Source organism: Rhyacophila brunnea, unplaced genomic scaffold (assembly GCF_057557595.1).
Source record: "Rhyacophila brunnea isolate RB1 unplaced genomic scaffold, BYU_Rbru_1.0 scaffold_12, whole genome shotgun sequence".
Lineage (NCBI taxonomy): Eukaryota > Metazoa > Arthropoda > Insecta > Trichoptera > Rhyacophilidae > Rhyacophila > Rhyacophila brunnea.
This window is the reverse complement of record NW_028232774.1, coordinates 21,251,851-21,323,939: the sequence shown is the minus strand read 5'-3', so window position 1 is coordinate 21,323,939 and position 72,089 is coordinate 21,251,851. Positions and strand designations below refer to the sequence as shown.

The following is a 72,089-nucleotide window of genomic DNA, read 5'->3' as shown; positions in this document are numbered from 1 at the left end:
GATTTTATACAAATTTTGTGAGGTCTTTCGTTTGGTCAATCAAAATTATTGAGATAATATTAGTATTTGATGTTGAGTTTTATAAAATTTAAGAATGCAGTTTATTTTCTCGGTTTACAGGGATAAATTATGTTGAAGCTCTTATGAACGATATGATTTTTTCACTTTGCACAAAGACCATAGATATAATATAGTAACTAGCTGGTCTCTTCTAACTGGTTAGATTCCAGCATCCTGGAATGCAACTTAAAACTGTCTATTCGATTATATATATTTGGATTGTTTGGATTCAACGAAGGTACGAAATTCTCCCTAAAAATCAGGTGATTAATAATTAACAGGAAATCTTGAAGGCATAACATATTCCAATCGGGAAGAATTAAGCAGTGGTAATAATATTATTATTACAATTGCTATTGTTAATGATAATTACATCAGCAATATTGCATCGCTTTCTCTCACTCAGTGCCCCTCCGACTGACCGTGCCTTGTTTTTTCCTGAACTAACGAGCCTTATGTTAATGTGGTATGTTTATAATTTTATTTTTACATATAGGCTGGATCTCCAACTAAAGATGATGAAAACGCAAGCTCCGTGCAGTCAGACAGCTCTGAAAATGACGTTGATGACAATCAATACTCGGAATTCCTATTCGAGCCAGACGATTTTGAGCCTTACGTAGCCAAGCCAAAAACAGATACTTTTGGTATCGGTTATGTGGGACTCAGTCGACACTCAGTTTTGGGCGGACTTACAAGAAACTTTGGAGATGACAATGAGTGGCGAGGCAGCCATCTCGTTACAAGCGATAAAGGAAAGAAGGTAAGTCTCCCGATTATCCGGTCTAATGATAGGGAGAGACGGCACGGATAATCCAAATTTTGGTTTTTTTATTTTTAAAATACTAATTACTATTCATTTATAAAGCAGAAAATTACTTTAACATGTTTAATACTCTTATTATATAATATATATTAAGAAAATCTGTGATTTTGCTTGTTTGCAAGAATCTTTCTAATATCAGTTTGAATTTTCCTAAGCGAGGTTCATGTTTATAAAAGCGAGTAATTTTTGCAAAAATTAAATGCACGGATAATCCGCAAACCGAATAATCCGCACACGGATAATCGAGGGTTTACTGTAATCATGTTAGGCTACGCAGCTGCTCCTAGTAGTCACTTTGGCGTTGTATTTAAAAACCTCTTGCTATTATCTTATTTTTTTTTTTTTTTAATATATTTTGATTAGAGCCATGACATTATCGGCAGTATAGGCGGACTAACAACCAATTCACTTAAAAAACACGCAAACAGTTGTGTAGGGTAGACTTTCACAGCATTGTAGAGCCGTTGCAAGGGTATATAGTGTAATAAAAGTAATAAAAGAAAAAAAATGTTTTCTAGGTTTCAATCCGTGGCCAGGCTTTTGGGGTCGGCGCTTTGGAAGAAGATGATGAAGATATTTATGCAAAAGAAGACATGTCTGGCTACGATTTCACTCTTGAAAATCCGGGAGAAAAGAAAAAGCAAATTATAGCATCAAAACAGAATCAACTACAATCATTTGCCAATAGAGCGGTAAGATTCTGTGATTTGTCATTTATATTTATAATATTATCTATTATCTTTACACCTACATGATAGTTACCTATAACCTATAATATATACTAATATTTTAAGATGCTTTGCTTTACTATGAAACCTTAAAATTTTTCTAAAATACATGATTTTTTTTCATTGATGCTTCTCACCTTATTCAAAACATTAATGTCTTCATATGAAAATAACAATATAGGATGTGTATAATAAATGACATATTTAAATTTAGTACCCAATATACGAGAATATATATAAAATTTGGTGTCCCTGCATAATAAAAATCATAAAATATGATACGTGCATCATAAATTATCATGATTTATCACAAAAGAGAGAGGTCACCTACATGGTGGTCCAATCAAATGAAAGATTCTCAATGTCTTCAGCTCCGCGGTCGCTGAAGAGACAACTATGATATTAGAAGTTACAAATTGACAATAGTGAGGAACACAAAAAATACTGAATTTTGTTTGCAGGTATTAGCAGGTTTTGTGGCCGCATCATCGTCAACTCTATTGACAAAAACATTCCCTCTTCCGGCACTTCCTCGAGACTATAAGCCCGGAGCTGCATTAGCCAGAAAAACCAGGTTCAGTGATTTAACCGATACACTGTCTGGAGACACTCCTACAATTAGAGATAGAGGTGAGTCGATACCTGACAATTAATTTTATGATGCCTAATGGATCAGTATTTTGCATTCAAGCTGTCATAAATTTTCTCAAACCCAACTTCAATTTCACCATTTAATATCTGTAGGTTTTTACGAGCATACATTGGATACATTATATTATGTTAAAAAAGATCTAAGCGTATTACCATATCTTTTTCTCAATATATTTTGACACCCATCATCACCAATTCAATCAAATTGCAGTTCTAACTACGTGCATATTTTCAACTTCCCTCTCTCTGCTGCCATCTCCATCAACTGCCTTGGCACCAAGACTGCTGCATTTCCGTTTATACAGTCCAATACTTCAGTTATGCCACCTGCCCAACATTTCCTCAAATGTTTCCAATCTCCGCACACTGAAATTTTACAGAAAGCAGTACTTCTACGATATCAGATTTTTGGTTTATTCCTTGCTCCTTGATCATTTCTTATACCTTTTTTTTCTTGCACCTTATCTCATAATTTAAATACAGTAGACTCCCAATTATCTGGTCTAATGGTGGGGAGAGACGGCACAGATAAACAAAACACACGGATAATCCGAACTATGGTTTTTTTCTTTTTAAAATACCTACCTACATATTATACATTTCTAAAGCAGACAATATTATTTTAACATGTTTAATTGTCATTATTTATTAAAAAATCTGTGATTAATGATTTTCTAATATCAGTTCGAATTTTCCTAAGACCTATTATATCGTTGTATACAACGATTTGTGCATGGATAATCCACAAACCGGATAATTGCGAGTTTACTGTACATATTTTTGTGTTATAATTGTTATTAAGGTAATAGTTTCTCTTCTATTTACAGGCTTGGGTCGGCACGATCTCACAGCACAACAGAGAGGTGTAATTCTTGGCGAACAAGAAAGAGAAATCAAAAGTACTTCTAATAACAAGGAAATTTCTTCAAATTCAGCAAATGCTCCATCGTATGAAGAAAGAATTGCCGCCATTACCGGTCGAAATGTAAATTTTGTCACTGATTCAGCAAGCACGACCAAAAATGACGATGGAAAGAATTTAGGTGATAAACCTGGAGTGTTTAAACCATTTGCAGCAAATCCGGAGAAACAATTGAGATATGAGACTTTTATTTCTTCGAAGGAGAAAACTGGTGTTGACAGTGGGGATAAAAATGATGGACAGCAAACAAAAGACAGGCTGGCCGAATGGGAGAGAGTGAGAGAGAAGTCCGAGTTCGAGCAAGCTTATAAACTATACAGGCCTTTGAGTGGACTGATGAATGAAAGGTTTGTTTTATTGTTTATGTTGATAAAAAGTTATTGATAGACATTGTTTCTGATAGTAAAGTTATTTTTATATAAGTATTCTTCAGTGCTGGGAATTTTTTTAAATTTGTTTTGTGTGCCATAATGCGAATAGGGTTGGAAAGCACTGGTCTAAATGGCCCTTATGATAATATGCTAGCTGTACTAATGGAAATCACACTATCATTCCTTATGTTCGCTTCCATTGCAATCGAATATTCAATCGAATATAAGCTTCCATTGCAATCAAATCGTAGAATTCGACTTAACTAACTTGAAAAAAAATCGGTGTGTGTACTTATGTACGCGCGTTAGAAGTTATACTTCTTTGGCGTCACAAAACAAAAACAAAACTTGTGATAACCTAGATTCTTCGACTAGCTCTTAATTATCTTGTTAAATTTCACACTCAAGAAAAAGGACCGCTTATTGGAACGCCGTTGGTTTATTTCTTTACACTTTAACTTATATTACTAAATTATATAATTATTTATCGTTGTTTTTATTTTTAAAGTAACAACTGCCACATGACGTTTAATAGTTTGTTTACGCAAGGAATTGCAAATGGTCAACAATAATAAATTCGTTTCCTGGGCAACGGAACAATTCTTCGTACATATAATAATAAATTCGCTGCCTAGGTAACGGAACAATTCAAAACTGTAATATTATACTGTATAATCGTCACGATTGCATTATCATATTGTGGCGTAAAGGCAGTGCGTTCGGCTGATAACCGAACAATCGTGGTTCGAATCCAATCGAGTGTGATTTTTTTCATGTGAAAAAATAAATTATGTGTTAGGTACATGTCACTCGCCAAAAATACACTCTGATCTGATTTTCCAAACACTTCTAAAGAAGTATAACTTCAAAAATACTTTTTCTAGGTTTGTATCTGCTGTAAACAGTGAAGATGAGCCAATAGGAGCCAGAGAAAAGAAAGACAGCTCCGTGTACGCCTCTTCAGAGAAGATGGAGGCAGCCCGCCTTGGGATGTTTGGAAAACTCACCCGAGAAGTCCAACAATGGAGGCCCGATTCCCTTCTCTGTCGGAGGTTCAATGTGCCAGATCCTTTCGGGCCAGGGTAAATATATTGAATATAAAATTGATTTACATAAAATAATAAATTAATTCTTTTTTAAAGGATAACATTAAATTTTTGATGTGTAATTTAAATATTATTAAATTTGATTGTTGTTTCAGGTATGGACAAGAGATGGCAGGCAAGAAGAAACCGACATATTCCATTTTTGAATATTTGGAAGCATCTGTTCATAACAAAAGCAGTTTTCTGAAGGCGCAGTCCGGATTCAAAGAAGCGGAAACAAAGACAGCAGTTGTTAAACCTTTGAACGATTCAAATTCTAATACGAAAAAATCAGATAAAGCAGAAATCAGCGATAAACTTAGCACTGTAGATATTCCTAAGGTTATTGTACCAGTTAAACGAATGACTGTTGCAGAATTGTTTTTACAAGAGAAAGAAAAAGAAAGAGAGTGTGGTATTAAAAATTTGGTGCCAACATTAGAATTTCAAAAACAAATTTCAAATGAATCTAAACTAGAAGAAGAAAAGGAAGTTACAGAAGTCATAGATAATTTCAATAAAGTTGATTTGTACAAAGCAATTTTTCTTAGTGATTCTGAATCCGAAAATGAGACAGAAATCAAAGAGACAGATGCAAAAGATAGCAATGCAAGAGAACCTGCAAAAATTGATAATATTAGTAGTGAGGATTCTTCTGCTAAAATTGTAAATCCATTTGATTCACCACCTAAAAATGTAGAAAGAAATACATCACCTCCAAGAGGTATATTCGCCAATTTAAATTTTGACAGACTTAATTCATGGCAGAAAAATCAGACAGATTCTAATGAAGTTTCAGATACTGTTAAAAGTATTCCAAAAAATAATGAAAGTTTATTAACATCTGATAAAAATATAACTTTTGTAGAGATGAAAAATTCTAAAAAGAATGTCAACTCAAATATCAATGTCTTTGATAAATCTATGGATGTCGATGTACATAGTTCAAATGTCTATGGCCCGAAACTACCCGAAAAGCATATTTTTAAACCTAAAGGAGAAAGGACTGCGGAGTCAAAAGAAACCTTAAAAAACCTCACGGAAGGGAGTGTTCCAAAAGATATAACCGCAATCGAAATCGATTCATCATCGAGCGATAGTGACAGTTGGGTAGAGACAAGTAAGGTTAAGTCCAAAAAGTCGCATAAAAGTAAACACAAAAAGAAGAAAAAGAGCGGGAAAAAGAAAAAATCGATGTCTCCTGAGAGAAGAGAACATAAACACAAATCAAAGAGAAAGCACAAACGCGATGAGAGATAACACATTACCACATAAAAAAATTATTTGTATGTGCGTTCTGAATAAATTGTTTTATTAAATTGATGCTGTTTTGTATTGGATGTACGTGTCAATCCCATGGATGGATCAAAATGCTATTTCTTCAATCTGTGTCGTGAGAATGGATTCAATGGATCGGGTGAATAACTAACAACCATTCCTCATAAGACTTTCACTATCAAACCTTGTACTTTTATTCCGATATTTGCTCTGTGGAATAACTGACTATTATGTATAAAAAAAACCATGATTTTGAACACATTTTAGTGAATGTGTGCGTTGATATAAAAATACATAGGAAATATAATTTATTTTATAGTTTCTATATCGATAGTCATTGATCGCTTATAACCAAGGCCGTGGGAACTGTAAAGTGAACCTGAAGTAATAAACTGCATGTCTCAGGGGTGACAGAGTGTGAACAAGAAAATCATTATGCTTCACTGGTTTTTCAATAGACACAGATTTATATATTATTGTTTGTTCATTCGTTCAAATATATGTCGGTATATAAAATGTTTGCCATGAGGCAATATATTTTATTAACTGGCGAGGAGAGGCTTGATAGATAGTCATTTTTGATATATTAATATGATAATTATTATAGCGCTTGAAGTCGTTCAGAGGTTAGCATGATCGTTATATGATCTGTGAGTTTTATGATTGAATCCCGGATCTGGGTCAAATTTACATATTGCTTTTCAAATCAATGTTTGTTATTGCATTCAGGACATGGAGACAAAAAGTTTAACATTTATTTACAGACAGTATTTTAGGTGTCAACACCTATCTTAACTAACAATGTTCTCGGTATAGAATTACCAATGGATGAAAATCACTGGCTAAAAGCTCTGACTATACTTTTTTTAAATGGTGACTATAACTATTGTATTTGCGAACGTGTTGACACCTACCCACTACTATTAACTCCGTAATTTTTACTCACAGTCTTACAGTTATAACTGGCCGCTTAGAAAATCTAATGACAAAACTGAAAGGGAAATTATGAAACAGAAGATCCATAAACTATTGCAAATAATACATAAATTCTTAATCCTCTTCGGCCATATCCGCCTCTCAGTCGAAGCATATGGACACCACGTGGCGCCTCCAAGAATCTCTGTCCCTCGAAAGTCTTCTTGCTTCGTTCCAGGTCAAACCAGCATCCCGTAGCTCCGCCGTATACACTCTATAGATAGTATTTAGCGGCCTTGCAGAACACCGGAATCCGGTCGGCTTGAAGAATAGGCAAGCCAGGTTGAGGTTCTCTTCTGTCATCCGCAGCACGTGGCCGAGCCAGGTCCAACGTCGCCTCTTCAATCTCAGCGTAATGAAAGGCTTCTTGGTGCGTTCCCTTATCTCCGCGTTGCTTCTAAAGGCATACCGCAAACATCTGTTTTTGAAGCACAGTATACGGTTGCTCTGAGCCTTCGTAAAGTGCCATGATTCACTACCGTAAAGCAGCACTGTTAGAATGCAAGCGTCGAATAGGCGGCATTTGGTTTTGACCGAGTACAATTGTAAGTCCCAGACACTCCGCATCGAGTTGAAATGTTGCTCCAGCCATTCCCATTCGGATAGCGAGCTCTCTCTGCAAAAAGCCATCTCCCGTGATGTGTACCCCCAGGTATTTGAAGCTGTCGACGCTCTCGATGTTTTGCCCGTCGCTAATCAGAGAGAAATCTGGATCAGGACAAGTGCTATTACACAAAACATTGGTTTTCTTCGCGTTGATTTTCAAACCAACGCGAGATAAGTTGTCATGCAACCTGTCGATTGTCTCTCGAATGCCTTCGATTGAGTTGTCGAATGAGACAGCGTCATCAGTGTTTTCCAGGTCGCATAACTTCACCGTGGGGGTAACAGGTATGCCTCGGTCAGATGGTATTGACTTCCGTAGTATGAAGTCAAAGAGGGTGATGAAGAGAAACGGGGCAAAGACACAACCCTGTCTGACTCCGGTCTTGACCCTGAACCATTCCGTGACAGTATCACGTATGTTCCGAGTATCCTCCAGAGGAAGGGGCGGTGCGGACTGTCAAAGGCCTTCTCATAATCCACAAAGCAGCAGGCCAATGGAATATTCAGCTCATGGCTCTGCTGTAGAAGACATCGAAGGTTGTGGATTTGGTCTACATACGCTCGTCCAGGTAGAAACCCTGCCTGGTTTTTCGTGAGGCCGTGCATTATTAGGCCCCTTATTCTCATCAAGAGGATATTTGCCAAAATCTTTCCCGGAACACTGAGTAGAAGTAGAAGAACATATTATATATATATCAAGTCATAACTTTACCGAACAGATGCACACATAATAATATTATATACGTAGTTTGATTGTACACACATTTTAATTATTGTAGATTAAAAAAAAAACTTAATATTAAAAAAAAAGGAATGACTGTGGGTGGAAGGGTTATGAAGGTCCGAAATATGCAATAATTTATTATCCATGCCGCCTGTTGTGTTCAGTCAAATGCCAGAGTTCACAAACATTTTCATTACCTATACGATTTTATGCAGTAATGTTAACATTGGCTTAGCTGTACTCTATACAGTTTGATTAATTTTCATGGAATGATTTTTGGTAGGTAGTATATGTGGGAGTTTACACAGTGTTAGTCAAAGATGTTAAAAAACCTTCTTCCATAAAGATGTATTAAATTGAAGTAAAAAAGGACCTCTGGCCCACTGATTAAGTTAGCTTCACGTGACTTTGCATTAAAGGTTCATTTGCAGAGAACTCCACACTATTGCTATGACATTTATTTATCTATTTTTAGGGCGTATGAAAAGACACTCCGTCACGATGAGTTGATAAGCAGCCAATAATACTATACTTACTTCTTTATTATTATTTAGTTGAAAAATTTGTCTAAAACCATTACCTAATAAGTGCACTCGAGTAAGTAATCACAATGAACATATAAATTGCAGCCAATTTGCTTGAATAATAACATCGGAATGGCAACTGAGTGATGTTCATATTGATGGAGTTTATCAGCTTAACCGTGCTTCAATAATTTTAAATACCTATCATAACACGCATAAAGCTCTTTCTATTTATAGTCAAAATTCTTTGGGTTTGACAAGAGTACGTTTGATAGAATAGGTAGGTATATTATTATCCTCAGACCAGAAAAAATATTAAGCTTTCCAGGAATCTTTAGAGTCCCTAGTAAGTCCGAGGTCTCGTGGGTAGTCCCAACGCATGTAGAACAATCCATTACTGTATGATCATTTTTAACGCTGACAGGAAAGAGATGTGAAAGTATACTTAACTACATAATTCCTAAATTGGATATCGTAGGTTACGGACGAGGGTTGATATTGACCAGTGTTTTGAACCGAAAACTGTTATTTCTTTCGGAACGAAAACCGGAACCGAAACGATATATTTTTTTTTACTTGAACCAAAACGAAAAAAAATAACGGTTCGAAGTCTTGATATTGACATAGACCGAAATGAAAATGCTGAGAGAGTAGTATAATATTATAGTATATTATTTTAATGACGCTTTGGTGTAACGAAAGTGCTACGTTTCAAGGCATTGAAATGCATCTTATACAAAACACTGACATGACAAGACTGTATGGCTCGTAAACCTGGTGCATGACCAAAAATATGGAAAGTTAGGGTCGTTTGAACAGAGCGTGGTACTCGAAATTTTCGAACAGATTAAAGATACACAGTCGAGATGGAGACTGAGATCGAATAATGAGCTGAAGGTACGCTTCGTACAGGACTCCGCACATCGTGCACACCATAAAATTCGTCCAATACTGGAGAGGAGGTATGAGGCTTTGTACAGAACCTGTGACGTCATGCATTGGTTACACATGCATCACAGGGGGGCTAAGATGTTTGAGACGAAACCAATGTTTCGGAGTAAGTTTCGTAGAAATGCTCTAATCATCAGTGGATGTTGTGTATTGATACACCCCTGTTACAGGCGGGCTTCTCCCGGTGTAAAATAATCATTTAGTAGTCATAAGTCGAAACGTAACCCTGACCTCTAGAAACGGCTTCATAAAACATCTAATCTGATTCCTTGCTCAACTACGTAATTTTTTTATTCATAAGTAAAGGCCTTCGTCCGGTGTGTGAAAATCACATATTGGGCGGAGGTGTAATTAAGATTAATTTAAAAAGTATAAATGATGATGGATGAAAGAGATAATTTTAAGATTAAATATAAGTACTTATTCAAATATAATAAATTTTGCCGCGCTTGCCGGCAACGTTCAAATTTCCACGCGCCTGCGCCGGGGTGGTCCTCGTGATTCGTCAAATCAAAAGCATCACGCGATAAAATTTGGCCAATCACGAGAGTCCTTTTTGCTGGACGGCGTGGGTACGCGAAATTTAGAAAAAAAAGAAAGTTAGTGAGCGTCCCTTTTCCAACATGTACGGACCTGCGAAACTTATTGTTAAAACAAAATATGTAAACGTGTAAAGAAAATGTAAAATATAAGAGAATACCAAGTTACGCACGAGACAGACGTGGTTTCATATAATTTCTCCTCAATTTAAAATATCTTTTTTTGTGAATCCAGGGTTCGATGGACACCTGAGCTAGCCGCCGGAACCCCGGGTATCTCAGTATGTTTAGGTAATTGCCGAAAATAAATATAATATGATGAAATAGGTATGGTTTGAGACTAAAAATGAAATGTGACGGCATTCTGAGCCTACCTAAGGGAGGCACTTCGCCTAAGGACGTCACTGGATAGACCTGAATGGAAGCAAATGCTAGAGCAGGCATGCCCAACTCGCGGCCCAAATGGGGTCTTTTTGCGGCCCAATTGAAGTTTTCAGCTTTCTTTGCATTTTGGTATTCATACAATTAAAAAAATCGTTCTCGCAAATTTACCACATTTACATTATATTTTGTGAAATTAGAACTTTCTTGTTGTGCCGCGTGTAGTACCTGTTTTTATGCTTATGCTCCACACACTCGGCGAGCGTGCGAAATTGAGGGAATTTGAATTTTTATGAACAAAAGTGGCAATAATATACTTATGTGAATTTTACAATGATCGATGGCTTCTAGATTTATGTTTTCTGACAGTGATATAACAATGAAATTAAATCAGAAGCTACAAGGTGAAAATAAACTAATTACAGAATGTTATCAATATATCAAATCCTTCGTAACAAAACTCAAGCTTTATGAAAATCAATTATGGTCAAATAATTCAATTCGTTTCCCGTTATTAAATGACTTGAATAGTGACCGTAAAGGTTTTTTTTTTAAATATTCTATTGAAGTCACACAATTAATTAAAGAATTCGACAAGTACCAGATTCGCATTTATTTAAAAGTATGAGGAAATGCTCAAAATATTCTTAACTCCATTTAACAGTGGAAGTGGAATCAGTGCCTCCAAATTTACAAATGGAGCTAATAGAACTGCAATCAAGTATAGAGTTAAAGTATATGTACGAAGAGAATAAGCTTGAGTTTTATCAGAAATATACCCTCGAAGATAAATTTCCAAAATTAAAACGACTGGCAATGTGGATTGTGGACTACCTAAATATCGCTGTGAACAGGGCTCGAAATGAACCGGAGCGCAGCGGAGCGCCGTTCCGGTTCGTGAAATCGGTAAAAATCGTAGGTAAAATCCGGTAGTATCCGTCTCGTGGACAAAATAATTTGACCGTCTAAGCTAGATAGGCCATATAACAAAAAAATCTAACACTTATTTTTATAAAATACACATACAATTTGATAACTATGTAAATATCTTCAGAAAATTGTCGAGCGCTCCGGTTCGTATACTTTTACATTTCAATCGCTGGCTGCGAATCATTCTTTTCGAAATTAAATGTGGTAAAAACGAAGTGCCGCAGCAGTTGGTTGATTAAACACGACCAATCAACTGCGATGCGCGTCGGCTAAATTACCAGTCGATATGAAAAAGAAATCAAACAATACATATACAAAAACAATAGTGTCACATTAATTATTATAAGGTAATAAAATACCTATTTTGAATAAGTTCTTTTTTTTCATATGTGTGGCCCACCTAAGCTCAGTATTTTTTTGGCCCACCAAACGATTTGGTTTGGGCACCCCTGTACTAGAGGATCCCAAGACCCACAAAAGGCTTATTGCTCCAGGAAGAAGAAAAATCGTAGGTTTAGCACTGAATTGTTGAAGGGTTCATTAATATACGACACTGAGCAAAGACCAGAGGTTTGGGATGCCATCATTGTCCAGTCAATATGCATTTTGTATGCAATCCAATCAAACGTCGTTCGCCGTTTAGTTAATTGATTAATTATTAGCAATGCCAAGTTCGAATAATTGAATGAATTCGCGGTCGACATTTTGTTTAATCTTTCGATGCGAGGTCGATGCGTGAAAATTGTAGCCTTTGCTCATTTGAAAAGGACACAGTCATGCCCCTTTCAAATGTACCCAGAAGCAGCGTAATATATAGATCCTGGTACCCACCTATGTGTTAAGGGATTTTACCCCCAAATTTTCGTGGTTACTCTTGTGGATTTTGGTTGAAAATAGACACACTGGGTATCATGATTCTAGGGCTCCCAGTCTCCCATGCTAATGTGGGGTTCATGAGACATCTCTTGGCAGAGTTGACAAATCACTCAATCCCTTGCTGGGAAACCTGGGATCTAAAACCAAAATGTTTAAATTGTTTTTTCAGATTGTGTGCAAATTTCCGTTTTAATGTGAAATTTCAGGGATATAAAATACAATAAAAAATAATATTTTCTTGGAGTTTTCTCAAAATTTTGCATATTATAATACAATATAATAAACACGTAATTGGTCAGATAACTAACGCTCAATATGTATTTCCATCTGTTTGATCAACAGTAGTTAGGTAACTACTATCTCATTATTTCAATTTTCAACATTTTTTATAAGTATTGAGAAAAAACTTCATTGGAGAACACAAATTTATGCAGTAATTATATTTTATCATTGTGGCGTGTATGAGCACAAGTAATTAATATTGTTTGCAATTATGAAATATGATGAACAGGCTTTGACGCCTGGGGCGCCGTTTGGCTACCACTGAGCTAAGCCATTCAAAAATCCAAATGTCTTGCGTCCACTTTGCGTTTCGATGGCGTGGATCCACCTAATATTCTTAAAATATCAGTCCATTATCTGCGTATGGTGTGAAGTGTCCTACACTGGGACACGAAACACCCAGGCGGCAAAACTCCGAAAAAAATATTTTTAATGATATCTATTATTTGAAAATATATACTATTCAATTACTGACATAAAATGAACTTTATACGTATGGAAAAAATATACGCGCAATATTCTCCTACGTCACTGAATAATCATTTATAATACTTCCGTGATCCATCGATACATATCTATCGATTTAAGATGCTCTGTGTCACATTTCAGAATAAGTATACATAAATAAAATATGTCAATATTTTGATAACAATAATTATGTATACCTAACAATTGTTTCAACTTTTCTTTGATTTCTGTCATATTTTCAATATAAAAATATTTTGTTATATTGTGTGGAAGAGGGCAGCAATGTTGGGCTGGCATCCGGGTGGCAACCGCCCTTGGCGCATCCCTGGTCCTACAAGCTTATAATATAAGAGCGCGTTCAGAAGATAATAATTGTTATCTTCAGTGCTTATTTTAATATGCGAGAATTTTCCGTCGTAAGTCAATTCTGTTCTTCAAGCACTTTTGCATGCTCTCACATGAGATGATTTCCAATCTTAATATTCTGAAATAATGATTTTTTGTAGACGTCCTGTAAATAATTACTACTTACGTGATCCCACTCATGAAATCTTCTAAATAATCTAAATCGAAGTTATTTTTTTGTCAGGTTTATCAGGCACCGGTGGCGATGATTGCAAGGCTACTCAGACGTAGGCATTTACAGCGATGTGCAGTGTATTTTGATTACAAAATGATCACTTTATTTTAAATCTTTGCGTCATAGAGAATTAATTACATGGGGAAATAATACATAGGTACACAATAATAACAATATAAGAATAAAACAAAATAACAGAGCGTAAAAGTGTCAAATTTTATAATATAAGTAGTACATTTATATAAGTACCTAAACTAATTTTTATTAAACTTCCTAGGTTACCCTTAGTAGGGACCTGTTTTGAATAAAAAATATTTTATTTTACGTATTATTCAAAACAAAGAAATATTATTAAAACAGTATAAATAATTACAAGATAAAAAGAACTTTTTTAAATTTTCTGTTGAATTATTATGCTCAATATGCTCAAACTTGTATTTGATATGAAGTAAATAAAAAACAAACAAATATAGAATACTGAAATGTCATTTTGACATTTCATTTTGATTTCCATGGTAACGCACGTATATATTAATAATTTAGTTGCTAGGACCACCCCCTTAGCAACCAATAATTGTCTTTTATGTTTTACGGATTTTTCTGAAATAACTTTCCATACAAAACAGAATTAACTGAAAATGAATTCAATTCTGCTTAAAGGTGGCTAAAAGTATTAAAATAATGCATTGGCATCGTGTTCTGATATATTCTAAAAGTTTCAAATGTCTAGCTAGTCGGGAAGTTAGTTAAAAATCTTGCAAGATTTGTACTGGACAAACAAGAATATGAGCTAATAAAAACGTTGTAAAATATACGCATTGTTAGAAAAACAGCATAAAGTGCAAATACAAAAAATATTAAATAATACACGGAAGTACGCCGAATGAGCTAAGTAGACCCTATTCTTAGATTAAAATATGTATATACCCTATTTTAAGAATTTATTTATAAAACAGCGTTCACCGATAGTCATATCACATAGGTGGAATATAATATCAACATCCGAAGTGATTTGGTTGAACAGAGTTATTGCACTCCCAATTGGAATCACCAATGACAGGTGTTGCAGCACCTTGGGAGAATAAACATCTGATGCTCCCGATCTTTTAGATAGTTAGACACAGATTAATACTACCAGGAATGGCAGAGTTCTCTATTCCACCATGTATAATCCGGAAAAAATACGTAACCAAATATAGATATCTTCTAGCGTTTACACTATAGTATGCAAGCATACCTAAGAGTAAGTCAGTTGGACAAACCCACGGATAGTATCCATAATAGCCTCAACTAAAGGAGTCTTAAAAAATTCTTTTGAGCTCGCTCCACTATAAGATCGTATTTCCACTGATGCGGGGCTCAAACAATCGATCCACTCTCAAGTCGGCTTAAGCCGCGTTGACACGGTCCAAGTAAGATCCATGTACACTTGGACCGAGTGCCATCCAAGTGCACTCGTATGAGACATCTTCATACTAATTATTCCTATCCATGCTACTTGGACCCCGTCCTACTTATCCAAGTTAACTTGGATAGGAATAATTAGTATGAATCTGTCACTTGGATGGCACTCGATCCAAGTGTACTTAGACCGTACTTGGACCGTGTCAACGCGGCTTTAGTAAGAATTATAAAGAATTTTTACAACCTCTTATCATTAATTTGGTAAATAATATGTACTTAATATACTCTGATTAAATAAATAATTTTGTTCATACTCGTAGTTTGCGTCAATAAAATGCATAAGCTTTGTTTGTCTTTATTAATATTTTAAATATTGTGTTTGCGCTGTAGGTACCTACCATCAGGGCTAAAGACCATCAATCAAATTTGACTACTACATAATAATTAGGGATTGCAATACCGAATGAAAATGTCAATACCGGTTTTTCGGTATTTTTTATTGAATACCGGTATTATTACCGGTATTTCCTAAAAAAAGAAGTAGGTGCTTATCAATAAATATGGCTATTAAAATCTTTTAAAAATATTATTTTATAGCAAAAACCTACAAATTTACCTACATTTATTATGTTGCCATTTAAAAATATGTATTGATCATAATTGTAGAAGTAGAACTAGTGATATTTTACAAATAATTTGAATATATTGATAATTTTAACTAAAGCCTTCAAAAGTTCATCAAGTGCAAAAAAGTCCGGCTGCAGGAAAAGCTTCTTCAATTCAACGCTTGTACAGTCATCAATAATAAAATTATAGAATAATTTAACATTTTTGTGACGGATGTTTTCTATTTCGAAATACTATTATGATAATTCATCGCGATAATTACTTACATAAATATATTTGATGAAGTTTGTTTTATTATTTTTTCACCTCGGTTGGATTCACTCAATATATTTGCATTGTAACAGCACATATAAGTTATAATTCATTTTCAAACATGTAAACGAGTGTGCTTTCTTAATACTGAAAATTCCGGTATTTTGAATTCTTAAAACCGGTATTTCGGTATTGATAAATACTATAATGCCGGTTTTGAAATACCGGTATTGCAATCCCTAATAATAATAACATGAAAATTATGAATTAGTGCAGGGATTGCCAAAAATGTCCAGTTCAAGTTGTTCTTGGTAGGTGCATAAAGATTTTACCTAGCCTAAGTCGAATTGTTTTTTTTTTTTTTTTTTTTTTAATATATTTTATATAATGCGTTTGCCAAAATTGTTTAAGCAATATCATTGGCTAACATCAATTAGGTTCAATTGCTCTAATGATTTTGCAAACCAAAAATAGGTAGGTATTAGAAATTACTAAAAATTAACATTTGTCAAAATTACCTATGTTTTAACAGGACAATAGGTTGTGTTTTGGTAACCCGGAAATTTATTAGCACACATTTTACAGTTTTCAATTATTGTTTATATTATTTATGTTGAAATTTTACTGTTTTTGTAGCCCAGAATATTGCTTTTCCCAGGGATTTGATTGCAATGTTTATAGGTGCGGGTATGCGTTGAATTTTAAGCATGTAAATCGCGCACGTGCAACGGTAAACGTAAAGCATTGTATACCTACTTAATATCCTGTGTACCATCACCTTTTTGTACTTATATAAGTATTATTTCTGAATTACATTTAAAAATAAATGCCCACCCCCTAAATTAGTTTCTGGATCCGCCAGTGTTTGGCACTATATGAAAATTAATGTTATCATTACCATCAATTAAACGTTAATTGCGTTCAAAATTTATTAATATTAAAATAAATTCTCATTCGGTTAAATAATACGATATTTATCTCTGTTTTGACGGATGCTGATCTATTAATAGTTATTAAAATTAATGATCCTTGATCACAAGAGTGTTGCTGTTTTAATTATTGCCATATTTTACAATTGGCAACTAGCTGTCTATCACAATTTATTGCTCGCTCTACAATTAAAAGACCAATTAATGTGGTGTTTTTTTGGGAAAATAAATTATAATGTTCGTGACTCGTGTAATGACTAATGATGTTTGATTGTTACTATTGTAGTACTAGAGAAGGTTTCTTGGCAATACACAATTTCATCTTCTTTTCTGGCACTACAGACCGGGCTGGAGATATTCTATGCCCGATCATTTGCTCTCCTTCTCCAGTGGGACACTCCTAGCGCTTAGAAATCGCTTTGTATGGGAATGGAACAACTGGACGCCATGACAATTGGACGCCGCACTGTCGTAGACGAGGAATTTTTCTACTACTTAGTGGTTTTAATTAATTTTACTCATAACATAATGTTTTTTTATTGCGGATTGAGAATTACCATGCCTAAGGCTTTATATAAAAATAAAAAACTCTTTTTTCGTGGGAACTTAAACATATGGGAGATTAAATCATTATTTACGTGTGCACTTTTAAATTCTCACCAACTGTTAAATCATATTATAATAATTTAAATATAAATAATAATATTAAATATTTTTTTTAAAAGTACCTAACGTCTATTTATTTTCGAATTGCGTGGCCTTTGCCCTAGACCCCTTTGTAGTCCTACACACAACGAGACTTACGTAAGCTATCGGAATCGTGGTTTTCTCGCGCTCCGTTTCTTCCTGAACATTTTTTTGGACAAAAATCATACTTTAATTCTATTTTATTATAATCTAATAGGGGTCTTTTAATATATTTTAGGAACTCATATATGTTTGGCCTGCCACCTGGGTCCTTTTTTGTATAAACAGATCGGCTTTACGGCGATTGGACTTTTGGATGTACTGATGTACATATTATATTAGAAGATGAAAAAGTATATGACTAAACAGAGTCCAAACCCAACAGAAGATTTTTTTAAATATTAGGTATCAATTGTTCAACCTCAATAAACTTTAATAGTTTTACTTATTTTCTTCTTTACAAAATAAAACGGTAACTAGGCTTATCGTATGACAGTGGCGAGAAGTGGAGGTAGGCTGTTAAGATTCGACATAATAGTGCACACTAAACTTTATCAATGATAATAATTTTTCATTGAATTAAGAATACAATTTGCAGACCGTGCTCGTTAGTTTTTAAAATTCAATTAAGCCCTGCCTAACGAAACCATAATAGTTTAGGTATGCTATGGACGATCCGACAAAAATAGTGTACGATTTTTCAGTCATAGTGTTTTTGTTGAATTAAGAATATATATTACAGGTCTTAGTTAGTTTTTTTTAATTCATCAAGCTCTACATAATATTATACCAAACCATAACCGATAAAAAATATTCTTATATCTATAAAATATCTAAAATGATGTATGGGCTATCTACATATTGTAGTATTAGTTGACTGAAAATAAATACGTTTGACTGACAAAGTTTAGTGTGCACTATTTATGTCGGATATTAACAGCATACCTCCACCCTTCGCAACTAACGTATACATAGATATATATTATAATATCGTTATTATCAGAATTCTTATATGATACCTGTTTTGGTGTATATAATTTGTAGTTGATAATATATTATCTAGTTACAGAGAAAGTGAATTAGCACACTATCCCCCATCTTAATTTCAATATATTGTAAAACGTAAATACCTACTTGCTGTGTTCCATTTTTTTAAAATTGAAAATGCGGGTTGCCAGTAATCCTTATCTGTGTTACATTATAAGTGATAATACCTAAATAGTTAGGTAGGTGTTAGAAAAATGTTAATTATTGTATTGTGAGGTACCACGACATCCAATGCTTTGTGCCTAACGTGTTAGGTGTTAAATTTGTAGCGTAATGACTACATTATATTTTTCCAATACAATACATTACGTTGATGCTTCACTTAGCGTTCTCGCGACCCATAAGTTGCTGGTCCTACCAATTATTTAGGGTGACCAACTATCACAATGCTGGATGACGAATACGTCCACATAATAAGTGATTTCGAGATGCTTTTAATTATGTTGCCTTCCATATTTAATATTTTGACTATTAATTGCCCATCTGTATATTATTATCGCAGGGCTCGAAATGGACCGGAGCGCACCAGAGCGCGGTTCCGGTTCATAAAATCGCACCGTCCCGTGGAAATATTAATTTGACCGTATGAGCTAGATATGCCATATAATAACAATTTTATTCTAACACACTTTTTTTATAAACTACACAATAAGATAACTATGTTAATATTATTTTCATAAAATTATCGGGCGCTCCGGTTCGTAAAAAAATCCATTTCGATCGCTGTAATCGCAGCCTTAATAAATATATCACATAGCCTGCAACAAGGCACACTATAGTCAGGCTATGACACAAAACTGTAAACTTTGATCGTAGTGGCAGTGATTGCTCCATACTTCGAATACAATATTGTAGTAAATTGTCCGTAGAAATTTATGATTGTTACATATTGAAATAAATGGTAATAATCTGAATAAAATATGCGATCGAAAATCATCATTTATTGAGAACTGGTTACTGCATTGCATTCAAAGGTAATCGATAACTAACACTAGTTATCATTTCGCACTACTGTCGTAATCGCTAATTCAGTGCCACGGCCTGTATATAGTCGGCCTTAGCTTGTAATGTAACCAACACTTTATATTACAGAGTTTTCTTCAAAGTAATGATTGTATAATAGAGTTTATACTATAAAACATTTTTGGAAATGCAATGGCAACCCTTAGCAAGTCTTGACCTCAAGGATATAGCAAGGTGTATTAACGCCTGGGGCTGTAACAAAAATATGCCCCTTACTTAATTCAAAACTTGTACGTATGCCCACTAATTGTATCAAATATTAAGTTCACCTGTGTTCGGTTACCATTAACAGGTTTAAATAATACGGATGTACCATTTTCTTTAACTGCCTCAAAGATCCTTCACAAAACACTCCTCTCAAAATATATTTCTCTCATCCTGTTGGATGTGTGCCCACGATTCTGATCAATATTTATTATTAGTACGACTTACTTATTGGTTTATAGTTGACAGGTACTATTACATTTTGACTGGTATGTAGATATTAAACGAACACGGTGATATACTCCGGTGTACCAGGAAATATATTCTGAAATCTGGTTGTGAGGGGTTGTTGTGATTGGGAATGGTTTGTGCATTCGTGTTGCGTTTATCAGTACACATTTTTAAAATACACATTAAAATTAAAATTAAAATTTATTTATTTTTTACATACCGTGAAAATTACAAATTTAAGACATTCACAACATGACGCTTAAAAACAAAGAAACAGTGTGAAGAAGAAATAAATATATGCACTGTCACAAAAACAGTATGAAAAGTGTAAACGGTACAAAATTATAAAAAAAATATTAAATATAAAAAATATGAATTATAAAGCATGGAAGCACACCGAATGAGCTAAGTGGACACTATTTTAATAATTTATAAAACAACGTCCACCAATTAATACTCATCTTCACGTAGATGGAATATATCAACATCCGAAGCGATTTGACTGAACATAGTGACTGCCCTCCCAATTCGCATCACCAATTGCAGGTTAGTTCTGCTCCTCGGGAGAACAAGCAACTGATGCTCCCGATTTCTAATATGGTTATCAGGGACACATGAGTCAATACTATCAAGATTGGCAGAGTTCTCATTTACACCACGTATAAGTCACTATGTGACTGCTAAAACTCGTAATATGTTGACGACCTCCTATAGTAAAATTGAAACCTAGGTATTATGTATTCACATGGAAGCACGATTATCGTAAGCAGGGTATTATATTGATTATGAAATTGAAGGAATGGTTAATTTAAATGTGTTAATTGTTCGGAAGGTGACCTACGCAGCGCTCGAAATGAATTGGAACGCACCGGAGCGCAGCTCCTGTTCGTGAAATCCCCGTCATTATCGCTCCGTCTCGTGGAAAAATTAAATACTGCATTCCGGTTCATGAATTTTATTACTAAAGGGTATTATTAAAATTATATTAATAATTATAATATTTACATATTTTTTTTTTAAGTTGAAACGAAATTTGTCGGAATAATAGTGAAAAAAATATATTTATGACATGAAGTAAACCTCAATTTAACATTATGCCCTAAACTTGCATGCCACAAATTTAAAGACAGTTACTCCATCTGAGCTCGACAGGTATATTTCCATATAATATATACAGCTGTTATCATTATCATATAATTATCGAGGGCTCCGGTTCGTAAAATCTTCCATTTCGAGCACTGGACCTACGATACATTTTTGATTTGAATAGATCTTAAACAACGAACAAATTATCATTGATAGATTTAACAATACTTGAAGGCAGGTATCTACTGTCAAAAGTGTTCCAACAATAATAATTGGTATATTAATGATATTATGTTATAAAATAATCTGTATCCATTATTTTAAAGCGGCGAGCCAGCCACTCAGGGTGAACCTCACCAGTGCAGTCCTTATGTAAAGTGCAGCCCTTAAGCAGATTTAGAATGTCACCCCCTTTAATTTTATTGTTTCAAATTGACTGCAATCTCGTTAGGTACATAGGTACTTACCTATTTTATTATTATATTATTATATATACTATATTATTTTAGTCTGTCATGCACAGACAAATACATTGGAAATCTTTAAATTGGCACACACACTAGCATTTCCATAAAACCTACTCTCCAACAGTGATGGTTTTAGTTAAGTGGAGGTTTGTGGCGCTGACAGGTTTGGAGGCACCCTTGTGAAAAAATCTGTGCAATAAACCGCCATTACGATATGTATTACAATTTGTGTTAAATACAACAATGGTTACATCCAATATTTTTCAAACTGAAATCTCGATGCTTTCTAATGAAGTAACCGCATAATCTATCAAAAGTTGTCATATTTGTATCCGTTCCTTCATTCGCCGCCCTGTGCCGCCCCTGTGCATGGGATGACTTGCCTACCCCCACAGGATGTCACTGAAATTAACTAGTTTTCACGAGTGTGTAATCATCGAGGTGTATCCTGGATTTCTGACCAGATAGTTGCAGATGGATGGTGGTTGGACGGTGTCAACAATGAAGCTAGGACGGGCTGTGCAGACACTATGAGGACACTGGTGCAGGATAGAGTAAGATTATTGTAATCAAAACAAACATGACTGTATTTCCCAAAATCTTTCTAATAAGTTATAATTCAGTGATAGTTTTACGTATTACTGTCCCAAGATTATATTCGACCATGGGTCACTGTACTTCTGAGCATTATATCTGAGATATTGTATGTGGTATGTGGTAACTGCTTTGTATTTTGGTGGGCCCGACGTCACAAGGTAACACAGCTTACTGCCACAACACGATAAATATTCTGTTCAACTTGACAGTAGTGCTTGGAAAAAGCAAGGCCCGCGTACGAGATTAATTAAAATAATTCACTATTGTATATAGCAACCATTGTGAACTCAACAAGTTCGTCAAATGATTTTAGGTTGACTAATTTGTTGGTTTACATCTCTCTCGCCGTGGATTAGAACAATGCTAAGCTTCTCAGGCGTGGATCAAATTGAAATTCACATTCTGTTTTTTGAATCAATATTGTGTACATGTTTAGGTTATTAAATATACCTATAGCCTTGAACAGTGACGTCCCTAGATAAAATGCCGCCCCTAGGCAGCGCCAAAATTCCGGCCCATTTTTTTATACAGTATTTTTTATCATCCTTTCATGAGTCCAATATCTAAGAAATGTGTTGTATGGATACATTACTAAAAAAATATCAGACTGTAATTATTCGCAAATCTGCACGTGTCGTCTCTGGTCACCAAGGACGTCGTAGGGCAACGGAAGTAAATTAGATATCGCGATCTCGACAAAACCAGTGAGCTGTTTTTTTTAACGGAAAGATATTTTCGTTATTACTAAGTTTTGGTAGCTATTTCTATATACGAGTATTCCAAATGATTTTCCTCGATCTGCCGCCCTTCGAGTAACTGCCGCCCGCAAGCGTCGTTCAGTCTGCCTACCCCCACGGGACGGCACTGGCCTTGAAGGTTTTACGATGGCACACTCTTTATTCAGCGAGACTCATGTAAGTAAAATGCCACTCTTAGACAAAACATGAAATTCTGTCTTATGCATCGATTATTTGTGTCGTCTCGTGGGGGTAGGCAGGTCATGCGTTGCATAGGGACGGTAAATTATAAAGGGTGGCGAATCTAATACAATAATTATTATTAGGTACAACTTTTGAGACCAGTGCCTTTTTTTAATGAAGTAGACAATGTTGATGCATCATTAGAGAGTATTGCTATCTCAGTTTAAAAAATAATCAAAGCATAAGAATACTGACAACGTAACTATTATTATATTGTATTAGCCAGTTTATTTACTCTAATATATTTTTATGTCACGAATACCAATGCATGTGAGCGAGATACATATAGATATAGGTACGTGACTTAGCGAGTAAGTGCAGCGCGCACGGAAGGGCTGCAATGTGGATGTTCTATTTATACGACCGCGCAACAAAGACGCGTGCGTGCGTCAGAGAGAAACAGCTTATGCGTTACAGACAGAGTAACAGAAAGGGGAACGTCAGAAATGCCACAGCGGTGGTCATTTGAAAACATACAATATAATTGTGAAGGAACACGGCCCCACCGTATCGATAGCGGCGTCCTCTCGGCGGGCGACATTGGATTGAGGGTTTGCTGATTATTATTGCCATTTCAGTTCATTGTCAGTTGCCTTGTCGGGTTCCAGGACATGCGTTCGGTACACCTGGCCACCGCCTGGTCATCTCAACTCAATATTATTATTTGTTGACTTATGTATCAGTAAGTCTCGCGGTACAGCGCACGCTAAAGATAGTACGTCCGCCATTGTCTCCGCAACAATATCTGTTTCAAACAATATAATATTGAATAAATAAAATTAGCCACGGTTAAAATCTTTGACAATTAATAATGAAGGTAATTAACAATAAAAAAATAAATAAACAAATAAAATATTTAAACTTAATAAAACTTATGTTATTCTCATTAGTTTTGTAAACTAATAATAAAACTAATAAAATAAGCAGTTGCTTAAAAAATGTGGAAGAAATTTACCGTTCGATTTATTTATTTAAAAAAAATCATATAGTGATGGACTTCTTACGGTATATTGAGTAAAATTACATAAGTATTTCTATAATTAGATAGTTTTAAATACGTTGTGTTTTATTAATTGTCATATCATTAACAAAGTTTTTTCAAATTTAAGTAGTAGATGATTGTGAAAACTGAATAGTGCCTAATGTAGCTTTTAGCTATCATTAAGACTCGTTTAGATTGTTTAGCTTATTAAAATATTCCTTTAACGAAAAAGTTATATGTTTATAATAATATAATCGTATTATAAAGTTCTAAATTAATTTCTGCAACTCTGTTTTGATATTATCATATACACAGGTATGTAATTGCATATACACAGTGAAGTAAACAACATATTTTTACTTACTTTTTAGTCTTGATAGTGATCTAAAAACTGCAACAGAAAAACTAATTTAGTGTTGTCAATATTATTGAATAGTTTATCATATTTAGAAAAACGAAATAAAGAATTAATTTATTATAACATTAATGTGCGCTTATAAAGCTGCACGTCGTAGATTTCAAGAATCTCGCTTCTTATAATTAATTATGTATTTTCAACAAGAGCTTGAATCTAATTCGCATCGTGAGTGGAAAACCAAGGCATCTGCAAAAGACATACTTTGGATATATTAGGGTTTGAAGTCTTCGTTTTGTTAGGGGAAATATAGTTTCTAAAAAAAACATAATATTTGGTTTCTATCTACATTCTATTGCATGTTCTTTCAGTTACTTCACTTTTTCAAGTTCACGACTTTTGCAGTTGCTTTGCATTTAATCTCGAAATTGAAAAAATTGCAAATGCCTTGGTTTTACACTCACGGTGCGAATTAATCGATCGATCATTCCTTTTAAAAATTAGTTATAAAACCTCTTCAGGAGATGGCCAAGATCTACATGAATTAACAATTTAATTAAAACCATTAGTTTCTCCCTTCATTATAAAAACACTATTTACTAATCATATTGAGCAAAAAACACACATACTATTATAATTCATTGTAACATCGATTAAAAACGCTGAAACTTTTACCATGCCTTTGATACGGTCATGGACGATTCGTTCCTTTTGAATAATTGAAAATAGTCAGAATGGGTATCTTTGTATTCATTTAGTAGTAGTTCTATATATGAATAAAGCCATTTGTTTATTTAATATTATGTGAGATGAGATGTGTGTATAATTTATCAATGAAAATATAAAAGTAAACTAAAAGGAATCCAGAAATAATGGAGAATTTATTATAATTATTATTGAAGACCGGAATAAATCTAACAATTTTTGTCAACAAAATATAAATTAGATTGAATGTGTGTCGCGTGTTTGAATATAATAAATAATTTTATTAAAGATTTTTGGATGCCTTTTTCGATTTATGTTGGCAAATTATTCATGCATAACATTTGAATTAGATACATCATTGATACAATCTTTGTCGAGTATTATTTCAATAATATTTTAAAATAATAAACAGGTTCTGTCAATAACCAAACGATTATTTTAAACAAATGTTTGTATTATTTATAGATCCTACTGCTGATATTGATTAGTTATCCTCAGTCATTTGACGCGTTAAAATTTGTTTACGTTCGATGGTCTACGTGCAAAATTCAATTTGTGGGAAATACATATTGGTTAAATAATTTTAGGAAACTTTGTGCCCCCTATGTGATTCCGAAGGCTTCTTCAGCGCCCGTGTGGATTATGTATCACCTACATTAATGTAATTTCACTAATCTATTGGCCAGCATTGGGACAATATTGAGAAAAATAATTATTTTCATTTTAAAATATAAAAACCTGCGACGCCATTTCAAAAATAATTTCAAAAAGACCATTAACTATGACGTAATACGGCTGTATTTTAAAGTGAGTTCCAAATTGGGTTCTTATATGAAATCGGTAGTTCCAGACTACCGATGTCATATGGATTGGAAAGACATGGTTTGCACAGTGGACATCATAATATGAAAATGACAATTTGTTAACATTGGGAATTTTTTTCTGGTTGGTACCTATTGCCCTCGTTTGTATTAATATTTTGATTGATACATTATGACTAGGGAATCCAATCCCGAGCCAAAATTCTGATCCCAGGATTTCGATATTACAATTTGACAATCCCGGGATTGGCATTTTTTTCCATTGTTAATATAAAAGTTTTATATTTACAAATAACATTGATAAAATCGGTCAAAAATAAATGTAGTATAATTTATACTATTTAAGACATTTATTTTTAATATTGTATACGTTCAATCTTGGAAATACATAAGTTTAATTTAGTAAATAATATTGTAATATAAATAATAATATGAATTTAATATGAGATTGCTGTTTCTGATAGTAAAGACATAATGAATGTGTTAGCGAGATTTAAAATAGTAAAGCAAATCATGGTGTTCTTATGGCCTTTCCGCTTCATAAATCTAATTAGTCAGCCAAATATGAAACTTCTGTAATACGTATGAGATCATGGTGGAATTACTTTGTTAATAGTGCGAAGCATTGTTTTTTTCCAATCTTTCTCATTTTTATTAATTTATGTGAAAAAATAAAATGAATCAGCAACTTAGACATGGGTATAAATCAAACTTCATTCAAACTCAGTTTATTTCTAATGTAAGTAGTTATTTGTTATTAAAAGTATTTTTTCTGTTATATTTTCGTTTTTATTTTATTTTCCATAAAAATTGATAAAAAAAATCAATCCCTGGATTCATAGGTATCGAAAATAGCTCGGGATCCCTAATTTTATTATGACTTGTCTCTGTTAGGAAATCGTAATTTACCTCTCCACGTTATTACAAATGGTTGACTAGAGATCGTCGATTTTGCGTAATTCTTAACTCCCTCTCCCTCCATTGTCACATTCCGTCACTAAATCTAATAATATTAACATTGCTTTGAATTTTCTGAAAACTAAAACAGTAAAAAATTTAGTATAATAATTAATACTTGCTCTCTTATAGTACTTACGGTTAATAACTATGAAAAGACGTTTTTATCGAATTGGGCGAAAGGTGGCGAATAGCTTCTTGATTGTTCGGAAGTGAATTCATGATTCTTTGCAAATATCTGCGAGTATACTTGCTTTTCCATCCACAACCCGCCACGTCTTCACACCCATTATGCAGGCGTATACCGTGGCGTAACGATCGTTAGGAGCTCTTAAAATTTGTGCAGAAAGTGTCCCAGGAGCAACTTCCCAAGACCTTGGTTGGTGTGCACTAGAGTGTGCGTGATCCCTACTTCCGTATAATGTATTACGGTCAATTCTCGATGAGAAAAGACCTTCTCGCTCGCCATAAAATGCCGCAAACTTTTTAAAAGCTGAGAATTTTTCCCTCGTAGATATCAAGTCGGAATGGCCGACCGGTCCAACTGAGGGTCGGACCGACTTGAGAAGCTCTTCCTTTTCAACCAACATAATATGGGGACACTCCCAAAGGATGTATGTGATCGGCATCCTGCAATTCGCCACATAAGCAAGTCGGAGGTATACTGTGCTTTAATTGTGTTATCGCCAAAGTAAATAGCCAACTACATGTCCATTATCTATTTTATCACAGTTCCTAAACCACTAGGTGACCTTGTAAAGATAGTGAATGAATAATGAATGGCAGACATGTGTATTACATATTATTGACTTTTAGCCTACTGAGGATCAACGAAAGCCTAAACTCAAACATATATTATTATTGTTATTGCAATGTTATGTAAGAATACTTCCAAATTTTTTAAGCACGGTCAGGCCCGCCTCGGCAATATGTGTAAAATATGCATTGCACGAGGGTGGCCAAAACACTTATATTATTTTAGGAATCCAAACATTGATGACTACCGCCACATACATATTATCTTCATAGTCGACTGCTTTTCAAAATACAACAAACACGACCATCAAACTATAATAGAAAGGAACGAACCAAACGTAAAATACTTTTTTTAGCTTAGCTGATATTTGCAGTCAATTTTAGTCCCTTATACTTAATATTTTAAAAAAGGTTACAAGTACTTATATCAACTAAAAATCTTATTTTTAATTTTATTTACGTACCTTCTACAAGGAAAATAAAATGTTTTCAACGTGATTATAATAATATATAGTATCATTTTGTTTTGGGATTTAGCATTCGGGCGCGCTGGTGGGATCTATCAAGGGACATAGATCCCAACTGATTAAATATAGGCTCTAAGAAGGCCGTTCGGTCTTCGAATAAGTTTTATAACATTTGTATAATCAGGTTGAACGCTATTATGTACACAATGTACGAGTAACTACGGCTGTATTAGGAAATACCTATTACAAGTCAACACTAAATGACGGAAGTTTCAAAAAATAGCCAATGCCTTGGCCGTTGTAAGTAAATAAATTTATCAAAGAAATACGAAGAAAAGATAAATTAATAGATTACTGAAAAACAAAATATTACAACGTGTTGAACCATAATCAAAGACGATCATGGATATTACTTACTTTGCACAAAAATGTTATACATTTTCTCTCCAATACTTATTTGTTTTTACCAAATAAGCTAGAGGTAATGTAAAAATGGTTGTCATTTTCTTCTTGTGTAAGTCAGGTAGGGGTTCTTCGAGAGTTCACAAATTGAATAAACGAAGACGATCATTACAACTTTTGAAAGCAGTGGCGGTTTTACAAAAAGCTGTCTCTTCGTTAATTTGAGAGCGCCTCAGACCTTCGCGTACCTATGACCAGCGCTGTTTTAGAGAATGTTTCATATTATAAGTGCTCAGTAGATGATATTGTACAAATTATGTTATTTTTTTCAAGATGTTGTTGTGTTTGTCTGTTTAATATAATAAAGTATTATGCACCTAACTATTTTGCATACAATTTGAGACTAAAATGAAGGGGGTAGCATTTTAAATCTGCCTAAGGGCGGCACTTTATCTAGGGTCATCACTGCATTTATGACCCGTAAAATAGAGTTATTCTTATTGTTTTAAAACATACTTAAATGAATGTGAGGGAGAAAATTTGAGGAAAAGGGGTGAAAAATATAACTTTTGTCATCTGTTTTATCTTTTAAAGTTAGGGGCGTGGGGAGAGGCGAAGTTTGAGCGGTGGCGGTTTTTCTATTATAAGAGGCGCTCTCGCTTATAGAAAGTTCCGAACACTCATTGAATCAAACTGGAATTGAAATTATTACAAATACCGACATTTTCGGGTTTCAAAAGTCCACTCAGGGAGATTATAAAGTTAATTGAAAATAATCAATCGGTTAGAAACCTGAATCTGTATCAGAGCAAGGTTACGGCAACCTTTGGTGAATGGGATCCCATTTTGGAGAACAGAAAATAAAAATATGCAATCGGCTGTACTGCAGTCAATGTATCTACTATATTTTTAAATTGGGTACATATTATTGTATAACTCAATAATTACTATACAATGCCCCTAAATATTAAACAGAGACAAAACTTCAAATCAAATTATCCCAGTTTCCTGACAGTAGGTACATAACATTTTTTTTTCGAAAACATAATGAGTAAATACAAACCAACTCTATACCTACAAAAATAGAAAACGGAAGGCCAGCTTCGAGTACGTATATTATCTGTGGAGCAGATATTAGCTTGCTTCTTAATCCGTGATATATCTCGGCTTCGAATCTAGCGACCGGTTCAAATGCACGTGTATTATTTGTAATGTGCATGTACCTCGCAGTTGTAAAAAATCTTGTCACGTCATCTTCGGAAAATTAGTCTCTATATCAACTAAGACAAATATTAATATTTCCATTTGAAGATAGCCCGATGGGGACCAAAGACCCCTTGTTCGCGTGTCCCGGATTCAGGAACCCAGGGTTTCGGTCACACGTCCAACAAACGTGTCAGTAGGACATTTTTTGTCCTGATATTAACTAATATGGAGGCAGCTTATGGACTGAAACCGGTTGCCTGATTATTGAAGTGTCACGGTTGTAAAAGATTGATTTGTTGTTCGAGATAAGTGCATACTTATAAGAATGTACAAATTCTATTTTGTTTGGAAAAAAACATGTCGATTACCAAAAAAACTTTAGACTGTGTATACTTATATTTCGTAATAAAAAATAGTGCTAGCAGCTTCCCAAAGAGCACTTCGCCGGCGGAATGATGCCTATAAGTACGGAATTGTATTAGAAACTCCAATAATATTATTTATACAAGTTTTTACAACTATTCCAAAAACTACTAAAAAATCATTGTAGTCACAATCGGGGGGCGGGTCAATTTCAGATAATTTTTTTTAATAAGTTTTTCACATGAATAAAATATAAAAACAACAATGTTCGCTATGGTAGAGACAACTTATTATTCTGAGCATATCATTAAAATTAATTTGAATTACCTAATAAAAAAATATTTCTATCACATTCGAGAGAATAACCATTAAGTAATAACAAAATAAAATTGTTCTTAAATTTGTCTTTGAATTAAAAAGTATATAGGTAAGTACTTATATGTAGGTATTGATTATTTAAAATCTTTTTAAATTATCAGTAAAATATATTAAATTGCAGATTCCCTATTACCACTATAGGTAGGTATTCTATGGATTTTCTATAGATTGTATTAATTTTTTTAAATTCATAATCATAATCTGTTTTGTAATTTATTAAAGTACATTAATAATATGTCTATAAACGATAAATAAATTGTAAATTTTAATATTGCAAACAAACAGTCACCTACATAATATTGTTATATTACATTAAGTCGTTTTTCCCACTTCACTTCCTTCTGCCAGCTAAAATTTAGATAATAAATCGGCCTTTGCAGCTTACATCCTTTTGACACGACGTGTATTTAGTTGTGTATAACGTTATTATCCAATAAAACCTATTTTGAAAAAAATTGAGGGTTAGGTCCTTTTTCTTTTCTACAGTCGATATAGAATTATAATAATAATGGATATTTTATTATATACCTATAAAAAAAACCACGTATTTATTTATCTATTTATAGTGAAGGTTACTCAGTTTTATTATGTGTTCATTTACTGCCAATAAATCTGCAGTACTATTAATAATTTATATTTAGTGTGTTAACAGAATTTGATATAGGTACCTATTAGTATCATGTTATATTCTATGAATTCTCACGATTTTTCTCTTTTAAAGCATTATTCATCAACAATTTGTTTACCATTTAAGTAATGTGTATGTGAAATGAGTGTGAAATGAATACAGAACAAATTTAATAATAATTAATAAGTTTATCAACAATGTATACTGAAAATGATTCAAAAGTGACAAAAAGACAAAAAACTATGGACTGCTCCAACAGTTATGAGCAGTTATTAAATAAACATTTTCCTCGAATTAAAAATTAAATCAAGATTTAAAAATATAACTGACATAATGTAATAAAAAAAATCAAATTAATTGTGAAAGTGTCACTATTTATGTTTACCTATAAAAAGTGAAACCATAAACAATGTTCATTTATTTTTATTTAAATGTTATGGTTGTTCAATATATTAAAACGTAGCCATGTCAGGAATTGATTTTGATAAAGTTTTGGAGATGATAGGCGAAAAAGGAAGATACCAAACGGTGATGTTCTTGATTTTGTGTATTCCTGCTACAATACCGGTCGCATTTTTGGCGTTTTCGAATGTCTTTACAAGTGCAACTCCTGATCATTGGTGCAAAGCTCCGCCAAAATACAGAAGTATGAACTTAACCGAGGGCGATTTGAAATTTTTGACCATACCGTATCGTTTAAGAGGTGACGGTGAAAAAGTCTACAGCAAGTGCACAATGTACGATTTTAATAATACGGACTTATTTGACATTGTATTTGGTATAGATAATCTATCTGAAAAATATACCCTTGACCCAATCCTAAATAATGTGAGTGGTATTTCACTTCTTAATGATGATAATTCATTCATAAGTGAAGAGAAGTTTAAAGTGGTCACTGACTTTAATAAAGCAGATAAATTTACAGTCAACGATGACTGGAGAAGACATCTGGTAGATGTGATAGTTAACGGAAGTCTGCCAACGACGACCTGTCAATATGGATGGACTTATGATAGGTCCTACTACGATAATACCCTGGTTACTGAGGTTAGTGAACAAATAAATTAATACAAGTTTTCAGATTTTTTAAAACATTACCTATCTACTTAGTCCATGCCAGCTCTTTAGCTGGATCATAATAACAACACCACATAGCGCCTTCAAAAATACCTGCAGCTTGAAGTCTTCTTGTGTCAAATCATTAGGTAGGTACTATGAGTATCTAACCTTTCAATGCTACACTAAAAAACACAAATTATGATATTTTTCAATTGATACTGAGGGACAAAAAGACCCTGATGTAGCTCCGCTGATTCGATCATATGTGAAGATAGATGCTGAAGATGTTGCTTGGATTGATAGCTCCGAGTCAAAAAAAAAACCTGAACAGGTTGTTTAGAAAGCTAATAGATTAATTTACAACGAGATTGTTACAAATTACAGGATGTACAATCATAAATACAAAAATAATATTGTAATTTTTGATGACTCTGCCGGCGTGCGATTGTCATAGAGGCTCAAATAGACTCTATGACGATCGGTCATATAATCTTATGTTGGCGTCCTGTGTCACAGGGTGTCACACAGTGTAAATACAATGTCATAGCTATCATACAATATGTATGTATAATATGTCGGAATGGGATAAATATGATCATAGACACTAAATCGCTCTTAGCATATATATGCCCGATCGTCATATATTCTATTTGAACATTAAGATCAGAAATCCAAGTGACCGCTATCGATCTGGATAGATCAAAACTTACAAGCAAGGAAATCATGCAGGTTTTGCTGCCGAAGACCGAGAAAAGCTATCTCCTGCCACTTGCAATTTGGGATAACATTCCCTTTCACTCTGCGTCAGCCGGTTTTTTTACCTGGCCTAGCTCAGCCAGCTTTGGTTGCCCACCCTTCTTGGTATTCACTACTACAAAATATTCAGGTATCGAGTATACCTACGATATGTTTACAGCTAGTTTTTGACAAGTAATATTATTATTAGTCTCGGCCCTAATGCTACCTATAGCATTAAACATTGAATTTAATAAAACATATCTTAACCAATCTAACTCTAATAATTTACAATAAATTTAGATACGTTGGATATGTTAAACTGGTTCAAGACTCCTTTGGGGTCTATGGGAATTATACTCCTAGTGGATGACACCTTTTTAAGGGTGTCACTATGTAGATTCATGGAATTCTGATTTAATTGTTCCTTCACACTTTTTTTTCAATTTTCTTTAATTATTTCAAAGTGATTGTGGAAATAAATAGAACATTACCTCGTTAAAATCCATTGAACGATACATTATGGGATTCCATTATACTATTTCTGGAGCATATTATGGGAAAAATAATCATTAATTACCTACCAAATTATAGATAGTTATAAAATAATATTTTGTGTTGATGAAAATATTTGATTTACCGACTTCAATATTTGTCTCATAGATGGCCAGGTGATATTTAGTAATTATCATTGATGGCAGTATACGGCAAAGTTTACCATTATAACCAAATAAAAAAATATAATTGTATTTGTTATAATATTTCAGATGGATCTGGTATGTGACAATTCGTCATGGCCGCAGTCGAGTACATCATTTTTTTACTTCGGGTCGCTCTTTGGAAATGTACTTTTCGGATATGTTGGCGACAGGTATAAACCAGGTTACACAATAATTATTTATTTTAATTAGAGTTTTAAAAAGTGCAGACAGAATATAGTTTAGAAAATGTTTATAAAAACCCAATACCTTAATATTAACAATTTTAATACACTGAGGGAGCACTCATTTTATAAGTAGGTACCTGCCTAATTTAATTAACTGTAATTTAACAGATTAATAATATATGTTTATTAATTTCTTCTTATTATTTTTAGATACATAGGTACTTATATGATTTTACAGATGGGGTCGTCGCAAGGCAATGCTTTGGATGATGTTCCTGGAGGTTATGATCTCGATAGCGACATGTTTTTCTAACAACTACAAGACTTACCTGTTTTTGAGAACTCTCGGAGGCTTCTTCTTTCCATCGCTGTATCATATACCATTTGTTCTAGGCATTGAAATGATGGGGCCAACTCACAGAACATTTGCTGGTTGGTAGTTATTATTATTGAACATTATTATTGATTAGCGTAAAGATATATTATGTAATGGTATTTTGTTATAATTGAACGGAAATATTATGCATTAACAGGTTAAGGACATTGAAGTCAAATAAATAATGAATGCCATCTGTCAATGAAACCTTCAACTTATAGAAGATAAATGAGTATATCGAAGGATAATTATTGGCCCTAGCTCAAAACCAATGGTTTGAGTAAATAGATTTTTTTTCTTATTGCAATAAAACAAAATAATATTTCTGTAACTGTCGTACAAACATTTTATTTGTTATATTAGATGTTTCAATGGTGTATTTGTTATTTCATAATCTGTACTGCTATTCATGATCTCTCAGGACGTCATCGTCCGTTGTATGACGATTTGCTGTCTATTCTAACCAGCATATTTTAGTCATAATTGGGGAAACGTTCTATTCACAGTCGTGAATTTAAGGACACGGAGGCCCGAGGCACTGACTGATTTTGAGACTCCCCACAATAAAAAATTAAATAAAAACCATAAACGCCAACTATTGTTCATAGTGGTAATGTTATAGAGCCCTTTAACTCATTCGACGCGGATGATACGGCTGCCGTATCCCCGTTAAGCGGCCGATCAATCCAATTAGCATGTTATTTAAATGCGGTAATTAAAAATTAATTAAAAGGTACGCAGCGATTGTGTTAAGTAACGTTGTATGAGAAATACGTAACTTTTTAAGAGTTTGGTATAATTTAATAATTGCATGCCTGGTTTTTCCTGTTTCAAGGCCCCTTTTTAACCGTTTCACCGTGGAGCATTTAATTACTATTTAATTACCATATTTCAATAACATGCTAATTATATCTAATGGTCCCCTAATGAGGACACAACAGCTGTGCCATCACCGGTGAATGAGTTTTAAATCAACTGATGAATCGATTGCATCATCTGCGTCAAAGAAAATCGCCGCTGACTATTTGGTCATGTGCACTGTATCAATGTTTATAATCTAAGGATTAGAGTGATATCCCAAATTCAACTGATGTAACGAAAAGGGAAAGGGTAGGCAAAAATTCCATAATCATATCGTCTCTGTTCTGGCAGAACACACTAACTGGAGAATACTAGTTTTGAGTAATTTGACTTTGAAGTTGTTAAAATGTATGAAATAATGGTCTATCATGTGAGTTTATTAAGTAATCGTAAAAAAGATGACTTTAAAATAACGACTGTTTATTTATTAAGAAGATTTCCAGACGGTAATGTTTGAAATAAGGAACAATTTGGTACTAACTCAATATGTAATTTTTTCGAATTAGTGTTTTCTGCCAGAACAGTGACGATATGGAACTGTCAATGACTCCCATATGCTTGCAATACAGAATCAAAGAGTGGCTTCAATTTAATAGTGACATTCCTAATAATGATAATGTGATAATCAATAATGTATTTCAGGAATGGTGATCTGCACCTTCTTCGCAACTGCAATGTCATTGCTAGCTTTACTTGCCTATTTGCTGAGGGATTGGTTTCGTCTTTCAATTGCTACAAGCGTGCCATTCTTGCTGCTGGTTAGGTAAAAACAAAACTACCATACCTATTGTTTATCATGGTTGCCAGACTTGTGAGTTACTGGTGGTTCAAAAACGCGAAAATTGACATTGACCACTTGCTCAACCTATTAGGTCCATACTTAGACTCCAAATACCTCCTTTGAAAAAAAACAATATGTCAATCTGTCAGACCCGGACCCATGGTATTATAAACTGACAAGTTAACACTCGGCCATTGTCTGCGACAATAAATAAATTTAATAGGCTACTTCAGGGAATTCAGGGGAAATAGTTTCCAACATTCAGACATTTCCAAGAAACATTTTAAGAGAATCACCAGACCTTAGAAGAACCAAAATACTTTCCCTGTTTTGAGGAAAGCTGGAAAAAAAATATGAAATATACAAAGCAGACAGTTATGTTCTGATTCTTTGAACGGCAGCTTAAGCAATGTTCTTTAAATGTTAAGCCACTTGTAGTTTGTTTCAGAATTTATGAACAAAAACTATCAATATGAAAAGTTTTCACAAGAATGGTCCCTCATCAGAAACGGAGATGGTAGATTTTCAATGTAATCTGTCAATGAAAATCTTCTTTCCTTCAACTGCATCAGCTCAACTGCTTTGAATCAGTTTGGCCTTTTGTCACCCGATTTTGATTCAAGTAACGTGCCGAGTAAAGGCATTGTTTTCTTCTGCTTATTTATGTCTTCGTTTTAAAATGTGAAAGTTGCTAAAAACAAAAATTGTAATATAAAAACTGACTCACAAATAAACTGCATTTCAAAAGGAGTGACAAAGTACTTACAAAAATGATTTAAATAAATATAGATTCATACATAATATGCGTATTGAGTACCTCATCACATAATTTAAATTTCATACATAGCCTCCATGTTTACAGAGCTTGGAGACCACTGCTTTATAGTATTGAACATGAATGTATAGATTTTGTTGATTAAAATTTCAGTTATTATTGGATTGTCCCAGAGTCACCTCGGTGGTTAGTTAGCAGAGGTCGTCTTGATGAGGCTGAAGAGATTATCCAAAAAATTGCCAAGTTCAACAAAGCAACTATACCTAAACGATTGCTTCGCACGTTACAAGTAACTATATAGTTATATTTTTTTTTTTTCATTCAGTGAAGTCTTTTAGAGTCTCCTGACTTTGCCGAACACGCTAGTAAGGTAATTAACAGAAAACTTTGTTTTAAAACCATTATTCTACCATATAAATGGCGATTCAATTAATAAAATGTTATCCTTAATGATTTCTTTGACATTACAGGAAGAATCAGATGCGAGAAGTCCTCTTATACCAATGATTGACCTAAAGAAAAATCCAGTTAATGTGAATGGCTACGTATCCAAGAATACGTTAAACACCAATCCTATTGAGATTGACGATTCAAATGTCAGTTCACAGAACATTCTAAATTCAAACCAAAACAATACAAATTTAAAAACAGATTATGAAACAAATGAAAGTACTGGTTTAGATAGTGTAACTAATCAGTATAAAATAAATGAAAACAAAGTTTTGGAATGTCAGAAAGGTGATGGCAGGTCAGATTGTGAAGCAGCATTGGTCGAATGTGCGCCGAAAGTTGACATGTTGAATGATGCCAAAAGGACCAATGAGGTTCATGGGCAGCCGACCATGATTGACATATTCCGTTATCCAAACATCAGAAAAAAGTTCTTGATTTTAACATTTGATTGGATTGTGAATGCAGTTGTGTACAATGGATTGAGTTATAATGCTACCAATTTGGGAGTGAATGACTTTTTGGCATTTTTCATAGGTAAGCTATAAAAATGGCAATGTAGTACTTAAGGTAAATGCTCAGAATACCAGATGCACTTAGTGGAAAAATATGAAGCTTACAATTATTTGAAACAATAAATTTATTGATAATTTACATGTTAAAATGGGTAAATGGGGTCAATACGTATTTTAAAAAAATTATGAGGAAAATTAATCTTTTTGTAAATTGTAAAATTACCGCATATTGTTTAACAAAGAAAAGAATATTCACCATTGTCATTCCAAGATGGAGAACAATGTACAATTTTATTCAGCTGCTTTTGTAAAACCTGCTACCCAGCGGTTAGAAATACAGCCTGCTAACATGTTATCACCGGCCTTCTGCGCGCTCTGAAGCGGAGATGGCAGGCCGTGATAACGTCAAGGTCAAAGCGGGGGTGGGGGACAGAAACGCACGGGGTATTTGGTCAAGGCTGGTTTATTTCATCGTATTGCAGGGTAGTCGTTACAGATACAGGTTATTGTCGTCGTTGGCGGTCGGTTGGTAATTGGCGGGCTGCAACGTGGTGTCGCGGGCTTGGCTGCTGGAGCTTCGCATCCGAGGCGATGCTCGCTGTCCGATGGGAGGTAGGGTCGGGGCTTGCGGCTTGGCGTGCTGCCGATGTGGTCTTTTTGGCGGGCTGTCCGGAATGCTGGCTTGGCTTCGCGTCCGAGGCGAGCGAAGGCGAGAAGAGATTTTGCGGTTGATGCTGTTGGTTCGGCGGTTGATGTAAGAGAGATGCTGGCTGGTCGACGTATCAGGCAAGAGAGCTTTCGCGCCCATCCAGATCCAAGATCCAACTGCCAGATTCGCGGCGTCCTGTTTTATCCGTCGGTCGGGAAGCTCCCTGTTTTACCGACGGATTGACTAGTGGCGGCGCGAGCGGCCGTTTTTGATAGACCGCGTCTGTTTTGGCGGGATTTTGACGAATTTAAATTTCAAGGAGACGGGTTCCGCTCGGCCGAGGGTTGCGATCACCGCGAAGAGTGGACGTAGGCTGTGGTATTTTGGGAAATATGATGGTTCGGTCCGCCCTTTGAGGTAGTCTCCTGTGGGAGATTTCCATCTGGTATCAAACGACCTCTCCGGGAAACGACCGAACCGTCGTCTTTTCCATCAGCCTACCGTCGCTTGTCCTTGGGGGCCGGTTCACCTCTGTGCGGCTTTGACGCGTCCGATGGTCTTGGCGTGCTTGAGGCTCTTTCGTGTCAAAACTGCTGAGGTTTCCACTTCCACATGGTGGTTCCCTCGAATCGACCAGCTCATCGCATCCTTGGGCCGTCGAAGAGTGAGGTGGGACCTGTTGCGCCTGCTAGTCGCCGCCATTGTGTGACTAGAGACCAGGGCACCAATCTCAGCTTCCTCGTGAGGTTTTCGCGGAGGTGTCAGACATGTCAGTCAGGGACACTCCGTGATAGCGCCGGTTCCAAGAATAGACGTCTGGTGATGGGGTCTGGTGTTGGAAGTGGGACCTTGAGTTCTTGAGCGTCGTCTTCTCGCACGTCCAAGGCGTCGAAGCGGTTTGGCCATAGGTGTCGTAGTTTTAAGGCGGGCGTGACATCCTCGCTGGCGTCGGATGTTTGTCGATTAATGCTGGGGGTCTTGCTGTGTCCCTGGAATCTTGGCTTCCGCTTCAGTCTTCTTGGTCCCTCAGGTTGCAGATCCGATGTAGCCTTGGGCCGTCGGCGATTGAGGCGGTGTCTGATGTATCTGCTGGTCACCGCCGGTTGGGCAACCAGAGACCAGGCGACCAACCTCGGTCTGCCGTAAGGTATATCACGAAGGTGCCGGGCGTCGCGCCGGGGCACTCCGTGATAACGCCGGTGCCAAATGGTAAGCGGCTGGTTATGGGGTTTGGTACTGAAGCTTGACCTTGGGTCTTTGCGAGGAGTGTCGTCTTCCAGTGCGTTAAGACTCGCTAGGCTTGATAAGGCTAGTGGTTATGCTAGGCGAGACATCCGCGCTGGTGGAAGATGTTTCGCCTGGGTTTGAGGTACGAGCGCCGTTGGCTGGCACCTCGCTGTGCTGGGTGACGTCGGTCACGAAGAGCGTCGGCGTCGGTAGCCGGGGCATCTCCGTGTAGCGTCGCGACGCCGTTGGCCATGACATCTTATGTATTCCTCCGTGGGCCAGGGTCGAGGGATGATACAGCTGGTCGGAGGAACATAACGATGCTGCTGTCACGTCTTGCGATGGAGCCGATGTCCATGCTGATTTGCTATCCAGGCTGTTGCTTCTGTCAGGCGCCACTGGTGTGCTGAATTCCAGGTTTCGGGACCACGCGGTTTTTTGCGCGGCCCCCCAGCAGTGTCTGGCTAGGCTTTCTACATCGAATGAACTCGCGGGAGTACGTTCCGCGCGATCTCGTGCGTCATTTCCGCTGCGAGAAACGCATCGCCTCGTGTCTCGATGTCGCGATTGCAAGCGCGAAACAAGGTCAATTTGACATTGTGACTACCGGCCGTGTGTTTCTCCCCCGGTAGAGTGAGTACTCGCAAATGTCACTGTTTGAGGAAGTTCACAGTTGTACTCACTCTGCTGGCGTATCTCAGGGTCGATGCTGGCTCCGGTGGACACAATCCTGCCCACAAGCCCCACGTTGACGGCGATCAACTTATCACCGGCCTTCTGCGCGCTCTGAAGCGGAGATGGCAGGCCGTGATAACGTCAAGGTCAAAGCGGGGGTGGGGGACAGAAACGCACGGGGTATTTGGTCAAGGCTGGTTTATTTCATCGTATTGCAGGGTAGTCGTTACAGATACAGGTTATTGTCGTCGTTGGCGGTCGGTTGGTAATTGGCGGGCTGCAACGTGGTGTCGCGGGCTTGGCTGCTGGAGCTTCGCATCCGAGGCGATGCTCGCTGTCCGATGGGAGGTAGGGTCGGGGCTTGCGGCTTGGCGTGCTGCCGATGTGGTCTTTTTGGCGGGCTGTCCGGAATGCTGGCTTGGCTTCGCGTCCGAGGCGAGCGAAGGCGAGAAGAGATTTTGCGGTTGATGCTGTTGGTTCGGCGGTTGATGTAAGAGAGATGCTGGCTGGTCGACGTATCAGGCAAGAGAGCTTTCGCGCCCATCCAGATCCAAGATCCAACTGCCAGATTCGCGGCGTCCTGTTTTATCCGTCGGTCGGGAAGCTCCCTGTTTTACCGACGGATTGACTAGTGGCGGCGCGAGCGGCCGTTTTTGATAGACCGCGTCTGTTTTGGCGGGATTTTGACGAATTTAAATTTCAAGGAGACGGGTTCCGCTCGGCCGAGGGTTGCGATCACCGCGAAGAGTGGACGTAGGCTGTGGTATTTTGGGAAATATGATGGTTCGGTCCGCCCTTTGAGGTAGTCTCCTGTGGGAGATTTCCATCTGGTATCAATGTGCTCCATGGTAAGAGGTAATTGTTTAACGTTCTATTAAAAAAAATGTTATCAATAATTATAATTGATTTATGGTAAATACATCAAAAATTATATCTTATATATTGACATCTGTTGACGGAATTACGAGACATAGACTTTACTGTAGAATAAAAATCATATAATTTATTATAATTTACCTTTGATGCATCATACCTAGATGCCATAGTATTATATAATTATGCTTATGGTAATTTTAGTGTGATAATCATTAATAATTTTATGCCTGATGCTGATAACCATTTTTATTAAATTTAAGCCTAGAGAGGGTGGTTAGTTATATCTCCAGCAGGATAAGAAATTTGTTTATCAGCATGGTTAGAACTGATAAAATCATCAGGTAAAATATTCTTTTTGCTCTGGAACTAACAGAGCATATTTTTTTACATAACATAAAGAGATTTTTTTTTAAATTTTTGCAAATCTAGAATAAACAGTCTTCTTAATCACAATTAAGTATCACACAAACAATTATCAGCCACATTGCACCTTATGACTAACATTGATTTCGGTTACAAGTTTGGCCAACAGACAACTTTTGGTTTATCAATACATATAGATAGATGTACCTACCACCATAGCTGACACATGTAATCGAAACCAATCGTCTTCTTGTTGACTTCCAGCTGCAGCGATTGAGATTCCCTCAAATGTATTGGCATGGAAACTAATGAACAGATGGGGCCGCCGGTTGGTGTTGTGCCTTTCTTTTGGAGCAGGAGGTCTAGGATGCATATCCTGCATGTTTGTCCCGGAAGGTATGTTTTTGTAGGACCATATACTTTAATTCTCACGGGTGATGCAGTAAGCATTCATGTATCTGCTAAGGGTTCAAAAAGTAGTTGAATAAATTAGTAGCAAGGCATAATATATACCTATGTATGTGATGCTATTCCAAAGAATTTTATCAGGCTATGTTTTATAAAAAATGAAGTAATATCAAGCTTATATTGACCTATGGGTCGGAATATTGGGCCTTTGAAAGGAAGATATTGAGAAGGGTCGTTGAAAAAGGAAAAGGAGGGTCGCGAGACCTAGACTAGGTACGATGATTGGACTGTGCAGAAAGTGACATAGCATCACTGAGGTAAAGCGGTGGAAGGAGTTTGTAACAAACTGAGGGGAGTGGAGACTTTTTCTGAAGGTGGCCAAGACCCATATTATTGATGATGATTATATAAACTATGAAAACCCAATAGCATTGTGACCTTTTCTTTTGATTTCAGAGCAAGTATGGCTGACGGTGACATTTGCAATGATTGGCAAGTTTGGTGTAGCCGCCTCGTTTACTGTGTTCTACGTGTTTGTTGGGGAACTTTTCCCAACAGTTCTAAGGTCTCAGGCGATGGGATTATCCTCTCTAGTTGTGAGCATCGGACTACTCACCTTCCCTTACATTTTGCTCCTGGTAATTAAATTAGTTTATTCACATCATACTAGGTGTTTTGTTCCAATTTTGGTTTAAACTTAGAGTAATTGTTTCCCAAACATTTAACTGCGCTACCTCTTGAAATCCCTGTGTGTATCATTACGGGCACATACCACACATTGGGAAAACTGATTTAGATAGTTAATTAAAGGTTGGGAAAACACACATAATTGATACCTTGTATAAAGTGGGTATACATACTTGTATATTAAGTTATTATGCAGGGGTTTTTATCAAAGGGGTAATTATTCTAGAAACGCCAATGTTTTGTGATGAACAGTTTTTAGATAGAAATATTAAGATTTCTCTTAGTTTAGTATGTTTGTTCGTGTTTTATGCGCTGCCATACCGTTCATCCGATTGCAATGAAACTTTGGTGAGTTGTCGTGCGCACGCCCGCGAAGGTTTCTGAATTAGTACAACCATCTTCTTCTATTCGTATGCGTTCCTATACCATTCATCCGATTACGATGAAACTTTTGTCAGTTGTTCTGCGCACACCTGCGAAGGTTTCTTAATTAGTATTATATAAAATACAAAGTTTGTTTAATCCAATTTTTTTTACTACATATTAATAACGTTTTCATATTTTGGATTCGATTTTAATTTAGTGTTCTTTTATTTGACCTTTACTCCTATTAGAATTATTTTCATATTGCCATATTGTATTACACAGACATTTTAATATTAAAAAAATAATTACCTCTTATTATTTTTTAAATATCTAAGATAAATATAACCACGAAGCGACCCTGTGCGAAGCCGGGTACTTCAGCTAGTTTTAAATAAAAATTTGTATCGAAACATACTATGACTGTTACTATTACGACTGACGCATTGCTGTCTTTTCAGTCACAGTACTCTAGAGTACTTCCGTTGATAGTGCTCGGAATCCTGTCATTGGCTGGTTCAGTGGCGTCGATCTTCTTGCCGGAGACCCTCAACACACCCATGCCGCAGACCTTGGAGGACGGCGAGAACTTCGGAAGAGACATGCAGGTCTTCAGAATCCGCAGAAGGAAAAACGACGACAAAACATGAAGCTTACACTATGTTAATTTTGTTACTTAACCTGTATTACAATATGACTTCGACAGATGAAAATCTTTCAAAAATTTGTCTGCGGCGCTATTTTTTTATTATGTTATTCTGAAAAAAGATTTGAAGTACCTACCCAGAATTTGTGCATTGCGGTATTCGCTCTTTGCTGGTCATGTACACAGGCTCCACAAGGAGAAAGTCTTTTATGTTGATTGAATCTGTATTTTATTATATATTATAATTATTGTTTAAGATAAGTTAAACTAGTTGGTATGTAAAAACTAAGTTAATTTACTAAACTAACTGTACCTATGTGTTTGTTATACCTATTATAATTATCGTAAATTCTACTTGTTACGTTTTATTTGAACATTGACTTAAATTCAGTAGAAAATATTTTACACAGTTATTTTAGGTACCTACCTATCTACCTAATATAAAATCTCCAATCTTATAAATTGTAGTGACAAATTGTACATTTGCGTATGAAGAAATTATCACAATATATTGATAGTTTTGTAAACCGAAAATATACTATAATATTATTATGAATCGATGTAACTCAATATTTTGATCCTACATTTCGCTACCGATGCATGTGTCGCTGAAACCATGTTGACTAGGTGAAATACACTGTTTTTTCTATCATAGTATGGGTTTTCAATGCTCTTCTTTTTCACCCCCTATTCCTAGTCCCAACAATTCAAATAAAACATAACATTATTGATTGAGGCCGTACACATAATATGACGTTACACGATTTTGGCTATTTGTAACCCCCCCCCCTCACCACAATCGTCACATTTCGTCATATTACCTTTTAACGCCCCCATAAACGTTGAAAAATGGAAAAAATGTTTTTTTTTATTTATTCTTAAATCCCATTACATTTTTGTTTACTTTGTGACGTCACATTTACTCTGACCCCCTCCTCCCTTACTCGTCACAAATCATCACATCATATCAGATCCCTCCTAGGGCGTGACGTCATATTATGTGGACGGCGCCTTATTGGACTTATTACTATTGATGCAATGCTTAAAAACCGTATGACTGACCCACTATACTAGTGGTCGGCAAACTCATTAGTCAACAGAGCCAAATATCAATAGTACAACGAATGTCATTTCTTTTGAGAGCCAAATTTCTTAAACCTAAATTATATAAGTAAGTACATTGTTTATTAACATAATAAACTTTAGTTAATGTTTTAAGTCTTAAACTATAGGTACACTGAATAAAACTTGATAGCATACGTAATAATGTTTTGTATTGATGAAAATTAAATTGTAAGTAAGGTATCCATAAAATTAAACCATGACAATGACTGACAAATACTCAATGTGAATAATGGCCTTGCATCTCCTTGGAAAGTTTGGGTAAAAGTCAGGTTTGTATGTTGTTGTTTTTAATAATTTTAAGCACGATTCCAGGTTCTCATCAATAAGACGACTTCTCATTTACTCTTGATTTTTTCTGTAGAAATCTCTTTATTAACCACAAAACTTGCTATATTAACATTATTAGAAGATTATATTGAGTAATTAAATGCAGAACTTGATTTTTATTGACTTTTCTAAAGTTCCTCAACTGCTTTCTTCGTTGCAGGATATTTAGTTCCGACAGAATATTTAGTGCGAAATGTCTCTCTAAATTTGAATGCGCTAATTTTCCCCGACAAATAATACAGGTCGCTAGGTCATTTAAGTTTTGAATAAACGTCTCGGCCCATTCAACTTCACGGTTTTCTTTGGTTCTTCTTTGTACAGGGCTCGAAATGGACCGGAACGCACCGGAGTGCCGTTCCGGTTCACACAATCCCCAAAATTATCGCTCCGTCTCGTGTAAATATTAATTTGACCGTCTGAGCGAGATATGTCATATTATAAAGAAATCTAACACAATCATTTTTTTTAAATACATATATGTATAGAATTAGATAAATAACAGTGTTAATATTTTCGTAAAACTACCAAGCGCTCCGGTTCGTAAAATTTTCCATTTCGAGCGCTGTCTTTGTAGCCATGTCAAATAGGGCAGAGGGCATTTGTGGCAGAGCCGCACTCAAGGGGCCAAAGAGCCACATGTGGCTCGCGAGCCGCGGTTTGCCGACCACTGCACTATACCTTGAGGTGCGGCGGCTTTGAGGACTAAATAGCTCGCAATACATTAGCAATGCTCACATCGCGACACTAGCACTAATGTCACGCGTCAAGTTATTGTTGCAAATTCTATGAATAATTTTGGGATCGAGCATGGTTAAATGATCACCAGCAATATATGGAGCTGCATTCGGGGTTTTCAAGATTCTGAATGAAGGGTTCCGTTACCTGAAGAGTTCAAAGATAATTAAGACGTTATCAGGTTCCAAATAAGACCCACTATAATAGTCAGGCCGTGACATGAAACTGTAAACATCGATGTTAGTGATAGTTATTGCTCATACTTCGAATGCAATATGGTAAATTGTTTGTTGAAAATGATGATTGTTGCATATTGAAATAAATGGTAATAATTTCAACGAAATATCCAATCGAAAATGTTCGTTTATTGCGAACATGTTACCGCATTGCGTTCAAAGATAGTCAATAACTTTCACTACCATGGTAATTCGCAATTCAGTGCCACGGCTTGATTCCAAGGATCGATTCCGGTTACATTTTCATCTTAGGTCAAATTGTTAAAATCAAGAATTCTCAAGTTGAAGTTCTCCACGACTTGGCTCTACCCCTCTCGGCATGTAGGTTCGGTGGAACCTCCGTATCCTGTTTATTTAGACTATATATCCGGTGGATTCTCTTTCTCATCTTCTCCGACATTCGACCTGACCAAATAGCACGAGTTTTTCCAGATCCTCCCTGCGGGGAATGTCGATTATTCCCAGGCAAACCAAAGATAGTCTGCTTCGGATGTCAATCTCGTTGACGATTTACTAATTTGTCAATATACATAATATAACCTAATACCTACCTATCATAAACATAAGATAGCTATCGACGGGTCATAGGTTTCCAACAAGTCACGACTGCCATCGATCGCCACTCTCTCTTAATCTGCCTCCTACATATTATAAATGACAGTGTTTCTCAAATAGCATAAAGGAGTGATTGCATTTCATAAAGGATCAATCGTTCTATGGATCAATCATACAGGAAAAAAAATATTTCTTAAAAAATAATCAAATCACAATAATTGTTCATTAGAGCAATTTTAAACTTTGACGGGCTCGAAAAAATCAGAGTTAATTTTGGAAGCCTTACTTTATTGTTAAATGTGTATAAAATAGTTGTTTACAGAGGGATATTTTTAAAATTAAGGTATCTATTAAAAAATGCTGAAATTTTCCAAATATCTCCAGGCTTTCATGATATATCATATTTTACCACCTAATCCAGGTAGCAAAACATGATATGTCCTGGCAATTGATCAAATTACATAGTTGTTTATTGTATTTTTAAGTTGTTTTTAAGTTTTTTTTAAAGAAAGAAGACTGCATGTTCTGACAAATATATAATTTTATTGTAATGAAAAAATCACATTGTATAACGTGAAAGACCCAAAGTTTACAATTGTTTTACATTAAACATCACCACTGGTTGGATCTAAATCTTCTAACTCGTTAAACTCTGGAGTCTCTCCGTTGTGGGTAGATTTACAGGGTAATGAGTACAGGCTTAGAGACATATCGTATTCTGCCAAATTGAGAATTACAAAAATGGTGACCAAATATGATATATTATCATACATGTCATAAATTGCCTTTTTATCTGGGATAAAAGTGTAAAAATGTAGGAAGCCAAAATAAGTCACATCATGACATATCATAGTTTTCCATCTTAAGAAATTCAAATAATGGACAAACCACATATTGACACAGCTTATTTCTCCGAACATATAAGACCTAAACATACCATATTTTCACAGCTTGTAGATCTCACCTAGACGAGTCTGGTGGTATACATAACTCAATTTACAAAAAAAAAACGGACATATTGGGTATTGCCATCTTACTACATACATTATAAGATAAACCAGAATAATAGTTCGGTTGGCGATACCGGAATAAGTAGGTATGTAGATAAACAAATATTTTTATGAGGGTACAAAACAATGTTATGTGAATTAGAACCAGTCGCTAAGACTAGACTAATACCAGGGATAACTGTGTGTAAAGAGGTGAGCTTTCTAATGTTATAATTATTATCCGCACCTACTAAAGCCTCAATGATATTGAGCTACTTTACAAGCTGATTGTGCTCTAGATAACTATAATGCGCCGGCTAGACGGCAGCTACTTGACTGCACGGTATAACGACTTGCCTGTGCGGTAGAGACTTTTACAGCGCTTTTCGTTTTGTGCGAGCTTCTGTTTTCCCGTCCATACACACGGGCTTCCCGATACAAACCGGTTTGCGCAGGTAAGCTTGTCGTAAAGCATTAGCGTCTAGCCGGCGCTTTAGACCAATTTAAACCCGAGACGCGATGGATTTAGAGCTTTCCATAAGGTTTATGAAGGAACCCTAGTAGGCACTCAGTCATTAGGACTAGAGATCGAAATGGACAGAGGCGCACCGGAGCGCTGTTCCGGTTCATGAATTCGGCAAAATTATCGCTCCGTTTCGTGGAAAAAATAATTTGACCGTCTGAGCGAGATAGTTTGTTTTTATAAAATATTCATGAAATTAGAGATAACTATGTTAATATTTTCGGAAAATTAATTGTCGAGCGCTCCGGTTCGTAAAATTTTATATTTCAAGCACTGATTAGGCCGCCTCCGGGTGTAATGGGCGGACGACGTTAAGGATGCCTGATAAACATGAGAGAAAAGGCTTGGAACAGTGATCCTGGATGGCGTTTGTGCAATCGGCCGTGGACCTGAATGGTCTGTATCACCAGATGAAGTAAGTATGTAACTATCTATCTAATAAGTGAAGATCACAGTAATGTTTCGTACAATCTCGCTGTGTTTTTTGTTGAGAAACTAAAATTTACCTACTTTGACCACATTACAATCTGCTGGTGCTCGGATCTACTTTGAGAATCACCGGTTTAATTTATACCTACGTGGGTAGGTTATGTTCAACTAATCGTGAACTTGAAGTTTATTTGAAACAAGAAATTTACCTACCTGCCTCTTTATAGTGACCAGTATTGATTATTAGATCTACCGACCATACATCATCGAATCGAATAATTATTATTAATTTACCCGTGTTATCAGGTTTTTCTATACTTACGTTTTACCATAGAGCGACTGTACCTACCTTTTTATAGTGTATGCACTAAAATATGGAAGATAATAATATATGTTGAATGAGTTTCCTTTAACCATTGTATTGAATGTTTTCCCGTCGCTACCCGATTGAACCCTTAACTGCGACATACAATAGCTACAGGCAATTTTTACAAGTCGCGCTTGAATGGAAGTGATGATGTGTCGAGCAAGACTCGCGACGTTTGTGTTCCGAGACCAGTAATCGCTGTCGCTGGGTTTGGACAGCTTAATATGCCAAAACTATGAAACTAATCTGATAGTATTCACTAGTAAGTTATAACATGTCTCGGAGTGTCGTCAGTAACCGTGACGTCTCTTGGGGGCATGCAGGCTATGAGTTACTTAGGGGCAGCAAATTATTGAACAATCTTGCAAGAGTAGTTTCTGTGTAATTCTATTTATGGATTCCTGGTCTCTAGTAGTTTGTGGGTGTTTATTTTGTTGGATGTCAATTTTCATTATATTTCTTTGATAATGATGACTTATGAATTGGCATAAAATTTAAGACTAAAAGTGATAAGCGAAATTTAGAGTTGCTTCAAGGCAACACTTTGATTAGGGACGCTACTGGTCAGTACAGATAAAGGATACAGTCATTATAGATAGAGTCCACCAGGTTAACTTTTCCTATAATGACTTCTCGAAGGTGCTCTACAGTTTTGGAAACGCTCCATTTAATTGGATTATCTAATCGATTCCGATCAGTTAGTCGGGAATTATTTTAGAAATTGTCAACAATATCCATCGTGTGACCTCTTCCAACAGTCGCAATCATTGAACAGATTTTCTGACGTTCTTAGTTACAAGCTCAAACTTGAGTTTTATCGTTTCCTTTAAGTAAGTATATCAAATGTATTTTTCATTACTTATTTAATCGAGTTCTATCACAAACACTGTCTGTAATGAAAATTGCGTTTACATACTGACCATAAAGCTACCAACTGTAATACTGCATTGTGTAAATTTTTTGGTACCTATTCCGAATGGTAAAGCATTAAACTTCTATATAATAAAATCCATTATATTGAACCAGGCTATTTACCAGTTATAGTAGGTACAGCTTTATGGTAGTGAAGGGTTGCCGCCACTTTATGTCTATCTTTTTATTATGAAATTAAGGTTTCTTCAACATTCAAATATCCGTGCTTGTATGACTTTTTAGAGGGCGAGTGCATCCACTGAAATGTGCACACAAGCAGATGCAAAATGATGAATATAAGGTAGATTTCCAGTGTTGTCCCATTGAGGTCATTACTGCAAGCAGAGAGGTCTGTAGGCAGGTTTCTGTAGTCCTACTTATCAGACGTGTAAATGATAAATTGAATCTCAATTTCGAAATTGTATATAGTTCGCATATAGTATCGTAGTGAATACAGACTTGCGGCAAAGACGGCCTTAAGTCCACCATTACACACCATTACGTTGTAGACTATCCTCCACGTTACCTTGCCATTGTAAACAGTGACAAGGATTATTTGTGTGTATACGCAACCGTATAAAAATGTATTAGTAAAAGCCGGGCACTCGATTGGTTTACACACGTACGCTGTATAAATGTATTAGTAAATTCCAAGCACTCGATTGGTTTATTCACGTTTATATCTATTCCAAATGGCAAGGTTACGTGACGGAGACTCTACCTGTACCTACACCACAATGTGGCATTGGTATGTGCACGTTGGGCATAGCACGAAAGACAAGAAAACAAATGAAAACAGAAGATGTGGTTAATGTCGTCATAATGTAGCTAGCCAAATGGATAACCGTCGAAAATGTTAGCAAAAACCAATAGACAGAGGACACGCGCACCTAAAAGTTGTTGGATCTGCGTAGGTGACAGCTAAAAGCTTAATTGAATGAACTAATGGAGATCTTTATCTAGCTTTAAATTGATTCCGGATGATGACGATATGGTTGGATTACATGATTAATATGAAAACAATGAAGATATTCGGTATATTAATCATTAAAAATTAAACATTAGTTGTGTTTATCAGTACCGATTTAAAACATGTCTTCCATTTTTTTCTATGTGGGGATGAAAAAAATGTGCTACTCGGAAAGCCCCAATAAACCGGTTTAAACTGAAACCGATAAACCACACCATTCGAATATTATGATAAGTTACTTATGAAACTAGGTATTATTATCAAAGAAAATTTGCTTTGACTTAAAACTAGGTAAGTACTAATTTATCCTAAAATTGATTCGCAACTTTTAATACAAACAGCAAATATTCGCATCGGTTGACTTTTAGATACAGCTACGTGCCATGTAATAATAATTAATATTATTTATTACAAAACTTATGTAATGTCAACAGTCAGTGATGGTAAATTTTTTCACTTACAAATTATTACCAAATAAATTATCTAGTTGTAATTGGAATGTATACAGATTTATTTTTAGTGACAATTAAAAACCCTAACATTAATGCTAAATACTAGTGTTATATTTTAGATAATCAGATACTAAAGTGAAAGGTAAATCAGGGAACACAAAAATAATAGGAAGTTGTTTGCCTTCTGGGTGTGTTGAAGAATATTTTATTTTCAATAATTACGTATGTAGGTACATAATATTAGTTCGATGCGTAAAGAAATGCGCAATCAATATTGGTAATATTTGAGCACACATCAGGTGCACTTCGTGTTTTTTTCGATATATGGTCTGACTGACATAAAATAATAAACCGAATCCGGCTTCAAAACCTTGGTCCATGGTGACTAAATTTCAAATTTCTATCTTATAAATTTGTTATGTGGGACAAAAACTTCATTCATATAGTCTTCATTATGTGATATGACTGAAATAGATAATATCAAAATAACAAACGAATTCATAAAATTTAATATTCGCAGTGAATTATTATTCTTTTTATTCAATAGGTACTGAATATACACAAGATTCAAGAATGATACATTCTTATTATTGAAAATACATCATTTTGAAATACTACATAAAACGTTCCTATAAGATACAAATCATATAAAAAAAGAAATACGTATACCAATACTCGAACGGTATCTCTTTCACTGTCTATGTGAATGCTTCTTTGAGCTATCGGTCTCCTCGTGGCTCATATTATTTGATTTTATTTTATTTATTTTTTTGTTATTATTATTATTATTGTTATTATATTTTTTTCTATATTCTCTTCTTCTCTATTGTGAGGGTAATGTTTGACTTATAATGTAAATCTCATGTTGTGTACGTTTTGAATTTAGAATTTTTATGTCCACAATGTTTTGTATTCTTAAATAAATAAATAAATAAATTATGAATTAAATCTAATATTCATGGCGTCCTGGGAGGCCCACGCAGTCTAGGATGATTTTGTTAACTGTTGAAATTTTGATTAAGTGGACATTTTTTTACGATGTGCACTATTCAAACTACATTAATTTGATAGCAATGATTGCACGTGTGGACATTTAGAGTTTCAAACAAATTATTGTAGATGTATGGCGGCAAATTTTTACAAACCATTAAGTATTTGTTTGCGGGTATTACTTACTTACTTCACCCTTTCACGCCCCAGTGTTGGGCAAGCACAGGGTCACGCCAGTTCCCTCGGTCCATCGTCACGTCTCGCGTCTCCTGCTATGTGAAACCTGCAGCGCGTAGATTACTTTTATAGCACCGTTGCAGAATAGGCAGGGCTCGAAATGGACCGGAACGCACCGGCGCGCCGTTCCGATTAATAAAATCTCGTAGGAAAATAATTTGACCGTCTGAGCTAGATCGGCCATAAAACAAAAAACCTAACACTTATTTTTATAAAATACTCATAAATTTAGATAACTATGTTAATATTTTCTTAAAATCATCGAGCGCTCCGGTTCGTAAAATTTTCCATTTCGAGCGCCGAGAATAGGGGAAGGTCGGGCACGGCGACGGAACCCTTGAAGTTTCGCCACAAGGGTACGGAGTGTCGCATTCTCTAGCGGCATCTAGAATACAAGTACTAACCATAATTATTAATGCAATGTGGAATATATCCCGTTAACTAAAAAAACAAATATTCCACATATTAGTAGACTTCAGATTCTTATGTAAAGATTGTGAAATGAATTAGCGATACCTACATAATTTATTATATTGATTTATATTATCATTGCACTCTTAAGCCACGGGTTACGTACCAAAGATACCGCAGGTTCTCAAAAAATCTTTATTCATTTTTAAGGTAATAAAATTTAATATACACATGGGTTATAAACTCGTAGACAAACAATGATTACACAATACACTTTTTTCAAAAGTCGCGTACACGTCGTTGGTAGAGAACAAAATTATTATTGATCATGCGTAGAGATGTAATAATAAATAATATTATGTGTCTTCATATTCTGGTACATACGTTTCTTTGTTTTAAAATATTTCCGGGATATTACTTCAAAGCAACGTTGTTGCGGATTACCAATAAATCAAAGACTTTAAGATTGCACTGTAGGCACTACTTCTACACCAGCGGCATTTATCGTCACAATTTAATTTACTTCATAAATTTTTAAAACTGCATGATTAAATTTGACTCTTTGTTAAAGCGCAACCGGCAGTGCTGTTTCATTTGGGAAAAAATGCCCTCTTGGTGAAATAAATAAATTTATAAATTTAGAGCCCCTGGTCAAAAGCATTACAACGAAAATAACAAACCCAGTGGCGATTTTATTTTACGCAGAGGACGCAATCGATTCGTCAGAAGATTCAAAAGGGGCCTTGAAACAGTTCAAACCAGCCATGCAATTGTATAAAATATTACCCAAAGCATAACAAAATCCATGCAACTAACGTCACCGTTATTCTTATAAAATACTGCACTATATAAAGATTTAGTAAGTATACAAATATATGAACAAGTAGTTATTTAAAATATAGATTTATAGATATTTACGTTGACGGAAATTTTGTGAAACCTCTAAAGATTCGATGACTAAATAAGTTAGAATTCGAAAAAAATATATACCTACCCAACTATCCAAGAGAATATTTTAATGTTCACAAATGATCAAGTACATTCAATTTTTTACTAGGTACGTTGGTAGTACGAATTGATGGTTTTTATTTTTTTTATCGTGGTGGGGGGCTCATAATCAGTCAGTACCTCCTCATCCTTAAACGGACCACTGTTCTACAATATTATTTAACTAAAAAAAATATTGTAATAAATACATGTACAATCTATGTAGATCGGGGCATAAAAAGGGGGGGGGGGGGTTCGGTTCCGGACCCCCTAAAAATTGAAAAAAAGTGAAAATTATTTAGATAAAGGACCTCATGATTAAGGATCGTGACCCGAATGATTTGTCTCTCAAACAGCCTTCTCTGAGGGTTAACCATACTCATCTGGTCATTCTATGCCACGAAAGTCCTGTGGCCACATGAAGACTCATGAATCGATGAAACTGAGCCATATTATAATGTTTGCTTTAATATTCCACTGCGGCATATCTAAAAGATAAGACAGCGCGGACGACACAAGCGGACACTAACAATTCTAATTAGTATGACCGTGAAGCTACGCGCATTCCATAATCACTTGTGGATTAGCTCGTAGGTGAACACCCTTCGTTATACCTGCAGGCCAGGTGTTTATTGCTTGAATCAAAGCGCGGAGTGTCTGGACATGGGAAATATGCTTGGAAAAATGAGATGTTCCGCAATTGTGATTCCATCATCGTGTTCGATTCTCTCGCATCTTGCAGCGATGCTACAAAATCGATCTATGCACTACAGGTTTCACATGGCATAATTCGCATGATGTGACAATGGAGTATGTGTATGCCCTTTGGTCCGAAGGTAAAGAGTAAACAATGTTGTAACGGAACCGGAGCACTCCGGCACTTCTTCAGGCAGTATTCATCAATATTACGTGACAATAAATAGTTTGGAGTCACGTCGATAAAGAAAATAATGTCGCTCTTATTTTTAACTTAAACAATAAGAGTGTTAGTAAATTGAGTGTAAAAATGTGAGAAGAAGACAATGATTGGTCAGTTTAATTCGTAAGTGATTAAAGGAAAATGTTTTGATCTTTAGCATCCCACCTTTTCGATTTTTGTCCATCGGTATTCGTTGTCAATGCTGTTATGTACGAATTTTTAGGTGAAAATATTAAAACATCTGTTCTATTTTGCACTACACCACTGGTGGTAAGCTATCGTATATATATAGTATATATAATCTTGGAGAGGAAATGGTGATTTACCAAGTAGTTAACTACAATTAAATTAGACTGATATGTAGGTACCTACCTATCATTTAGGAAACTTATACAGCATTCGTTTCGCAAAAGTCGTATCGCTTTACGATATAAATCACACAGCACACAAATGCAAAACATATCCGTTAATTTTCTTTTATAAAAATAATTATTATACTATCAATGGTTTGAAATAATGAAACCAAAAGACATGCGATTTCAAAGCGACTTTCGTTTGTAAAAATACTGCATCCATGTTCACATAGAGTCAGACAGTGACAGGCCAAATTTAGGTAGGTATACGTCGCTGGTAGATTATGATAATAAATGTTTTTAGGAATCATGATTAGGCATGCAATATGTATTGATAACTCGTCCGACGTGGTGGTGCTCGGGAGTCCTTCATTTTCGGATTAGAATAGTGGGAGGGGCCAAAGGAATCAAACATGACAAACAAAAAATTAAACAAGGGATTTATTATTTGACATTTTATCGGTGTAGCATGTTGTTACTTTGAGTGTCAAAATCACACTGACATGGAATTGTCCATGCATCATCTCACTAATATGAGAGGACTTTTTTCAATAAGCTCATCCGAGTTAAGTAATAATTATCATAAATCATAAATGATTCTACGTAATGTGATTATTAATAATTAGTAATTTGAAAACCGAACGTATTCAATGATTCATTACATATAAAAGGTAAACAAAAATCTTAAAATTATCTAAGCACTTCACTGTAGAAATCATTGTACGTATGTATCTATATACAAATAAAGTAGGTACGCATCGCATTTTGTAAAGTTATTTTTCTCATGCCCGGCATCTTCTTTTTATTTTCTATTGAATGGTCTTCTTTAACAATAATTAAACATCTCTTAGAATTCGCCTCTGCCTTACATAACGCTACCTACATACTTACAATGAAGTCATCGTTTTGCAAAACTTGGAATATTTATAAATTAATTAAGTATAGGTATATCATTCAATATTCTACCAAAATAAAATGCGAGAAAACAAAAACAAAGACAAATAACTGCTGTACTCTGTAAGTAATTTCCACCGGATATCTGTATGTGTAGTAATACCTTTTAGAACACACGTGTGTGTGTGGAGTCCTTCATTCGGGCATTTTTATGTTGAGAGAGACATTTTTAACATTTGCAGGGTTGGCCATTTATGATTTGATATAGAATTCTGATATGTGATTTGAGGCATTATTTGGGGGGGGGGGGGGTATATTTGGTGACAGTAGTTATTTACTTACTAGGTACTTATTATATGAGTACCTTGGTATCAAAGTGGGACATAAGCCATTTACAAAATTTTACAGGAGACTGACAAACAAGTGTGAAAAATGACCGTTTTTCATATAAAATACCAACTTTAAACTCAAAAATCTCTATGAAAACTACCGTTTTTGATACTTTTAGTGGATTTTTTGAAAAGAGCATCACTTTCACTACCATAATCAATTAAAACATAAATTTAGTGGGAGGTGGCGTATGTCCCACTTTGATACCAAGGTACTCAATTATATTTTAATAACTTATCTTCATATTTCTTTCTTTCATGCAAACCAACATTACTACTTTCAGCCGGAGCAATTCACTGCTGTATGAAGACCTCCTCAAAATTCCACCACCGTTGCAGTTTTCTGTGAATCAGGTGTGACGGTCGCTTCTTCAGAACGTACCAACATAATACAAATGCGTATTCTTCAAAATCTGAGTTGTCTAAAGTCAAATTATTAACAAATAAAATGTCCAGCAGTGGCGAAGGCTGACTTTTGGTAACAGGTAGGCTGTGGATAAAGCACACTTGTTAGATGTATTTACGGGAAATAAGAAGATAATCCGACATAACTACTGATGAATAGGTAGGTACACAAAAACGTATGAACTTTCAAAAGCTCGCTGATGGTATAAAATTAAGCAATTAATTTGAATTATGTATTTTCTTAAATATAAACGCAAGATACACTCAAAATATATTGAAAATATCTGTTGTTGTTAATCTGTTCCATAACAATTTATAATTTAAGCCGTAAACTAGACATTTTAAAATACTTCTATATTTAAAACACAGACTTAGATACAATATCAGATTTCAACTTACATAATTGGCTGAATAAATTGTCTTAGTCTATGAATAAACTAACTGACAAATAAAAATCACTAGATAAATTATTTATTATTTTTAACAACAATCATATAAATATGTGATTGAATCCCTAGAAATTATTTTTTTAAATTATCTTATAAATTATTTTGAATAAATGTGCACTTACGTAATAATATATGTAAGCGTAAGCGCTCCTTAAATAGCTTACCAATTTATATGGGCCGCCGCAGATGTCTTGAAATTATGAGAAACAAACTTCACATAAAAAAAAGTTTTCGATTCACGCGAACGTAATCCATACAATATGTAAAGCGAAACGAGATGTCGCTTATTTTTTTAAACCTTCGAGACATGACATAAATGGTGCTTATTGAAATAGTGGAAAAGATCGTAAATTTATTATGACAATTATACGATAGATGTCGTTGGGCATATTGAATATATTATTATGTGATTATATTATTTAATATGTCAATATAAAATTAAAAAATATTTTTCTTAAGAAGGTTGGCTTTAAATAATCGCCTAGTATGGAGTCTTCGCCATTGATGTCCAGCAACATAATTGTTTGATAAACCTTAGAAATATATATTATATATATTAGAAAAAAGTTAGACTGTATGGCACTCGAGCTCAATATGTCCAATTTCGGGGTGAGTGCTTTTACCTCGCAGCTATCGATCCGTCTATGCTTCATTCGAATTAATTCTTATATTTAAACTGAGGTACATCAAATTCCACCAATCAGGAGTTCGACTCGTTCCAACATATAACGTTAATACAACGTTAATAACAGTAATTGTTCCTCATAATATGTTTTCTGATGTTTTTCAAAATTGTGATTTTTTTCTATAATAAAGAATATAACATTCTTAAAACCTTATGTATATTAAGTATTGAATAAAAAAATAATCGTATATATATAATACCTACTTGTAAAAAAAACGATTAGGTTTTCTCTAAGGGTAGGTTAATGAGTAGGTCGGCCTAGGTTGGGTTAGGTTAGGTTAGGTTAGGTTAGGTTAGGTTAGGTTAGGTAGGTTATCTCTCCGTCAAAGCGAATCGTGTAAAAATCGACAAATTCACGAATCGAATTAAGTACGAGTATGTATATTTGATGCAGATTTCATAAACTGAAATAAAATTTTGTTACGGGTTCATTAACCTGATGCTTATGATTTATAGTTTTGAAGCTATTCGAAGATTTTGTTTTTTTATTGAATAATGAATATAGAATATCGATGACTCGAAAATCTGCCGAAGTAGAAAAGTGAAAACAATTTTTGCAAGTCTTCTCTGTCGTGTAATTTGTAAACTATGATGCGCTCACAATAATATATATTTTTTTTGTTTTTTTGTTCGGAAGATGCAATGGAGACGTGTGAAATGTATTCATCGTTTCGATGCATATCAGTTATCCATTGCATTACACATTTTTTAAAGCGTCGCGACATTCTTATTTTTGAAATCAGCTGCAAGTTTACACTGATTCTAGTATGATTTCACATGAAGATTTTTTGGCAACGTGCATAACGGTTAATTGGGTAGTTAGTTATTAAAAAAGGATCCTACAATGTTACAGAAATCTTCTGCTATGTAAATGACAGTAGCGAAAGATAGAGGTAGGCTGTTAACATCCGTCATAAACAATGCACACTAAACTTTGTTAGTCATACGTATTTGTTTTCATTGAACTAAGACAATAAATTGCAGATAGTGTTGGTTAGTTTAGTTACCAACACGATCTGTAAATAAATTGTAGCCTTAGTTCAATGAAAATAAATATGTTTGACTGGCATATTTTAGCATGTACTATTTATGTCGGATCTTAACAGCCCACCTCCACCTTTTGCTGCTGGTAGATGTAACATAAATAAATGAAAATGAAGCTGGAAAATCCATTAGGTACCTACTAAATAAGTGATTTAGGTCTGCCGATTTATGTGTAACAAGCCTAACATTTAGTGAAATTTATGCATTGAAATACAAAATGCCTTACATTAGTGATGCAAGCCTATATTTTGTACAATGAATCATTATTTTTTGGATGAATTATTAAATACGTAAGTACATATTGTCTTTTTTTCAATGTACGTATGTTTAATCCAATGTATATTTAAATTGGTCATTAAACCGAGGATTAGGCGAATGTCTAACAGCTATTCCTCACTAAGTTTTGTTGCATGGGGTTTATACATTTTGGAACTTTAAGACACCGCTGCGAAAAGATAACCTTTTTGTATCTTCATACATATGTTGAGCTAAATAATATGTAAAATTAATCATAACGAATATACGCGTAAAACTAGTGTCGTCGTTACAGACTGGATGCCAACGTACTTAATAAAAATAACAATGTAGACATCTCTTTCTTATCCAATTGACAGTGACTGATGATAGATAATAATTAGTAGTTGATTTCTTGGTCTACAAGTAGGTACGTATCTGGTTTGTCTGGTTATGTTATACTGTTATCAGCTCTTTTGGTGTTAGTTGCAGGGATTTTGTTATTCTTTGGGTTATATTAATTTATACTCAATTTGTGTGAAATACACATCTTTTTAAGATATCGGTAAGTATAACTTGGGCACTCATCAAACAGAATGAGAGAAATATGGATATCTTTGAGAGTGACTTTTGCGAAGAATTTTTGGGGCTTATTAAGAAAGTGGCATTTGTAGTTTAAGGTATAATGAGGAGTTATAGATATACACTTTATGGGAGGCGATGATATCACGTATTGTTTTTTTTTTTATTTTGTGTTTGGATTCAAAGTATGGGCCTAATAGGATGAGAAAGTGGCTAACATCCATTTCTCATAAAAACAAAAACCTGTTAATACAAACCTCCACCCAGCAGGTCCATATGATCTTATTAGGATCGGATATGGCCAAATGAAAAGAAGAAGAAATATCACGTGGCTACGAGACTGCATTGGATCGGCCACATGAATATATGTACGCAACCTCAGAGTAGTGATATCTTGTGGGGGTAGGCAGTGTGTGCGTCGCTTGGGGGCAGCAGTTACTCGAAGGGCGGCAAATCGAGTAAAATCATGTGGAATATTATATAGAAATAGCTACCTACCTAAACTTAGTAATAGCGAAAATATTTTTCCATAAAAAAAATCAGCTCACTGGTTTTGTCGGGTTCCCGATATCTAGTTTACTTCCGTTGCCCTTCAACGTCCTTGGTGACCAGAAACGACACGTGCAGATTTTCGAATAATTAGTCTGATATTTTGTTAGTAATGTATCCATACAACACATTTCTTAGATATTGGATTCATGAAAGGATGAAAAAAATAATGTACTTACTTATAAAAATGAGGCTGCATTTTGGCGCTGCCCAGGAGCGGCATTTTATCTAGGGACGTCACTGCCTCAGAGGGCAAGAGAAGACCTGGGGACGGCTGAAATTGAGATGACTGAACAGTGCCACAGGAGATTTAAGAATGCTCGTTCAAAGCAACTGGAGAATGTCAGCGACGGATCGTCCAAAATGGAGGAAGTTTTTGAAGTTGTAATGATATAAATGATGATGATTATAGCTTAATAATTCGATGACAGCTTTGAACTGTTTCGAGGCCCCTTTTAAATCTTGTGACTCTTCAATTGTGTCTTCTGCGTTAAAGAAAATCACCGCTGCGTAAAGGAGAAAGGGAACGTGTCAAATTGACGCCGCTGAATTAGTAAATTTCACGTACCTACTCGTGGAAACAGAAGTTCCCATAGACTATAGTGAGTTGTCCAAAGCTCTATCTTTCTTTTGCTACTCTGAAAATCAGCGATTTTCTCTTTCCTTACGCACACAAAATATGTCTTAAATATCAATTTTTATATATTTCTTACCAACATCTATCGAGTCTTATTAAAAACAAACGTTATCGCTGTCTTCCGACGAATTTTGACATATCACGTGAAAAGATTACAAGTAAAGACGTACATTATTATGCAAATTGACAGCATAATAATCTCACTTTGCCAAAACTTTTGCGATGCATTCTGAATATTGAGATAATGGCAAGGGATTAGTCAAGCTTTCTCAGGTTTGCATCATCAATAATACTGCGCGTTCAAGTCTCTTTTTACATTTGTGAAGATTAGTTTGAATAAATTATGGTCTTGTGCCAGAATGCATCGTATTGCATGCAAGTCTACTAATTATTTTACAAGGACCATGCACCATAATGATTTTTTCTCTGTTTTAGGACAACGGCTCTCAACATTTTTTAAATGATGACACACCAAACAAATAAACCAACCACTGTGACTCACTTCATGCATATTTTTAAAAGCTAGGTCTAATATTGAAATATAAAGATGGAGCATTATATGTTTGCCTTATTAAAATCGTTGAAGCCGATTTCCATTTCAATGTAATTGCATGGCAGTCTTATAGACACGTACGTATATGCAAAAATGTTGTAATAGAATTCACGAGATTGACTTGTAGTTAATTTAATCTTTAATCCTAAGATTTTTAAGCATATTTTATAATAGCCGGAAAACAGGCGGATAGTAGGTATAGAGTGGGGGGGGGTTTCATTTCAAAAAAATATCCATAATAATTTATTACTTATTGTTTTTAAGGCGACGGAAGGGGGTGATCCATCAGGTGCCATTAACTTCATTAACCCAGAAGACACTTTTTTACGAATATATACCTCATACCCAGACACTCCGCACTTTGAGTCTAGCGATGAACACCTGACATGCAGCCATTACTTCCAGTGCTCACCTACGAGTTATAATAATATTATTAATATTGTTTGTGTCATCCGCCCTGCCCTATCTTGTCTTTTAGACGTGCCGCATTAGAATATTATAGCAAACAATGTATGTTCCAGATGAACTAATATAATAACTACTAAGAAATAAATAAAACTAAGAAAATAATATTTGTTGTTACCTAGGGACCCTCTGGACCCGAAACCTACTCTCCAAGTGTACGCGACTGCCGGAAAGAGGTCCATTATTTTACGCACTGATATTTTAGTAAAATTTACTCAGTGAAGTATATTTGAAGCATTCAGAATTAACGCGGAAGAAGGGGTACCCTACTCGATGATCAGACCAGATGAATGAAGTTAAGAGAATCTCAATACCCTCAGTCATGTGAATGGCGGAATCAGTTTGCTGAAGGGGTTTTTATCAAGGGGAGGTTTGAATAAAATCACCAACAACGAGAGATACGACACCAAAGAAGAATAATCTTTGGAATATTACGGTAGAAAAATAATTGACAGAGTACTAATTGAATTGATTTTTTATTTTGTTATACGAGTATAAAATGATTCAAAATAATTACAAGATAAAAAGAACTTTTTATATACAACGTTTTAAAATTTTCTGTAGAATCATCATCAAAAAAATTGTACTCGATAGAAATAATACTGAAATGTCATTTTGGCATGTCATATTGATTTCCATAGTAACGCACGTATATATTAATAATTTAGTTGCTAGGACCCCAGACCCCTAGTAACCAATAATGGTGTCGAAATAACTTTTCATGCAAAACAGAATTAACTGTAAGTGAATTCAATTCTACTTAAAGATGGCTAAAAGTATTAAAAAAATGCATTGGCATCGTGTTCTGATATATTCTAAAAGTTTCAAATGTCTAGCTAGTCAGGAAGTTAGTTAAAAATCGATTGCAAGATTTGTACCGGACAAAGAACCACCGGACAAATAAGAATACGAGCTAAGAAAAACGTTGTAAAATAGCGCCACAGATTAATGTGGGTATATGGTTTCTCTGGTTTATTCTTGAATTCAAAAAGTTAATTGAAATATTTTTTTTCGTCCTAACAACCGATATAACAACGATGTAACGGTCGTACAACAATGGTTGACAAGTCACGCCCTAGCTATAGAATACAGTAAGTGTTACTAGTAACAAATAGATAAGTACTAGTGCAGTACTTCTTTAGTACCTTGTTGGCATAATTATTATGCACGAAAGAGTTTTAATTTAAATGGAAAAGGAGTTTTATCGAATATTTTGTAAATCTAATAAAATAATAATAATATAATATGAAATCAGTTTGTAGTATGGAGCGGGAACAAGCTGATTATAAAACGGCGCCGGAATCAAACTTCCCACGGACGCTGTTTATTCGGAAGAATTAATTGCTATTGTTTTGGGAGTATTTTTATTTTTTGACAGCTACTGTTACACTTTTGCTTTTTGCGTTGAACTGATTTATATTATATTTGCACAGGATCGCATTATACAATTGGATCAGACAATTACCGGAGTGTATCGAGGGAAGGGCGATCGATTTGCAATAATAAATATGAATATCGACTGGAAAAGTACCTACGTCACAGTGATTTCTATATTACTATGTCCATATGCCACTCTATGCAGGAAATAATGTACTTTTATACTACACAAACCACCATTATGACAAAAGTGTACTTTTGAATCGGTCCATGTGTATAATTAAACCGGTCTACAATTCTAATACAGTGAATAATATATAGTCAAATCAATATGTTACCGGTTTCATGTCTCTACCGTCACTAAGTCATTTATTCATATATTTTCTATATTACTCTAACGCATATTATGGAGATTATACTCGTGCCGAATGCTTTCTCACTTGCACTTATGGTTAGTTTTTGTTCTTGCCTTGAAAAATGCCATATAATTATGGCCAATAAATGGTAAATTTATTTTTGTTCTCTTTCGGATTCGTCTTCCAATAGTATTATTGCTATATTATGTATCTCAGATACTATTTATATCTATCTCAAATATCATACGACAGTGTGATAATTTAACCTTGAATATGCGCAGATACGATCTCTTTTAATGCACATGAATTTTATTATTGTTATAGTTTCTATTCCATAATTCACTTACATCAAGCCCATTGTATCACTTTCTCCGGATTGATGAGAGTTCAACAGCTATGACTTATTTTCTGCCAAAACCATCTAACTCTATGCTAATGTGGTAGGTATGTTCATACACACATTCTAAATTTGCATAATTATGGTTAGGCAGCGTAAGGGCGACACTTTGCCTGGATACGTCACTGTATATTATAGATAACGTAAGGGAAAGGGGTATAATTAAAATAAGTATATAGTGTATCGATATCTTTAATTAAATTGTAATACATTGGCTGGCACGACTAATAATAGGAAGCACGCATCCAGCGAAGATTGCCGAAATCGGTTGGGCAATAAATGGTATAAAATAAGCAATAATCGTATGCACACTGCGCAATTTTCGTGAGAACCACTTGATTTATCTCCAGAGATTTAAAACAATGACAAAAATATATGATTATTATTATGTATATCTACCTACCTTCGCCAATATACGGTCACCAAGTTTTCGGAAATAAACCTAATGATTTTTTTTAATAATTTCTTAGACTACCGGTAGTCCCAGAAGTATCCGACCTGACGTATAGATAGCAATTTTTGTTTAAAAATAGTGACCATGATAGAAAGTACCAACCTTATAAAGCCTAAGTTTGAAGTTTGACGACGCTAAATTGTTCAGTAATTATTTGTCAGCCATCAACAGTGAACGCTCTCAGTGGATTTGTAAACATGGACAAAATTGGTCATATTTATGTGATACAATACTTTCATTTGAAATCAATATCAAAACGGCGCTAGATTCTACTCTGGGGGTGTCTGCCCCTTTTTTTACAACAGTAAAATATTGGGTGGCTGAGTTTAAACGAGGCTGTATGAGCTGCCAAGATGAACATCGCAGTGGTCGACCAAATGAGGTGACCATGCCAGAAATGGTGACGAAAATCCACAAAATGGTATTGGATGAACGTCAACTGAAATTGCGCGAGCTAGTAGACATGGTAGGCATTTTAAAAAGTGTTGTACATTACATATTGACTGAAAATTTGGACATGCGAAAGCTGTGTGCAAGGTGGGTGCCGCGATTACTCACAATGGAACAAAAACAGTATCGTGCGGATGTTTCAATCGAGTGTTTGGCGAAGTTTCACAGCAATAAAGCAGAGTTTTTGCATCTATTCATAACCATGGATGAAACATGGGTCCATCACTTCACACCTGAGACGAAAGAACAGTCAAAACAATTGACTGAAAGGGGAGAATAGGCTCCAAAGAAGGCGAAGACAGTTCCATCTGCAGGCAAGGTCATGGCGTCAGTTTTTTGGGATGGTAATTTTCATTGATTATCTTCAGAAAGAAAAATCAATCAACGGCGTGTATTATGCAAACTTATTGCAGCGTTTTAGCGATGAAATCAAGAAAAAACAACCGCATTTGGCGAAAAATATAGTTTCGTTTCATCAAGGACAATTCATCAGTTCACACATCCGTTATCGCGATGGCCAAAATCAATGAGTTAAAGTTCGAATTGCTTCCTTACGCACCCTATTCGCCAGATTTAGCCCGCTCGGATTATTTTCTGTTTCCAAACTTGAAAAAATGGCTCGGTGGTAAAAGATTTGCCAACAATGAAGAGGTGGAGTCGGCGGTTGATGGCTATTTTGAGGAGCTCGACGATTCTCACTATAAACAGGGTATCAAAGCAGGGTAACATCGCTGTAAAAAGTGTATCGACCTAAAAGGAGACTATATAGAGAAATAAAAATAAAAATCCCAGTTTTTTTGTGTTTTCTTTGTTAGGTCAGGTACTTCTGGGACCACCCTCGTACCACGTCTTTTGGGTAAAATCGTTTTTTGTTTGAAGCTTTAAAACCATATTTGACAGCAATTTTTTCATTCTATTTTGTAGACCGTACTAATTATACTAATTAATGTTGAAAATAACTTAAAAATCGATGTGATGCATTCGTACAGTAGAACTACCCAGTGACGTCCCGTGGGGATAGGCGGCACATTATGACAGGTGGCGAATGAAGGCACGAATAAAAATATTACAACTTTTGAGAGCAATGTCAGTTTTTCATGAACCAAGTGATGTGTTCACTTCATTAGAAAGTATCGACATCTTAGTTTAAAAATAATAGAATGATAAAAAATCCTGACAACATCAAAATTTTCACAAGGGCGCCTCCAAGCCTGTCAATCTCACAGACCTCTACGTACCTAAAACCACAACTGTTTGATAGCAGGTTTCGTAAAAATGCTCTAATTTTCAGTAGATGGTTAATTGTATATTAGGTACCTACCTTCCTAAAACAATCAGACAATTTGAAACTAAAAATTAAAGGGACAGTGTTTGCCGCCCCCAGACAGACAGGCTGAAAATGCCTCCTCCCTGATATTTATAAATTTGAGAAATTATTAATTTGTATTATTCATTTCATTCTGAGATCAGAATCAGTTTTCAACTTTTAATAACATACATATTATATTAAGATACAACACCATGGTCACTCTATTTTACAATCACTTTGTGTGAGATTTAAAATGGCTTTATTACTTGATTATTGTTATCATTTAACAAATAATGTGGAAATAAATTATTTTACAATGTAATTAATAATTGTTATTTATATAAAATAATTAATCTTATAAGATTATAGACAAGGCATTTACTTTTTTTTTAATTACACGATAACGGATAACCGTTTGTGCTACTTACTCCTTAATAGAAAAACAAAGAAACATAAAAATAAGGGCAGTAGGTTACGGTCCGGGTTTAGCTGTAAGAAGGTACGATTCTAGAGTGTGGAGAAAAATGGAATGGACTACTTAAACACGTGAAAATGAAAATGTTAATTTGAATTTTTACGCCTGTGTCATGATATGCATTAAGACGATACATCAGTGAAACGGCAAATAATTTTCAACTATAGGCGCGACGAAATTTTGGTCTCGCTGGCATTCGGAGAACGAACGTCGAGGTGTGAATGTGTCAATTTGTTTCGTGATGGCAACATGGGTATTAATTCTTAAATCGTGTAAAGATGACTAAAAACGTTACCCATTTATTTGAAAAAGAAAACATGTCAATGAATATATTATTATTGTTACTAATATAACAATAAACAGAACATTAAATGGACGCATGTTGGATTTATATGACAAATTATATTTCGGTCGGCATGCGTCATTTGCACCCGCGACCCGTAATCCCCGCATCGCCTAGCTACGATCTTTTTAGACCATGCCTCAACTGAGGTTTAACCTTAAAGCATGTCACGTCAATGAAAGGCGCATTTTATTATTGGTAATATTTGACGACAATCAGCAGGATAAGTAGGGACTGACCATTATTGAGTCATAAAATAAAAAAAAGCTTCAAATTCTTGGTCTATAGCGATACCTCAAGTTAAGATTATATCCTTTCAATAGTTGAAACACCGTGCGTTGGTATATTTCTAATTCACGAATGTCCAGGACAAAATCACTATTTCTTCATCTTTAATTAACATTTTTTTTATTCAACGAATAATTCACAAGATTTAAGAATGCAAAATTGCACAATAGTTGTAACAATTTGGAAAGCACTATAGAGAGTATTAAGAGCCATTAGTTAAAATTTGTCGCAATTAAGTATGGCGCCTATAGCATAGTGGACTATGTGCATGGGCGCAAAACCCGAAAGACGCAGGCTCGATTCCTACTGGGTGTATTACTTTTTTCAAAAATGATTTTGTCTTTTGGTTTCAGAAGTGTTCAAAATTGTGTATGTTCACTATTTCTTCGCCTAGACGTTTTAAAATTTGATTGAAAAAGATTTTTTCCAGTTGATATAAATTTCTCAAAAGTGTTTTAAAATTATGTATGTTCAATAAAATAATGTCACTTTCTTAAGTCTCTAAATTTTTCAGTGAATAAAAAAATATTTATTAAGTAAATGACATTTTTTTTAAATGACAATTTTACTGTCAATATTATGAGTATTAAATAGTGACATGAGAAGATTTAGTTACTCATTGTGTTAAATACTTTACACAATTATTACAACATATGTATGAATACATAATACGAGTGTTGAATGCATCATTTTGGTAGGTTTATGTTCAAAGACCTCCATATCAATACTTAATTGTTCGAAAAGAAGAATCCACTGTCCTGTTTTAGACAATATTGATATAGATTTTCAATCACTAGTTAGAGTCACTCAAACAATAGGTAGATTTAATATCATCTTGTTGTGTTTAAGCTTTTCAGGCTTTAACAATAAAATCCATGAAAGTTAACAATGGTACATTAAATGCAGTGGCGGGCTTAGATACTTAGAAGCCCGAGGTAAATTAAATTAATGAATAGGTAAATTCCAACTACCATCTTAACTAGTAAAAATATGAATGTATCTTTTCCCTAGAATCACATCCTTTAACTAAAAATAATTATTATTGAATGCCAATGACACATATTATTATTAGTGTTTTTTTTTTTTTTGAACATGTAAGTTCTTATTTGTTTGAGTGGTTATGTTATTATATAGCTCTTTGATGTTAGTTACATGGATTTTATTATTCATTGAATAATATTGTATGCCTACCCAATTTGTGAGAAATATTATGTAGGTAACTTTTTAATATTTTGGTACTCGTATAATTGTGTGACTAGTTTGTACTGTTTCAATGGCGTTATAATACTGTTTTTATGGCGACAACTATACTTCTGACCGTCCCATCCGAAGAAGATAGAATGCATGGTAGGTGAACCTAGCCTCTGAGGGTCTCGAAGATTGGGTAGAGCCAACAGAGCATCTCCCAACCGGAGCCAGTCTCGGGTACCGTACATGGAAAACCCTAAACAGACGGAGAACCATGGTAGGGCGCACCCGAGACAACATGGTGAAGTGGGGGTTCTCTGATGACCAAACCTGCGAGTGCGGTGAAATGCAAATCATGGAGCACCTATTTTCATTCAAGGCTTGCCCAGTAAGCTGTAACTTCGACGAGATCCTACAAGCCGAGGAAAATGGTGTTGCCTTCGCTAACTTCTGGAGCGGCACATTGTAGCTATTGAAGACCTGGCATGATGAAGAAGACTGTTTCAAGGCCCCTTTTTAAATCATCTGACGACACAATAATATTGGTGGATATTTTTTAAGTTCAGGTACAGTGGTTGTGTTATGGGCCCCTTTGATATTAGTTGTATGGATTTTGTTATGCCTTGGCTGCCTAATATTTAATACTCAATTTGTAATAAATGCACATATGTTTAAAATTGTGGTATAATTTACGAATCTTATGACTGATTTAAACTATTTTGAGGTCCCGTTTTAAATCTTCCAACGAATTGATTGCATGATTTGTGTGATCATCTTTGGTATTCATATTATATATAAAATCAATATGGATGTCCATGTGCTCTGCCTCAGAAGAATGGAAATAATGAATAATTATTGTATTTACTTACTCCAGTCTAAGTCAGTCTAATAAACAAAATAAAATTAATATTAATACTAAATTTTTAGTGATGATTGTATAAAGTGTTTTGAAAGCAAACAATCCCCATCGATTTTATGTCCGATTGTTTATTTTTTGACCCCAAATAGCATATAATGCAATAACGCAATCTTACAAATGAATGAATAATAATATACACCCAACACATGTATATAATTTTAAAACACCTTAGATACTATATAAAACTACTATGAAAAATCTTTTGATACAAATACAATGCCCAGCGGGAATCGAATCCAGTAAATACGGGTTCTAGTCACGATAGGCGTCGTACTTTTTTAAAAACATTTTTTCTAGTAGTTTCATATGTTTGTGACACGTGTTTCTTTTTGTATTAGCTTGCAGGTATTTTCTGGCACTATATGTATGTAATAAAGGCATGCTCCCATTTAGGGCTAAGACACATAACACTGCAAGTTTTCTCGACGCCGATATACTGGGTCAGTTTGATTGTGCCAGATGTTGCATTACATTTTCTATGCAAAGCGACGTCTGTTTTACCACTTAGTTTATGGGTATAGCTGCGTATAGACCAGTGGTTTCCACGTGAAATTTGACTGTGGCCGCACAATTGACATTGACAGTTCTATGGAAACCATCTGGTGGCCGCACCAAATTTCACTTTTGTTGTGATTGAAAAAATTAAAGCTAAATTTTATTTACTAAAAAAATGGATCAATTTATTTAAGTCCATTTACTAAAAGACATTTGAATATTTTAGTACATACCTATTTATTTAAAAATAATGCAAATAGAAATTCCTCAATACTCCTTTTTTCCAATGCAAGCCGCATGTCTGCTTCTAAGTTTACATCTGTCAATTGGCTTCGGTATTTGTTTTTTATGAAGTGCATAATGATTTTTCACAGTAAGCATACAATAGTAGGATAAATCGACAATATTAATAAAGCAATTGTTGCCAATTATTTGAATTGACTTGACTCTTGGTCAGCGTATAATTTCCACCAAAATTTTTCATCCGTGGTATTATTAAAATGGTTATTAAGTACTTGGTATTGACTCATTTCCAATAACGCATATTTAATTATCCCAAGATTATAATTGAGTAGGTATTTAGCTCATTGCATTTGGATTTTAGGCTGTCATCATGTAACCCTCATTTTCTTTCATTCATTGACGTGTCGGGCTTGTTTCTCAAAATCATAGTGTAAAAAAGTATTGTTAGGTGTACCAACATTCCACAATCGTAGGGAAAAAATGATTACCCCATAATACTAGGAGCAAATAATTGATATAACAACTAAGAATATAATATATGAGGAGCGAAGAAATCATTGTATATTATGTGGATTATTCTGACATGTAACCCATGTCATAATATTTCAAAACTAACCACTGAGCTACAATATGCTATAAATACATTACATGAGGATGGCACAGAAGCAAGTGAACTTTCTCTGTGAGTTCACGATCGACTCCCGACACGAGAAGGAATTTTAATGACTTGATATTGGAAATAAGCCAAATATGGCTCAATCATTGAGCAGGGAAAAATAATGATGATGAAATGATATCGTGTACCGGTCGGATGATGCAGTCCAGCGATAATGTTTCATATGAATTAGTGTGCATTTATAAATTATTATAAAAAGTAACGAACGAAGAAAATATTCCATAGTCGATTTGTGACATGATAAATGTTTGATCGGGTGGTGTTTCCATAAATCGAATGGCGGGAGGGAACGTCTTTTTTTTAAATATCTGATTAGCAATGTTCCCTCTAATTTTGTGTACGCGGATCGAATTCATCTAGGCAGTAAATTTTGTACAAAATATGTATGAACATATTCATAAATTTTGCGTAGAAAAATGAACTCGTCAAATAATTATGCTGTGTTATAAAATAAAGTAACGATGTCCCTACGTACTGTGAGAAATCTGTATATAAAGAATGTGCAAAATTTTATGACTAATACAATATTGGTCATTGTTTAGTTTATTTAATCAAACCAAAAATCTGATATGACAATAAATTTGTATCATACAAGTCCAGGGCATAGATCGATTGAAAATGAGGTAACGTTTGGCATGACAATTTTCATTCACTGGCACAATAATTATTGTAGGAAGAATAATATTTTCTGTTATGAAAAAGTAGAAATTCTCTGGCAAGATATTTCGATAGATCGCACTTTCTCACTGTCATTGATCACTTGATCACTTTGATCACATTGATCACTTTGTCACTTGATCACTTTCTAAAGAAATAAGTATTAGTAAATAAGATTCCCTCTTAGAGAGATTTGATAATCCTGATTAGTTATAGATGAATTTAAATCTCTTCCTTAACTTCGCTTTCTTTATTTGAGACATATTGCCGTCTCATTACATGTAAGAAGACTATAAGAAGGATACTTTTCCCTTTTTCATTTTTAACACTACAATAAGTCATGACGCCCAATAACAGTAGTGTAGTAGCAACAGTGAAAATGCAGAGAAACCGGACCCCGAACCCTCCCCTTATCT

General features: G+C 35.0%; 2 protein-coding genes across 3 annotated transcripts in view; both read left to right on the top strand.

The window, feature by feature from the left end:
- Positions 1–8,277, top strand: part of LOC147077905 (G patch domain-containing protein 1 homolog) — a 12,797-nt gene extending 4,520 nt beyond the window's left edge. Inside the window, exons 5-10 of the mRNA XM_085960933.1 lie at positions 557–823; positions 1,405–1,578; positions 2,076–2,244; positions 3,093–3,534; positions 4,443–4,640; positions 4,760–8,277. Of these exons, the coding sequence (XP_085817059.1) occupies positions 557–823; positions 1,405–1,578; positions 2,076–2,244; positions 3,093–3,534; positions 4,443–4,640; positions 4,760–5,903 (2,394 nt within the window). The 3' untranslated portion in view covers positions 5,904–8,277. The remainder of the gene's footprint in view (positions 1–556; positions 824–1,404; positions 1,579–2,075; positions 2,245–3,092; positions 3,535–4,442; positions 4,641–4,759) is intronic.
- Positions 8,278–23,965: 15,688 nt separating this feature from the next.
- On the top strand, positions 23,966–44,296 carry LOC147077904 (organic cation transporter 1-like). Of its 2 annotated transcripts, XM_085960930.1 has the most exons (10): positions 23,966–24,108; positions 31,405–32,358; positions 33,873–33,976; positions 34,230–34,423; positions 35,871–35,991; positions 36,938–37,073; positions 37,255–37,771; positions 41,804–41,935; positions 42,404–42,585; positions 43,459–44,296. In XM_085960930.1, the coding sequence occupies exons 2-10, from the start codon at positions 31,777–31,779 to the stop codon at positions 43,645–43,647; spliced, it is 2,157 nt and encodes a 718-aa protein (XP_085817056.1). In that variant the 5' UTR covers positions 23,966–24,108; positions 31,405–31,776; the 3' UTR covers positions 43,648–44,296. The 2 variants fall into 2 exon arrangements, with proteins under 2 accessions (XP_085817056.1, XP_085817057.1); XM_085960931.1 differs by lacking the exons at positions 23,966–24,108; positions 31,405–32,358 and having other exon boundaries at positions 33,880–33,987.
- Positions 44,297–72,089: the final 27,793 nt, after the last annotated feature.

Coding starts and splice junctions, on each gene's coding strand:
- LOC147077904 (XM_085960930.1), top strand. CDS start 31,777: ATGTCAGGAATTGATTTTGATAAAGTTTTGGAGATGATAGGCGAAAAA. Junction 34,424..35,870: donor AACTCACAGAACATTTGCTG/GTTGGTAGTTAT, acceptor AATGTATTTCAG/GAATGGTGATCTGCACCTTC. Junction 41,936..42,403: donor CTGCATGTTTGTCCCGGAAG/GTATGTTTTTGT, acceptor TTTTGATTTCAG/AGCAAGTATGGCTGACGGTG.